A 72,089-nucleotide genomic window follows, 5' to 3' on the forward strand; every position below is an offset into this window, starting at 1 on the left:
CCACATCCACTTCCACGTGCAGAAAAATAAATTCACGTCCACTTCCACAGTGCAAAAATATAAATCCACGTCCGCATCCATAATGTAAAAAAAAATAAATGTAAATCCACGTCCACTTTAAAAAATAGTATTGTAGCAAGGTATCCACGTTTATATCCACATCCTAGTCCACGTCCCGTTGTGACGGAAGTTAAATCTATAATTATCCCCACAATTTAATATACGACGCAAAATTTCGATCTTGTTACCTTATTAAAATACCACATTCTAAAAGAACTTTGTTAGCGACTCGAAATAAATAAATATGTATAAAGTGATAGCAAAATTGAGGAATTCAAACCAATAACAGATGACCAATGTCAGTATCCACTTTGGAAAAGGTTAAATCCACGATTATATGTACTTGATCCATCGAGAAATGCCACGAGCTAAAATAACTGTTAGTGATAAGAATATGTAAATAGCTGGGTTTGAAAGAATTATACTCACAGCCCTTGGTTGAGAAGATGAACTTGTGTCCACTGTTGCAATCGAAATTTCGTGACGAGTGGCATGACGGCCACCGTTTAGCGCGAGCTACCTTTGCATCCATGTTGAAGAATATTTGTCTTTTGAAGAAGGCCAATTCTTTGATCGTGTCCATAATTAAAATTCTAAGAGGAGCCAAATACGAACCACATTCATATTGATTAAACCTGTCTCATCAAAGAAAAATTGTGAGTTTAAAAGAAAATTGATTGACTTGCGCATGTCGGGGAACTTGGCCCTTGAATTGATTTTTGCCTCGGTCGCGTCCCTCGTTCTTCGATTTTCATCACATGTTTTGCTTTGCCGGGGAGTTTCAGTTATACAAAGTGTATTTTGAAAAATAAAAGTAATGAGTTTTGGGTGACTTCGAAAGGAAATACTTAGTGTCTCTAATAGATAAAATGATTGTGGAGACTCGATTTTGACTTTATCCACATTTCCAGAAATATATTTGTGGACTTTTTATTTAACATCGTTAAACGTTTAAGACCACTTTTATGCTACTTCTAAAAATTTGTCCCAGTTTCAATCCTGGAGATGCTTGATTCTGGACGGTAAGAACTTATAATGAAAGTTTTTTTTTCTTAAAAGTGATTTGACCGACTTCAAAATTTTGTCCCAGTTTCAAGTCCTGGAGGTACTTGATTTTAAACAATCGAAAAGTGAGAAAGTTGTAACGAAAATTTTTGAAAGCGATTTGACCGATTTCAAAAATTTGTCCCAGTTTCAAGATACTAAGACACATGAATTTAAACGGTGGTAAGAAAAAAAAATCCTTATGTATTTTATAGGAACCCAAATGTTTGGACAAACCGAAGATATTAAAATTTTAAAATAGAAGGCCGAACCCGCCTCGGGTTGCCTACGTATCCCAAAGGAATCAGGCCAGACGTAGTTCGTGATAAAAATAAAGACTTTTGAGTTTGTTTTTTTTTGATAAAAAGGGGGGCCGAGCCTTATGTGGGTTGCCTACGTATCTAAAAGGAAATCAGGCCACACGTAGTTCCACCCATACAACAAAAACACTGAAATATTTTGAAAAAGTGGCCGAACCCGATGTGGGCTGCCTACGTATCCAACAGGAAGTCAGGCCAAACGTAGTTCCAACCATAAACAAAGATACTGAAATGATTTTAAAAGAGTGGCCGAACCCGATGTGGGCTGCCTACGTATCCAACAGGAAGTCAGGCCAAACTTAGTTCGTTACAAAACAAAAATGACAAACTCTGAATTCAAAAAGGCCGTAACAAAACATAGAGGAAACATGACAAAAGGAACTAAATGTTCTAGTTGATGCCTCCGGCCTATTACAAAGGAAATTTAAACTTAAATTACTGAAACTCCCGGCGGGCTGGGGCTAAGATAGAAGTCCAATTCTGCAACTCAGATCCTGGCTCAGCAGCCTATAAAGTCAGTATTTCAGCAAAGTCTTCGATTACCACAGTATGATCTTCATCTTCCACGAACAGGTTCTTGATCCCCTCCACAATATCATCATAGGCAACTTCGACAGTCAGATCTGAAGTTTTGAAGATGGCAGGTTTCGAGAAAGTTCGATCAATGGTAGGAATGGGTTTTGGCAATGGAATCTCCTTCCTTTTATTCTTTCGTGCTTTCTTCACTTCTTCCTCAGTTGGCTCATATCCCAAACCAAATGTAAACTGTTGCGTAGGGAGAACCACAGGCTCAACCCGCCCATTTAATGTCTTCCCTAGCCCCAATCCAGGTTGGTACCCATTTTTCAGCATTTCCTTTGCAACCATAATTGCGGCGCATGACCTTTTAAATTCTTGAGTCTGACACACTTCACCCACTTTGGTGACATTCACAACCTCCCAAGCATGGTAAGTTGCTCCATCGAACCCTCCTTCTGCCTCGATGAATGGGATGGATTGCTCTCGATAGAAAGACGTGTCCCCTTCTCCATGTATACATATTTGTTGCTGATCCCACTCGAATTTGACAGTTTGGTGCAAAGTAGATGGTACAGCTCCAGCCAGATGGATCCACGGTCTTCCTAACAACATGTTGTATGTCGTGGAGATATCAAGTACTTGAAAATCCATAATGAACTCAACAGGGCCAATCAACACTTTCAACTCTATTTCTCCAATAGGGCGCCTTTGAACACCATCAAATGCTCGAATATTCACATCACTTGTCTTGAGCTCACTAACATTATATCCGATCTTCTTCAGACTTGTTAATGGACAGATGTTAAGTCCAGAACCCCCATCAATCAACACTTTAGCCACAAACATGTTACGACACTTGACAGTTATATAGAGCGCTTTGTTATGCATGCATCCTTCTGGCGGCAGTTCTTCATTATCGAAACTGATTCGATGACTGTCAAGCACGCGCTCGATCATCCCAGCTAACGCCTCACTAGTTGTTTCACTTGGAACATATGCTTCATTCAAAATCTTCAAGAGTGCATTTCTGTGCACATCCGAACTCAAAAGCAAAGAGAGAATAGGAATTTGGGCATTGGTCTTTTTCAACTGATCCACAACTGAGTACTCACTGGCCTTAATCTTCCTCAAAAATTCTTCTGCTTCGAATTCTGTCACGACCCTTTTGGGAGGTACATTGGTTTCCTTAGCTTGCCCCAATCTAGCTAGAGCCCATTTAATGTTATTTGCTCCTTATTTTATTTTATACATTTAATATGTATTGTGCAACTAACTCTTTGTTTGTTTTTTGTTTTCTTAGTTTAGAAGAATACTAATAAATTAGTAGGTTAGTTTTAGTAATGGGTAGTTAGTTAAAGGGAGATCAATAATTAATTCCATAAATTTCATTTTTTCTTCTTTTTATATTAAAGTTATTTATAGTATCCATAATATTTATTTCTAGAATAATTGATAGTATAAATTCATATTTTCGAATTAAAGGAGTCACATTCTTATTATCTTAATTTCAAAACATCACTAATATGCAAACATAAATTCAAACATATTTTAAATAACTCTTCAAGTTTTGAGTCAATCACGCATGTTCTTAATTAACAGTTATTAAAGATAATAAAAAATGGATAAAGAAAATCTATTAGCTATTTTGTATTCTATTCACACTTCTAAAACTCAAAGTCAATTACTACCTCATTGCTTAGTTCATTTAAATATTTATTAAAACATTGCATAAATTCGCATCTTCTTCTACTTATATGTAAGTTATCATATTTTGTAAACTTCATTTTTATTATGCTACTTCCTTTAAAACTATTAGCAACTATTATAAATTTTATTTCAAATAGCATTCTAAGATTTCCTTTTATACAAAGTATTAATCTTATTTTTAATAGCCTTCTTATTTAAAGCCTTAGCAATATGTATAAATATTATTTTAAGCAATTCATGTTTTCCTTTTGAAACATTAGCAACATTACAAACCCACTTCTTAAAATTAACATTTACATCTTTAACTTCAATTAATTAACCTAAGTTTGGTCGGATAACCGTAAGTTAACGGATTCTAAATGATGCCTAACCCCTTCCCTTTAGGATAATATAGAGCCCTTACCTAGAATCACACTGGTTAAGCAGACTATTAATAGAGGTTTAGTTTTAACTTTGCCTTAGTTAACATTTAGGTGTCCTAATTCACCGTTAACTTAATTAGGTGGCGACTCCTTAAATAAACAAAAATAGGAATCACCAATACGTCATATTCCTATTTCGACTCGGTTAAAATGGGGTGTGACACTCAAGATATCAACACAAGCTGCACGACGGAGAATCGAGAAAAATCGGGTAAAGTGTATATCACGACAATGCTTAGCCTCAAGCTTAATTTTTAATATATATATATATATATATATATACGTGAGTAGGAATTTAATTTAACTACCTATATAAATGGGGGATTGGTAGAAGCCTAGAATGCATTTTCAAATAGAGAAAGTGCAACAAAAATAAAAGAGGAAGTGATAGTATATGGATGATGAAAAAAAAAGAGTGATAGTATATAGGTAAAAACTTATTCACACCGATGTTTACACCAAATCAATGTATGCATGCCATATTTATGAACATATAATAACATCACTTAACTATGGTTAATTAATGTATACATTTGCTCCATTAAATTTCTTAACTACATTAAGTTACTTGGTGTAAACACCTGGTGCGATTATCACTTCCTCCTTCCAATATTACAGTTACCAAACAGAAACCAATCTATATATAATATAAAGCTAGACATAGACAAGGTGATGTGACACCTCTATATGACCACCATTTCTATTTTTCTTTTTTCTCCTTTTTTTGGCATTTGTTGGATTTTCTCATCATTTTATGTAGTTATTCAATTAATAAATATCTAAACATTTGGTTCTCAAAAAGCATGCACGAAACTGCTCAAAAGTGCAATTAAGTAGCTCAACCACGTTCTCATGCACGAAATAGCAGAAGAGAAATTTTAGGAAAAACACTAAATGATATTAAAGAGGCCCTAATGAGTAGGGTATATTTAATTTTCTGCAGGTTAGGATATGTTTAATTTGCTATGTCTCTTTCACAGATTTTTCATCCATAGTTTTCTCCAGACATCCGAGCTTCAATTTGTGTAATGTTTCTGCTTTTTCTTTTACAAGCACCGATACGAGGTTTTTTTTGTATGTAATAACAGTAAAATACAATCCATCCTCTTCTTCTTTGATGTGGTGTCGTTTTTGAGTCCTTTTATCGCATTTTTTGTTTTTTTCACGGTAAATTATTGATTTGTGTCATTTAGTCAAATTGCAATGTGTATTTATATTACGTGAATGCCATGCATTCTAATTTGTCTTTTATCGGCAATTTAGCAAAGGCAACGTCTGTTGCGTCAAGAAAGTTTTTATTTGTGTACGACAATTTGAGGCATACTAATACAGATGGCAAGACTGGAGAACATAATACATGACTTCTTGCCCACGTCAATCCGAAATTCATGGGTAACATGAAAAAGGAAAATTATCATTTTTGTTGCAGATCTGATATAGAGTTATTTCCCATTTTACCCTTAGTAATAAATATTCTTGAAAATAGTTAATTTTGATTAGAATGTATTTATTGGAGAGAGATAGGGATAAGATAGTAAAATATATACACATATTAGTCCCTGCTTAGAGTACAATTTCAATTGCTTTTTGTACAACTTATTGTTGCTGTGTTCGTCACTTTGGGCGTTTATATAATATATAATATATATATATATATATATATATATATATATATATATATATATAATATTTATAAGAAATTAAAAAAAATTGTCTTATTTTGGTTATGCCTGCCTCTTTTTTATATTTAGTAAGTTGACAATTCAAATATCCTACATGTCAAGTTTAAAATCACAAGATTTTAAAGGATATTTTATTATATTATTCACATTTTTAATTTAGAACCACAAGATTTGAAAGTCTCTCTTTATTTCTTAAACTTCGTGTCTAGTCAAACGTAGGCACTTAAATTGAGACAGAAAGAGTATATGTCAAATGAAGGAAATGAAAGGACAATTTAGACACTGCGGACCCGTGGGGACTTAAAAAAGTAAATACACAAGAGGTAGAATTAATGTTCAACTTCTGAATTCAGTTGCTTTTTGTACAACTTATTGTTGATGTGTTTGTCCACCTTCGGCGTTTATTATACATAAGAAAAACATAGAATACAAAAGTAGATATATATTTTTAGTAATGTGGTCAAGTAATATAGGACGAAAGGAGTACTTCATTTATTAATTTTTAAAGAACGTGAAAAGTCAAGTATAGTAATGTGACCAAGTAATATGAGACGAAGGGAGTACTTTATTTATTAATTCTTAAAGCCAAGTAATATGGGACGGAGGGAGTAGTTCATTTATTAATTCTTAAAGAACGTGAAAGTCAAAAGTGAATAAATAAAAGTGCACGGAGAAAATAAATGTGTCGGAGAATTAAAATTGAATCTTTTTGTACAAACACGTGTCCATTCATCATTAATGAAATTGGCAAAATTTATAGTACAATCTAACGGGTCCTTCACCAGTGAAATAGGGTACAACATGAAATGCTCTATGTACAATTTTTTAATGTTGTGTTGGTCCTCCTTTGGCACTTATATATATAATAGAAATAATATATAAAATATAAAATATAATATAATAGAAATAGATGGGTACAACATGGAATGCTCTATGTACAATTTGTCAATACTATGTTGGTCCTCCTTTGACACTTATATATAAGTCAACATTTTTTTTTTCTTTTCACACACTAAATTATAATATTATAATTAAATTATAACATTGTGAAAAAAAATATAGTACTGATTAGCTACGGTTAAGTAATAATAATATCATGTTTTCATTGTATTAGTATTTAATCATAACATGCATGATTCTTTGATAAAGCACTAGATTTTTCGCTTTTTACTTCTTTTAATCCTTTTAAAAGAATACTGAAGCATACGCGTTTTCTAAAAATATTCTAAAATGGTCATAATTTATTTAGAACTTAAAAAGAAAACACGTTCTCTGGTGGGTTTCAATTATGTGCCGTAGATCAGGGAAGTTCACTTTCATAAGTCAAATGTCAACTCATTATCCATTACTCATTTCATTATTCAAAGATCCACTGAATCCATTGGCTACCATTCTTTGGACATAAGAAGTTGAGACAAACAAATAAGTGACTCTTTGTCGTTTTCCTTCTCTTAAAGGGAGAGGCGTTTGCATAAAAAGTCTGCGGACCACTTAAAGTCAATGGCCATACTTTGACGCAAGAGGTGGTACTATGTTTTTTTTTTTTTTTTCCCCACCCATTTAGGAGGATTTATAGTGTTTCCATACTTCCCCTCCAGTGTGACTCGAACCCAGGACCTATCAGTCGTAGGTGGAGGTGCTTAACCACTGAGCCATCCTCACTTGTCTGGTACTATGTTTGATTGGTATATCTAGAACTTTTTTATTTTTTTTATTTTTTATAATTGCAGTGTCTTCCTACGCTCACCTCAACTAATTTCACGACACATCTGCTACTTTTCACAAGTACTCGTACCGAGTAACTCTATCCACAAATCTCAAACCTTATGACAACTGCAAATTTTGATTTGCCAAGGAAGTGTCCCCCCTTCTCATTTCCTTTTTAAGTTGTACTCATTGATTGTGACAATTATAATTGCTTAACTATATCACTTACAAGATAATTACATTCAAGTATCAATGATAGCTATTCATCGGTAACCTGATAAAAATGATATCTAACCTAATATAATAAATTAAACTACATTGATAATCTAAAGGAATGGCTTAGTAGTCAATGAAGTTGGTTGAAAAATCATGATGTCTCAAGTTAGAATTCTAGCAGGGACAAAAATACTAGATCATTTCTTTTCATCTATCCAACAGAGTGGACAATGCAAGCTACTCCATGGAAGGTAGCAGACACTCGCATAGAATTAATTGAAGTGTGCGCGGACTGGTATCGACATCATGATTATCCAAGAAGGAAAAAAAAACTACATTGATAGTGTTAAAAAGAAATTGTACACTACCAGTAAATAACTTTTAAGTCCTCTTTTTCAATCAATTTTGTACCCCACGGAATGACAAGTGAACTCAATATAAATGGCAGAGTCACATGCCACTCAGTAGTATCCTACCATCATTACCTATCCCCTTCTCCATATCACCTAGCATTCTCAATTCCCAAATGGAACTTCAAACTACTTTTGTTCATTCACGCTCTCTCTTTTTTCTGGCATTCCATGCTATTCTCTTCATGTTCCTTTACTTATCTTTTCCAGAATATGCTTCAGCAGGCATACTTGGGAATCAGACAGACAAACTCGCATTGCTTGAATTTAAGTCCAAAATAACTGAAGATCCTCAAGGACTCATCGATTCTTGGAATGCCACTCTCAATGTCTGCCAATGGCTTGGTGTTACATGTGGCCATAAACATCAAAGGGTCATTTCTTTAGATCTCAAGGGCCATAGATTGGCAGGCAGTATATCACCTAGCATTGGCAATCTTTCGTTTCTTCGAATTCTTGACATCTCGGATAACTCCTTTCATGGTGTAATCCCTCCAGAGCTTGGCCAGTTGATAAGACTTCAAACCATGAATTTAAGCTTCAACATACTGCGAGGAGAAATTCCGTTAACCCTCTCTCGTTGTGTTAACGTTGTTAACCTTGTTCTAGACCATAATATCCTTGAAGGACACATTCCTGCTGAACTTGGTTCACTGACAAAGCTGGAAATGGTGTACCTCAAGAATAACAACCTCACAGGAAATGTTCCATCTTCCATCGGAAATCTTACATCTCTGAGAGAGCTTTACATTTCCTACAATGACTTGGAAGGTGAATTACCTGAAACAATGGCCAATATGAGAAGCTTGATTGAGCTAGGTGCATCGGTGAACTCTCTGTCTGGAGAGTTTCCCCCTGCACTTTACAATCTTTCGTCTCTTAAACTCATTGGCTTGTCATTTAACAAGTTCAGAGGTAATCTTAGACCAGATATCGGCCTTGCCTTCCCAAATCTTCAGAGACTGTATTTGGCTAACAATTACTTCATTGGTTCAATACCAGCTTCATTGTCCAATTGCTCAGATCTTCTGCAGCTTGATATTCCTATAAACAATTTCACGGGAAATATACCATTGAGTTTTGGCAACCTCAAGAACCTGTTCTGGCTTAATGTTCACAATAACCAGCTTGGAAGTGGTGCACCCAATGATCTAAATTTCATAAGTTCTTTAATCAATTGCAGAAAGCTTGAGTTCCTGGACATTGCTGACAACAAATTTGGAGGTATGTTGCCCTACTCTATAACTAATCTCTCGACAACGTTGACGAAGCTACTGATTGGGAACAACAGGATAAGTGGAACTATACCTGGAGAGATCTCCAACCTTGTCAACTTGAATGTACTTAGCACCCATGGAACTCTTATCAATGGTAGCATTCCAGATTCTGTTGGAATGTTATCAAACTTGAAAAATCTCCATATGGAATCGAATCGGCTGACAGGAAATATCCCCTCTTCCTTGGGAAACATCAGAGGATTATTGTACATTTATTTGCAAGACAATAGCTTGGAAGGAACCATACCTTCAAGTTTAGGAAATTGTACATCTCTCATAACCTTAGACATCTCTCAGAATAAACTCAGTGGTAGTATACCCAAACAGGTCAGAGCACTTTCCTCCCTTTCGGTACTCCTTAACATGGCTTACAACTCTCTGAGTGGTCCCTTGCCTGTGGAAATAGGTAACCTGACCAATCTTGCTGCACTTGACATATCTAACAACATTTTGTCAGGTGAAATTCCACACACACTGGAGAGTTGTTCATCCCTTGAAATACTCTACCTGCAAGGAAACTTCTTTCAAGGAACAATTCCTCCTCTGAATAATTTGAAAAACATTCAGTATCTTGATCTTTCGGGTAATAACTTGTCAGGCAGCATTCCTAAGAGTATCGCCAAGCATATTTCTTTACGGAATCTCAATCTGTCATTTAACAACCTTGATGGAGAGGTGCCAGTTCAAGGTGTTTTTGCTGATGCAAGTAGAATTCAAGTGACGGGGAATATGAATCTTTGTGGAGGAATCAAAGAGCTGCATTTGCATCCATGTCTCAAGCATGCAAATAAAAGACCCAAGAAGCACATTACCCTCATTTTAGTGCTGGTACTGGGTACTATTGCTGCATGTCTAACTTTGTTGCTGCTAGTTTCATTTTGCTGCGTGAAAAAGGTGAAGCAGAGGCCTAGCTCAGCATCTTCTTTAAGGGAGGGATACACCAAAGTTTCCTATGAAGATCTCTTAAATGCAACTGGTGGGCTCTCTTCAAATAACTTGATAGGATCAGGAAGTTTTGGCTCAGTTTACAAAGGAAGTCTTTCTCCAGAAGGAACAATTATTGCAGTAAAGGTACTAAAACTTGAAAAAAGGGGTGCTATGAAAAGCTTTTTGGCTGAATGCGAAGCCTTGAGGAACATAAGGCACCGGAACCTGGTGAAGATTGAAACTGTTTGCTCAAGTGTTGATTTTGATAGCAATGAATTCAAAGCTCTGGTTTATCCATTTATGGAAAATGGGAGCCTAGACGAATGGTTGCACCCAAAGGAGGAACAGATGATGCAGAAGAGATTGAGTATCTTACACAGATTGAACATCACAATAGATATGGCTTCAGCATTGCATTATCTTCACAGGCAATGTCACACACCTATAGTTCACTGTGATCTTAAGCCCAGCAATGTTCTTCTGGACAATGATCTAACTGCCTTTGTGAGCGATTTTGGTTTGGCAAAGTTCCTGTCTGACTCGGGTCAAGATGCTGATGTAAATCAGTTCAGCTCAGTTGGGATTAAAGGCACAGTAGGTTATGCTGCTCCAGGTATGTACTATAGTGGAGATCTTAGTCTATATATTGTCTGAACTGCTTTTGTCTCCATAAGACCATAATATACTAACAATTTAGTTCTGCAATTTTATACTTTCTAAAGAGACTCTGGATGTTCCTTGTCCTAAGCCCCAGACATCCAGTTACCTTTGGATATCTCTATCTCCCGAGTTTGGGCCATTGATACTTACAACCAGAGGCAGGTGCAGCCTTAGCTTAATGGGCTCAACCGAATCCAGTATTTCTGATACGGAACATCAATATCACGTGAAAAACTAGTTCAATTTCAGTAGATATTAGAGATAATATCTCATATGGTCACTCGACTAAGGGTACTTCGCTCAGAAAGTCACTCAACTTTATTTTCTAACCCAAAAATCACTCAACTATTGGTACTTCACTCAAAAAGTCACTCAACTATTGATATTTTACTCAGAAAATCACACAACTTATTTAAGTGATTTTTCCATTAAATTTTGCTAACATGAAATTTTTATTTAAAGCCAAATTTTTAAGAAATAAAAAATTACCCCTTTTAATATTTTATTGACCCGATCCGTTAAAATTATATTGACCAAGAGCTAACGGATAAAACTTACTTAAATTGACAAAAAATATATTAGAAAATTAATATCATAATTCACACAATGAGAGAATACATGCACTTCTGCAAATGTATAAGAACGACAAAGTTTAATTAGTCACTGCTCAATTTCTCAAAGTCCAACAACACAGTTTCAATTGTATTGTTAATTTTGTATTCCACCGGCTGTTGAATAATTAAGAATTTGGAGATGAGTGAGAGGAGAAATCCATTGTAACTTTACGCGTGAGAGAGGATGATTTAGGAGAGAAAAAAAAGGGCCTTGGTCAATATATTTTTACCGGGTCGGGTTAATAAAATAGTTAAAATGGGTATCTTTTTTTAATTTTTTTTTTTGCTTTAAATAAAAATTTCATATAAATAAAATTTAATGAAAAAATCACTTAAATAAGTAGGGTGACTTTCTGAGTGAAGTACCAATAGTTGAGTGACTTTTGGGTTAGAAAATAAAGTTGAGTGACTTTTGGGTTAGAAAACAAAGTTGAGTGAAGTAACAATAGTTGAGTGACTTTAAGGTTTGAAATCAAAGTTGAGTGACTTTCTGAGTGAAATACCCTTAAGTGAGTGACCATATGAGATATAGTCTCGTAGATATTAAATTTTGAACAAATTATTTCAAAAGTACAATGAGTACAGTTCTAAGAACCCTACCCTCTATTTGGATGGTCGTTACCCATGGTTTCATAATGTATAGTATGATATTATATTTTATTGTACTGTATTGATGGATACAATGTTTGGACGGATGGTATCGTTTGTTATGGTTTAATAACATTTTATTATTTGGTTTGACTATATGGTACTATATATATATATATATATATATATATATATATTAAAAACTAAGGTAAAAAATAAAATAGAAACTTTAATAAATAAGTAAGTGGTGGTGGGGATAATCACTAGGTGTGTGGTGGAGGGATGGGGTGGGTAGTAGGGTAGGGTGGGGTGGGGTGGGGGTGGGATGGTGAGGGTATTGGGTGGTAAGGTGGGGTTGGGTGACAGAAAGTGGGGGTTGGTTTGGTGGGAATAGGTGGTGGTAGGGTGGGGTGTGTGGTGGGGATGGAGGTTTGGTGGAGGGTGGGGGTGGGTGGGGTGGGTTGGGTGTAGGTGTGATGGAGGAGGGTGGATGGAAGTATAATGGGGAAATGAAATACGTAACCATGCAAAAATCACCAAATTCGTGGTTATAAAAATTGGACTTTTTCATGATTATATAGCCTAGAGATTACAAACGGATTTACAACACCATATAACATAATTTAAAAAACAATGGAAACAAACATGGTTTCACAAAAAACAATACAATAATGAACCACGGGAGACAACCATCCAAACAGGGAGTTAGATGTTGTACCCATTAAGTTTAAATCTTGGATCTACCTCTACTTACGACACCTCTTCTCTCACATAATTCCTGACTACAACAACAACAACAATACCCAGTGAAATCTCACAAAGTGGAGTCTGGAGAGGTAGAGTGTACGCAGACCTTATCTCTACCTTGGAGGCAGAGAGGTTGTTTCCGATAGAGGGCATAAGGACAAATAGTGACATAATTCCTGACTCGTCATAGTTTTTCTAAGGTCCTGAATAAGTGGTTTCAGCTTTTTGGGGTATTTAAATAACTAATAATTCTCTATTGGAAAATTGATAGAAACAAGTGATTTGTGTTGCTTAAATATGTTTTGACAAACGCTTAGGATCTCTGATGTAACTATGAAAACACCTTCTCTCATACATCAAAGTTTGCAGAATATGGCATGGGTGGTCAAGTATCAAGTCAAGGAGATGTCTATAGCTTTGTGATTCTTCTATTGGAGATTTTCACGGGGAGAAGACCTACCAGTGAACTATTTGAGGAGAATGAAAATCTTCACAGCTTTGTTAAGCATGCATTGCCTGATCAAGTGATGGATGTTGTAGATCAATCTGCTTTATACGACAAAGAGCCAGGGGATCTTATGGATATACTCAGCTGCAGAAGTGACTTCACAAGTGAATTTGTTGAATGCTTGGTTTCTGTTCTTACCACTGGAGTTGCTTGTTCAGAGGAAACTCCACTAGCCAGAATGAACATGGGGCGAGTTGTTTTGGATCTCATTTGCATCAGAGACAAATTGAGCGGAATCTTAGTTCATTCAGAGAAAGTGAACATCTCAAGAAAAAAGTGAATGTGATTTACTTAAAGGTTTGCGACTGGGCCTATTTCACTGACTATCCATCTCCAACCTCCTCTTCCACTGGAAAAGAAATCCATCCAATACCATTGTACAATATGACCTATGCTAATAGCTTTAACTTCATTGCTAAGTTTCGTTTCTTATTTTACATTGCGTCAACGTGAATGTTAGATTACTCAAAAAAGTTAATAATCATCTAAACAGTATGTTTATTCTCACTTTGGCGGCTTTACATTACAGTTCCTATCATGGTGTCTCTAGTCTGCATCATGTTTAATCTACATGCTAATTAACAACATATCTGCAATCATCTGCACATCCTACCTGAGCTATTAATTACATATGGAGGCAATACATAGAAAGTAATATCCCCCTTCTCTAGTTCACTATGTATTGAATTCTAAAACACTCACCAGTAGTCCTTACATGAGCAATTACCCTCTTTAAAATGATGGAATCGGTAGCGATCCCTCAATAGTATTTCTCGATCATAAAGCTTGGAGAGAAGCTTGGCCACCTCGTGGCAGTCCCCACAAACACGTAAGTTCTTCACGATACGAATTGGTTGAGATGGAGCCACACTGATAAGTCCAAATGCCATAGCTAGCTTCTCACTGTGAAGATTTAGCGCTTGCTCCTGCATATCTTCTTCTTCAACAAGTTGCAGTATTTGGGACTTGTTGGAAACGTAACCTACAGACTTCAGTCTAGCTGCAATCTCATCCAATTTTGCATAGATTTTCTGCGACCGAGGGTGAGTATTGTCTCCCACTAGAAACTCATGAACAGTACCATTGACCTCAATTGAGCTACAACCTGGTTCTTTCTTCAATCCACATTCTCTCATGCGCTTCCTTAACATAGAAACCTCGTCCCATTTCCCAGATTTCGCATAAATATTGGATAAAAGTACGTATGCACCATGATTTTCAGGTTCCAACTCAACTAAATGGTTACAAGCCTGTTCAGCTATTTCAAGATTTCCGTGTAATCTACATGCCCCAAGCAGAGCACCCCAGACAGATGGACCAGGGGTTACTGCCATATTCCTTATCAGCTTCACAGCTTCTTCCAATTCACCTGCACGACCAAGTATATCAACTAAGCAAGCGTAATGCTTTAACCCAGGCACAACCCCATAAACGGTCACCATTTGGTTAAAAATTGCCTGCCCCTCCTCCACCAACCCTGAGTGGCTGCAAGCACATAATACGTTTGTGAGTGTAACGGAATTAGGCTTGACCTTATGGTCATGCATTTTCAAGAACAAACTTATTGCTTCCTTGCCACGTCCATGCATTGCCAAGCCAGCAATCATAGCACTCCACACAAACACATCTCTCACGTTGACCGAATGGAACACATCAAGTGCTTTCTCCACGTCCCCACACTTGGAATACATGTCGATCAGTGCAGTAGTGAGGTGACAATTTAATTTTATTCCTTGCTTCTTTATATACACATGGATCCACCCACCTAAATCAATTGCACCCAACTGAGCACATGCAGATAGGGTACAGACAAGCGTTACCTCATCAGGTTTTGCCTTCTTGATGACCTGCAACTCATTGAAAACAGTCAAAGCCTCCTTCGGTTTACCACTCTGCTCATAAGCTGAGATAAGAGCATTCCAAGCAGCAATGTCTTGGCTAGGCATGCTATTTAAAACCCTCCTCGCTGCATCAAAATCTCCCGTCCTTGCATAACCAACAAGCATAGTTGTCCAAGAAACAATATCCTTCTCCCCCATCTCGTCAAACAATCTCTCTGCATCCTCGATGCTCCCACATTTCATATACATATCAAGAACCGCGTTATCTAAAATCACGCTCTCCCTTATCCCATTCCTCTGGATAAACGCGTGCGCCCATCTACCAAGCTCCAAATCAAACTTCTTACCACAAGCAGACAAAACCGCCATCATTGTCACATCATTAGGTCTCACATTCTCCTCCTCCATCTTATAAAACAACTTCAACGCCTCATCTTCATAACCCCCTTCAGCAAAACCCAATATCATTGTATTCCAAGAAACAACATCCCTTATCTGCATATTCTCAAAAACCAAATATGCAGCATCCAAACATCCACAATCAGCATAAAAATGAATCAAAGAATTAAGAACAAAGATATCAAGACCAACCCTCCCCTTTTTAACTACCATCCCATGAAGTCCTCTCCCGAATCCAAAAGCTTTCATTTTGGCACATGCTTTAAACACAAATGGGTAAGTAAATTTACTGGGAAACTCACTACCCTCACAAAGCATGTTGACAAATATCAAGAGACTTTGTATTGGGTCCTGGCGAGAAGAATATGCACGAATAAGCGCATTCCAAGAAAAGAGATTTGGTTGAGGAATTTCATCAAACACTTTGTGGGCATAATCAAGACTAGAGAAATGGGATAGAGCAGAAGCTTCAATTAGTTTGCTAGCTGAAAACGGGTCGAAGAAGAGCCCAACACGGAGCATACGGGCATGAACTTGTTTGAGCTGATTAATGCTGTGACATTTATCGATAAGTAAGATTAGTGGGTGATTTTCGAAATACCGGTCAGTAAAGACAGTTTTGGAAATCGGGTTCGGTTTTGGATAGTGTTGGTGACGTGGAAGGGGAAGAACCTGGGTGTATGGAGTCGCCATAATCTCCTCGTCGTCACTTTGGATTTTAAAATGAAAAAGGCATTCTACGTAACTTATTGTTCCTTGTTAATTTTTTTTTTTTTTTTTAAAAAGAGCATATATTATAAATATAAAGATACTAGTAGTCTAGCACAAGCGGGCCACTTTGTTTTCTTCAGTTGTAGATACTACTCTAAAATAGTAAACGGAATAATTTTCTCACAACTGATCGCGTATTATTCGAAAATATTGTTACCAAATCAATTAGATTGAACTGCAACAACTCAAAACAAAATCAGTTAAAAGCTAGTTGATTTATATATGTAGTATACTAGAAGAACCAAATCACATAACTAGCACCCCAAGGAGTTTCATCCTTATTCCTTACAGTAGCCATATGATAGTGCTAGTATATAGTAGTACTAGTAACGACAAAATTCAATAGGATACGTATTTTGAACTAGGATTAATTTTAAATTATCGGAATTCTTGAGTACGTTAGATTTTTTGTCCACGTAACGTTTTTGTCTTGACTGAAACGAAATTAAAGCCTTGATAAAATCAGCTTCTTTCATGTCAGGGAACAACTTATTCGCAAAATAGAATTCGATATAAGCTAATTGTCATAATATGAAGTTGCTAACTCTTCGTTCTCCAATTGTTCGAATTAATAAATCAGGTTCAGGAAATCCGGCGCAATGAATTTCCAATTCTTGTTCAAAGAAGTTTTGGTCAATGCCTTCCACTTCCACAAGTCCATTGTTTACTTTACTTAGCAATCCTTTTAGTTGCTTGTATTATATCATGGCGTCCACTAAGTGCTATCCAGAGGCGGATCTAGGATTTGAAAGTATCGGGTGTCATAATTTTCTTCAATGTACATTTTGTGAGGAACGTATTGGTTCGGATCCATCTCTTTTTAGTTTATTCGGGTCAACTTAATAGACCTTTTTTTATTTGTAAATATGAAAATTACATCTCAAAAATCAAGAAACGAACATCTTAAACAAGGAATCACACCCATTGACAACAAGATAAAATCAACATTTCCATCAAGGGGCTTGCATCTTTTATGTATATTAAAAAATAAACTTGCACAAGTAAAATAACAACTTCAATAAGGGAATTACACCAATCAAAATAAGAAAAAAAATAATAAAAAAACTCGTAATTACACCTCATAAGTAAATATAGAATTAGATAAACTATAAGTTATCAAAAATAAATCATAAATGTCATGTTTTTTATAAGCAATGCTTACGAAATTTCCATCACAATTTAAGTAGTAAGGTGATTTAAATTGAATTTAACAATTATAGAATAACACAATTTTTTATAATACACTTCCTCTGTCCATTTTTATTTATCCACTATACTAAAAGTATATGTCCACTTTTACTTGTAAGTTGTATAGTTTGAAAAATCAAGACATAATTTACCATTTTATACCTATTTTACCCTTATTATTAAGTACTCCAATTCATTTCTCATTTTATTTATTGCTTATTAATAGTGTCCCAAGTCAAATATAGACAAGTAAACATGAACGGAGGGAGTAATAAACAAAAGAAATTATAAAAAATAACAATAAATTGAATTTTGATTTCAATCCAAAATTCCCATTGAAACCCAAGTTTTTTGATTTAAATATTCACAGATTTGAGATTAAGAAAAACACTTAATTTAAGGGATTTTGAAGTATCTATTTGTGTGTTCTCGCTAGAGATCATAGATAAAATAATAGAATAGAGGAAAGACAATATAAATAATAAAAAGATAAATAAAAAATTGGGAGAGCCGAAAAGGGAATTGCTGGTACAAAGGAACTAAAAAGCACAAAGAAAAATGGGAGTCTTTGTCTAATTTGCAGCTGAGAATGACAGGATCAAATATTTAATCTAGTTTAAACAAATTACAACATAGGCATATTAAAAAATTATCAATCTAAGGGGTGTCATGCCACCCCACCCTAAAGGGTGTATCCGCCCCTGGTGCTGTCATGACTTGCAATTCCGAATTAGACTTCGTCTTCTTTTTTAGTTGAGTAAGAGTTTCACGTAGTGACTTGGATAAGATTGATTTGTCCCCAATATAGGATATTCTCCTATTATCCCTATCATATACAGATTTAGGATTTTAATTTTATGAATACAACACTTAATATTTTTAATACTGGACTGACCAGGAGCGGATTTAGGGCCGGCTGAGGGTGTTCACCCGAACACCCTCGATAAAAAATTACACCGTCTATATAGGGTATTTCTTTTTAATTTTATATTACTACTATGTATAAGTGTTAATAGGGGTCTTTATAGTCCTCACATCCTCACAACAGATATATGAATTTTACATGTAGTTGTTGTGAATTGTCCGTTCGTATTTTCATAATCAAAATTGGATAAATTTTAACAACAATTGAGAAATTAAGGGAAAAGATAAGAGGAAAAGAAATAAAATATGGAGACTCACTAAAGAGAATCGCGGTATCCTTTGCAAAATATACAAACTATGCAGACTAACTAAAAAGAGTAATGCCTTTCTTCTTCACTATTGCGGTGGTCTCTCAGCCTTTCTTCTACTTCTCCGGTCTTCACTTGCTCGATCTGATTTTTCTCTGGGCTGCTTAGTGGTTCATATAGTTGGTACCCTGAATTTGAGATTTTTTTTTAATTTTTCCTGTTTAAATTAGAGTTTTGCTATTAATTTTGGTGAGTTTATTCTACAAATTTCTTTGCTAATTAGATCTAACGCAGTGTCTCAATTGTCCTTTCATTTGACACATACTCCCTCTATCTCAATTTAAGTGTCTAAGTTTGACTAGACACTGAGTTTAAGAAATAAAGATAGACTTTTGAATCTTGTGGTTCTAAATTAAAAATGTGTATAATATAATAAAATATCCTTTGAATCTTGGATTATAGACTTGGCATGTAGGATATTTAAATTGTCAACTTACTAAATATAAAAAGAGGCGGACATAACCAAAATAAGATAAATTTTAACAACAATTGAGAAAATAAAAGAAAAATAAGAGGAAAAGAAATAAAATATGGAGATTCACTAAGGAGAATCGCGGTATCCTTTGCAAAATATACAAACCATGAAGACTAACTAAAGTGAGTAATGCCTTTCTTCTTCATTATTCCGGTGGTTTCTCAGCCTTTCTTCTATTTCTCCGGTCTTCACTTGCACGATCTGATTTTTCTCTGGGTTGCTTAGTGGTTCATATAATTGGTACTTTGAATTTGAGATTTTCTTATAATTTTTCCTGTTTAAATTAGAGTTTTGCTATTAATTTTGGTGAGTTTATTCTAAAAATTTCTTTTTTAATTAGATCTAACGCAGTGTCTCAATTGTCCTTTCATTTGACATTTACTCCCTCTATCTCAATTTAAGTATCTAAGTTTGACTAGACACGGAGTTTAAGAAATAAAGATAGACTTTTTAATCTTGTGGTTCTAAATAAAAAATGTGTATAATATAATAAAATTTTCTTTCAATCCTGTGATTATAAACTTGACATGTAGGATATTTGAATTATCAATTTACTTAATATAAAAAGAGGTAGACATAACCGAAATAAAATAAATTTTAACAACAATTGAGAAATTAAAAAAAAAATAAGAGAAAATAAAATAAAATATGGAGAGTACTAAGAAGACTCACTGTAGGTTATGTTTCCAACAAGTCCCAAATACTGCAACTTGTAGAAGATATGCAGGAGCAAGCGCTAAATCTTCACACTGACGAGCTAGCTATGGCATTTGGACTTATCAGTGTGGCTCCATCTCAACCAATTCGTATCGTGAAGAATTTACGTGTTTGTGGGGGACTGCCACGCGGTTGCCAACCTTCTCTCGAAGCTTTATGATCGAGAAATACTATTGAGGGATCGCTACCGATTCCATCATTTTAAAGAGGGTAATTGCTCGTGTAAGGACTACTGGTGATTGTTTTAGAATTCATTACATACTGAACTATAGAAAGGGGATATTACTTATTATATACGGAAAAGGGCCAAATATATCCTTGTACTATAAAAAAAGGCTAAATATATCCTTCGTTATACTTTAGGTTCAAATATATCCCTATCGTTATATTTTGAGTTTAAATATACCCCTTCACTGTTAAATTGACCCAAATCCTAAATGACATTAATATTTTAATAAAATAAATATTATGTCGCAGCCACCTCACTTACAAACCCAATTTTACCCCTCCCCTCCCTATCTTCTTCCACCACACCCTCCTCTCTACTACTACCGTCCTTCCACCACACGTTAGAATTCAGTACCTGACAAATTCTAGATTCGTCTCAACACTTAATGTTAGGTACATGGATGACTAACAACAATAACTCCAAAATGTAAAAGGAAGTTGGGTAGTCATTTTCTTTTATTTTTGCTAGGAATAATGGCATCAAAAGAGAATTATCAATTGGAGTATTCACAATCTTTATTACTTTCACATTTCGTTTATCGGATGAAATCTCCGCTTAAAAGTACATTAGGGGACAACACAATAGCCAAAAGGCCACATGAATTACAGTGTTCGAATCTCAGCGGCCTCGTGATCACTGCTGCCCGGTTGGGCCTTCCCTATTCCTAGTAAACTATATGAGAGAGAGAGAGAGAGACCGTTAGAAGGTAAGGGCAAGGAAAAGAGACACAACAGCAGGCACATTTTTCACAATTTAAACTATCATTACTCTTATGTGCAAGATCAGTTGACATTGTACAGAAAATTGTCTAATAGAGTCTTCTAAGGACGGTAGTAGTAGAGGGGAAGGTGTGGTGGAAGAAGATAGGGATGGGAGGGGTAAAATTAGGTTTGTAAGTGAGGTGGCATAACACATAATATTTATTTTATTAAATTATTAATGTCATGTAGGATTTGGGTCAACTTTAACTGTGAAGGGGTATATTTGAGCCCAAAGTATAACGGCAGGGGTAATATTTGAATCCAATGTATAACGAAGGGTATATTTGACCCTTTTTCGTTTTATATATTGCCTCCATATGTAATTAATAGCTCAGTTAGGACGCGCAGATGATTGCAGATATGTTGTTAATTAGCATGTAGAAGAAACATGATGCAGGCTAGAGACACCGTGATAGGAATTGTAATGTACAGCTACCAAAGTGAGAATGAACATGCTGTTTAGATGAGCATTAACTTTTCTGAGTAACATAACATTCACGTCGACGCAATGTAAAATAAGAAAGGAAAATTACCAATGAAGGTAAAGCTATTAGCATAGGTCAAATTGTAAAATGATATTGGATGGATGATGGATCTCTTTTCCAGTGGAAGAGGATGTTGAAGATGAGTAGTCAAGTGAAGCAAGAACCTGTAAATCACATTTCACTTTTTTCTTGAGATGTTCACTTTCTCTGAATGAACTAAGATTTCGCTCAATTTGTCTCTGATGCAAATGAGATCCAAAACAACTCGCCCCATGTTCATTCTGGCTAGTGGAGTTTCCTCTGAACAAGCAACTCCAGTGGTAAGAACAGAAACCAAGCATTCAACAAATTCATTTGTGAAGTCACTTCTGCAGCTGAGTATATGCATAAGATCCCCTGGCTCTTTGTTGTATAAAGCAGCTTGATCCACAACATCCATCACTTGATCAGGCAAGGCATGCTTAACAAAGCTATGAATATTTTCATTCTCCTCAAACAGTTCACTGGTAGGTCTTCTCCCCGTGAAAATCTCCAATAGAAGAATCCCAAAGCTATAGACATCTCCATGACTTGATACTTGACCACCCATGCCATATTCTGCAAAATTTGATGTATCAGAGAAGGTCTTTTCATAGTTACATTAGAGATGCTAAGCGTTTGTCAAAAAATATTTAAGCAACACAGATCACTTGTTTCTATCAATTTTCCAATAGAGAATTATTAGTTATTTAAATACACCAAAAAGCTGAAACCACTTATTCAGGACCTTAGAAAAACTATGACTAGTCAAGAATTTTGTCACTATTTGTCCTTATGTCCTCTATCGGAAACGGCCTCTCTGCCTCCAAGGTAGAGGTACTCTCTCCAGACTCCACTTTGTGAAATTTCACTGGATATGTTGTTGTAGTAGCCAGGAATTATGTGAGAGAAGAGGTGTCGTAAGCAGAGGCAGATCCACGATTTAAGCTTGATAGGTTCAACATTTAAGGTTCTTAGAACTGAACTCATTGTACTTTTGAAATTATTTGTTCAAAATTTAATATCTATGAGATAATATCTCAAATGGCCACTCACCTCTTCACTCAGAAAATCACTCAATTTTATTTTCTAACCCAAAAGTCACTCAAATATTGCTACTTCACTCAACTTTGTTTTTAACCCAAAAATCACTCAACTATTGATGCTTCACTCAGAAAGTCACCCTACCTATTTAAGTGACTTTTTCATTAAATTTTTATTTACATGAAATTTTTATTTAAAGCACATAGTCCTTTTATGTGGATCGTTATTATCAGTAGCACTTTTAGTGATTACATTTCGAAAAAACAGAAAGCTTTTTTTATAAGAGTAATGGTTTTTTAAACGAGTCATTTTTCTTGGGTGAAAATATTTTAGAAAATACTTTTTTTTTTTCTGCTTAAAATTATTACAGGTCCCAATTGATTCAACAATTGGATTATTGGAGTTATGGGTTATTAGTTTAGGATTTACTTTTTTAATCATAGGAATCAAAAAAAAAAAGTACCCATTTTAACTATTTTATTAAACCGACCCGCTAAAAATATATTGAGCAAGACCTTTTTTTTTTTTTTTTTACCTTCATTCTCTCCTAAATCATGCTTTCTCACACAGAAAGTTACAATGGATTTCGCCTCTCACTCATCTCCAAATACTTCATTATTCAACATCCAGTAGAATACAAAATTAACAATACCATTGAAACTGTGTTGTTGGAATTTGAGAATTTGAGCAGTGAACCCAAGTAAATTTTAATTAAACTTTGGTGCATGTATTCTCTCTTTGTGTGAATTATGATATTAATTTTTCTAATATATTTTCTGCCAATTTAGGTAAGCTGTATCCGTTAGCTCTTGGTCAATATAATTTTAACGGATCGGGTCAATAAAATGATTAAAATGGGTATCTTTTTACTCTCCCGGATAAAAAAAGAGTCCACTTAGTCATTTGCACACCCTTTAAGAAACTACTCACTTCAAGAAAAAAAAATGTAAATTGACTAAACTATCCATAATTAAAGAAACATTGAGATTTGATCACATAACACTTAATAGGGGTAAATCTGAAAAGATAAGATTAATTGTTTCTTGATTTAATAAGTGGACACGTTTTTTACTCAAGAAAAAAAGGCTAAGCAGACAATTTTTTTGATCCGGAGGGAGTATTTCTTAAAAATTTGGCTTTAAATAAAAATTCCATGTTAGCAAAATTTAATGGAAAAATCACTTAGAGCCTGTTTGGATGTGCTTAAGCCTATAAGTTGTTTGCAGCTTATAAGCTAAAAAAAATAAGTTGGGGTAGTCTAACTTATTTTTTTTGACTTATAAGCTGTTTTCAGCTTATAAGCTGCTTTAGATAAGCTAAGTCAAATGGGCCCAATTATTTTTTTGAGCTTATTTTAAGCACAAAATGACTTTAAGCTGACCAGCCAAACACTCAAAAAAGCTGAAAACAACTTATAAGAACCTTATAAGTAACTTATAAGCCAATCCAAACGGGCTCTTAAATACGTTGTGTGACTTTCTAAGTGAAATAACAATAGTTGAGTAACTTTCTAGGTAAGTACCTATAGTTGAGTGACTTTTGGTTAGAAAACAAAGTTGAGTCACTTTCTGACCGAAATACCCTTAGTTGAGTGACCATATGAGATGTTATCTCTAATATGTAATGAAATTTAACTAGTTTTTCACGTATATATTGATGTTCCGTATCAGAAAACTGGATTCGGTTGAGCCCATTAAGCTAAGGTTGCACCTGCCTCTGGTTATAAGTATCAATAGCGCAAACTCAGGAGGTAGAGATCTGCAAAGGTAATTGGATGCCTAGGGCTTAGGACAAGAAGCATTCAGAGTCTCTTTAGAAAGTATAAAATTACAGAACTAAATTGTTAGTATATTATGGCCTTATGAAGTCAAAAGCAGTTCAGACAATATATAGACTAAGATCTCCACTATAGTACATACCTGGAGCAGCATAACCTACTGTGCCTTTAATCCCAACTGAGCTGAACTGATCTACATCAGCATCTTGACCCGAGTCAGACAGGAACTTTGCCAAACCAAAATCGTTCACAAGAGCAGTTAGATCATTGTCCAGAAGGACATTGCTTGGCTTAAGATCACAGTGAACTATAGGTGCGTGACATTGCCTGTGAAGATAATGCAATGCTGAAGCCACATCTATTGTGATGTTCAATCTGTGTAAGATACCCAACCTCTTCTGCATCATCTGTCCCTCCTTTGGGTGCAACCACTCGTCTAGGCTCCCATTTTCCATAAATGGATAAACCAGAGCTTTGAATTCATTGCCATCAAAATCAACACTTGAGCAAACAGTTACAATCTTCACCAGGTTCCGGTGCCTTATGTTCCTCAAGGCTTCGCATTCAGCCAAAAAGCTTTTCATAGCACCCCTTTTTTCAAGTTTTAGTACCTTTACTGCAATAATTGTTCCTTCTGGAGAAAGACTTCCTTTGTAAACTGAGCCAAAACTTCCTGATCCTATCAAGTTATTTGAAGAGAACCCACCAGTTGCATTTAAGAGATCTTCATAGGAAACTTTGGTGTATCCCTCCCTTAAAGAAGATGCTGAGCTAGGCCTCTGCTTCACCTTTTTCACGCAGCAAAATGAAACTAACAGCAACAAAGTTAGACATGCAGCAATAGTACCCAGTACCAGCACTAAAATGAGGGTAATGTGCTTCTTGGGTCTTTTATTTGCATGCGTGAGACAATGATGCAAATGCAGCTCTTTGATTCCTCCACAAAGATTCATATTCCCCGTCACGTGAATTCTACTTGCATCAGCAAAAACACCTTGAACTGGCACCTCCCCATCAAGGTTGTTAAATGACAAATTGAGATTCTGTAAAAAAGCATGCTTGGCGATACTCTTAGGAATGTTGCCTGACAAGTTATTACCCGAAAGATCAAGATACTGAATGTTTTTCAAATTATTTAGAGGAGGAATTGTTCCTTGTAAGAAGTTTCCTTGCAGGTAGAGTATTTCAAGGGATGAACAACTCTCCAGTGTGTGTGGAATTTCACCTGACAAATTGTTGTTCGATATGTCAAGTGCAGCAAGATTGGTCAGGTTACCTATTTCAACAGGAAAGGGACCACTCAGAGAGTTGTAAGACATGTTAAGGGATACTGAAAGGGAGGAAAGTGCAACGACTTGTTTGGGTATACTACCACTAAGTTTATTCTGAGAGATGTCTAAGGCTAGGAGAGATGTACAATTTCCTAAACTTGAAGGTATGGTTCCTTCCAATTTATTGTCTTGCAAATAGATGTACACCAATCCCGTGATGTTTCCCAAGGAAGAGGGGATATTTCCTGTCAACTGATTCGATTCCATGCCCAGATATTTCAAGTTTGATAACATTCCCATAGAATCAGGAATGCTACCATTGATAAGAGTTCCTCTGAAGCTAAGCATATCCAAGTTGATAAGGTTGGAAATCTCTCGAGGTATGGTTCCACTTATCCTATTGTTCTCAATCAGTAGCTTCGTCAACGTTGTCGAGAGATTAGTTATAAAGTAAGGCAACATACCTCCAAATTTGTTGTCAGAAATGTCCAGGAACTCAAGCTTTCTGCAATTGATTAAAGAACTTATGAAATTTAGATCATTAGGTGCACCGTTTCCAAGCTGGTTATTGTGAACATTAAGCCAGAGCAGATTCTTGAGGTTTCCAAAACTCAACGGTACATTTCCCGTGAAATTGTTATTAGGAATATCAAGCCGCAGAAGATCTGAACAGTTGGACAATGAAGCTGGTATTGAACCTGTGAAGTAATTGGTAGCCAAATACAGTCTCTGAAGATTCGGGAAGGCAAGGCCGATATCTGGTCTAAGATTACCTCTGAACTTGTTAAATGACAAGCCAATGAGTTTAAGAGACGAAAGATTGTAAAGTGCAGGGGGAAACTCTCCAGACAGAGAGTTCACCGATGCACCTAGCTCAATTAAGCTTCTCATATTGGCCATTGTTTCAGGTAATTCACCTTCCAAGTCATTGTAGGAAATGTAAAGCTCTCTTACAGATGTAAGATTTCCGATGGAAGACGGAACAATTCCTGTGAGATTGTTATTCTTGAGGTACAACATTTCCAACTTTGTCAATGAACCAAGTTCAGAAGGAATGTGTCCTTCAAGGATATTATGGTCTAGAACAAGGTTAACAACGTTAACACAACGAGACAGGGTAAACGGGATTTCACCTTCCAAGAAGTTGAAGCTTAAGTTCATGGTTTGAAGTCTGATCAATTGGCCAAGATCTGGAGGGATTACACCATGAAAGGAGTTATCCGATATGTCAAGAATTCGAAGAAACGAAAGATTGCCAATGCTAGGTGATATAGTGCCAGCCATTCTATGGCCTTTGAGATCTAAAGAAACGACTCTTTGATGTTTATGGCCACATGTAACACCAAGCCATTGGCAGATATTGAGAGTGGCATTCCAAGAATCCATGAGTCCTTGAGTATCTTCAGTTATTTTGGACTTAAGATCAAGTAATGCAAGTTTGTCAGTCTGAATCCCAAGCATACCTGCTGAAGCACAATCTGGAAAAGATAAGTATAGGGACATGAAGAGAATAGCATGGAATGACAGAAAAAAGAGAGAGTTTGAATGAACAAAAGTAGTTTGAAGCTCCATTTGAGAATTGAGAAGGTTAGGTGATATGTGAGAAGGGATGTAATGATCTTAGGATACTACTGAGTTACCTATGATTCTGCCATTTATATAGCGTTCACTTTTCCTTCAGTGGGTTACCACATTGATTGAAAATATTCTATGCATACTTGCTACTTCCAACGGACCAGCTTGCGCGCAGCTTAATTAATTCACCCACCACGAAACAGTTTGCACGCACCTTGATTAATTATATGAGATACTTATTGCCTTCAATTAGCACAGACAGCGGGTGACTTTGTCCACCAAGGCTTGAATGGATGTCAAGAAATCACGAAGTATTTTTGCCTTTGTTGTTATTTGCATCTAAAACCTCATAATTTTCAACCTACTTCGTTAACCATTAGGCCACTCCTTTAATTTGGATTATCAATGTAGTTTAGTTTATTAGATTAGGTTAAATATCATTTTCATCGAGTTATCAATAAATATGTATCATAAATTCTTACATGTAATTATCTTATAAATGACATAGTTGTGCAATTATTTTTGTCATAGGCAATGCGTACAACTACAACTTACACTAAAAAAAAAAAAAAAAAGACAATGAGAGGGGAAGGATACTTTCTTAGCAAATCAAAATCTGCAGTTTCTAGCTTGTTTTGGCCAAGTTTATTTTTCTCCAAAAGTACTTATTTCTTTTCTATAAGTGCTTATTTTAAAAATAGTGAAGTGTTTGACCAAGTTTTTGGGAGAAAATAAGTATTTCTGGAGAGCAGCAGAAGCAGTTTTTCAGAAGCTAAAAAAAATAGTTTTTGCCCAAAGGCACTTTTGAGAAAAATACACTTAATAGTACTTTTTAAAAGCTTGATCAAACACTAATTGCTAGTCCCTCCATCCCATAATAAGTGTCACCTTAGCCAAAAGATTTTGTCCCATAATAAGTGTCACACCTTAGGAAACTAAAACATAAATTGGCTAGTTTTTCCAAATCTACCCTTGGACAAAAATAGAATAGTTAAAATAATATCTAAATGATGATTGGACAAGCCACATAATAACTTGGTATTTTTAGATTCCCAATGTGAAAAAAATTACTACTCATGCATGCTCTAATCAAGAGGAAAAAATAATTTATTTTTATTATGTAGGGGTAATTTAGTAAACTTCACATTACATTATTGATTTCTTAATATGCGTGTTTTTCACTAAGGTGACACTTATTATGGGACGGAGAGAGTATTTAAAAGTGCATTTTAAATTAATTGGCCAAACACAAATTGTTTTTCACTAAAAATACTTTTTTGAAAAGCACTTTTAGAAAAAAACACTTTTTAAAATAAGTTAATTTTAGAAATTCGGCCAAACAAGCTAGGCTCTAGCCTTGAGTCAAAGTATGGCCATTGACTTAAAGTGGTCGACAATTGTAGACTTGTATAGGTAAACACCATGGCCATTGACTTAAAGTGGTGGACAATTGTAGACTTGTAGGTAACGCCTCTCCCATGAAAGGAAAACAACAAAAAGTCACTTATTTGTTTGTATCAACTTCTTATGTCCAAGGAGTGGTTAGCCAATGGATTCAGTGGATCTTTGAATAATGAGATGAGCGATGACTAATGAGTTGGCTGACGTTTGACTCAGAAAGTGAACTTGGCTCGTAATTGAATCCCACCAGAGAACCCGTTTGATTTCTTCTTGTTTTTTAAAAGAAGTTATGAGTATTATGTCTGATTTTTTTTTTATAGGAAACGTGTTTGGTTCACCATTCTTTTAAAAGGGTTATTATGTAACGAGTAAATACTAAGTAATTCAATGAATACATAATATTGTTATTATGTTAATATAGTTAATTAATATTATATTTTACATGAATATTATAATTTAACCATAGTACACTATAGTTCAGTGTAAATGTGGAGTATGAAGTAAATTGATGTCGACGAACACAGAACCAACTAAATGATGAACGATGGTGACGTGTTGGAAGCATATGATTTTCTCATTTTTCGGCGTCGCTTGATTGGTTGATTGTGACATTAATTGTCTTCCTAAGTCCTAACTACTAGCAGTAGCATATTGGCAGTCCACTAGAATTCGTTTCCAAATTGGCATCCCTCTAGTCTAGTTAGAAAATAGCTCTAGAAAGATTGCTTGGTTTTATTAGAAGTCTCTTATGGTTCATACCAATCTCTTTTTAAGAAAAGGAATCATATTATAGCACTTGTAGTTGTCCACAAATTCTTTAAGGGAAAAGGATAAAAAAATGTCCCTCTACTTTATTTTAATGGCTAAAAATATCTTCGGTTATAAATTTGGCAATTCGTAGATTTTGCTCCTCATATTTGCGGTCTTTAAATTTTGCCCCTCATATTTGTGGTCTTTAAGTTTTGCCCTTAGCTTGGATACCTAAGGTTCTGGGTTCGAACTCCCGCTCAGGCATAAAATAAAAAAATAATTTCGCAAGGCAGGGCTGGAGGGAGTATATGCCGGATCCGGCATAAAGTCCTTAAGGAAAAACTAAAGTTATGCCGGAGGGGGCATAACTTTTCCTCAAGGCATAGTTTAGTTATGCCTTATGGGGCAAAACTTTTCCTTAAGGAACTATGCCTTATGGGGCAGACTTTTAATTAAGGCATAACCAAAAGTATGCCTCATGAGGCAGAACTTTTAGTTATGCCTTAAGGAAAAGTTCGCTTTATAGGTCATACTTTTAGTTATATTTTATGGGGCACATTTTTAGTTAAGACATAACTAAAAGTATGCCCCATAAGGCGAAACTTTTCCTTAAGGCATAATTAAAAGTTTGCCTTGAAAAGTAAAAAATAAATATATATATATATATATATATATATATATATATATATATATATATATATATATATGTCTCAAGGCAAAGTCTGTCCCCTCCGGCATAACTTTAGTTTTTCCTTAAGGATTGTATGCCGGATCCGGCATACACTCCCCCCAGCCCTGCCTTGCGAAATTATTTTTTTATTTTATGCCTGAGCGGGGGTTCGAACCCAGAACCTCAGGTATCTAAGCGAAGGGCAAAACTTAAAGAACACAAATATGAGGGGCAAAATTTAAAGACCACCCCAAAAGAAGGGCAATCCGTGCAAAAAAATGTTACAAATTTGGGTCGAAAATATGCCTTCCGTCATAAAAGTTTTCAAATATATCCCTGTCTTAACAAAAATTCTCAAATTCCCCAAAATAACCCCATTTCATTTTTCAAACCCAGTCCACCACTTAAACCCGACCTAACTTAACTAAAAACATACGACCTCCTTATTTCCTCCAATTCCCTCAAATGTATTCTACTTGTCTTCAGCAACATTAGAGAGAAAAGTGAGGGTTCCACATTTCTATGGAAGCTTAAGCCGATTTGCGCCTCATTTCTATCGACTTAAGCTTCCATAGAAATGTGGGAACCCTCACTTTTATCTCTCTAATGTTGCTGAAGACAAGTAGAATATGTTTGAGGGAATTGGGGGAAATAAGGGGCTCGTATGTTTTTAATTAAGTTGGGTCGGGTTTAAATGATAGGGTGTGTTTAAAAAATGAAATCAGATTATTTTGGAGAATTAGAGAATTTCCGTCAAGACAGGGTATATTTGAAAATTTCAATGCCGGACGGGATATTTTTGACCCAAATTTATAACACAGGATATTTTTTTGTCATTAAAACAAAGTAGAGAGACATTTTCTAAACTTTTTCCCATTCTTTAAAGTGTCTCCCCAGCCTCCCTCCCTGCAAATCTCCAATAAGTGACCCTCTTTTGAAAATGGTAAAATTTATAAGTGGTGTTTACATCAAATTAACGAATGCAAGATATATGTCTTTTGTCCCTGCATAACTTTCTAATTTTTTTTCCATACAATTGATTATTTTCTCTCGATATTTACTCTAAGCATCTTCTATGTTTAGCAAGGTGTGTCTAATTAGACTACGCTTGGAGAGGACGTTTGCAAGAATAAAACTCAACGGAATTAAGCGGTTAAGTGATATGTATTTTTCACGTTAATTTTTACTGTCAAAGTTAACTCTCCGGTGTATGCAAGTATTTAGCCGTTGAATTTGAGGGGTGGGGACATGAGAGAGAAAGAGAAAGAGAAAGAGAAAGAGAAACAAGTACTGATCCTTAGGTGATTATTGAAAATAAAAAAATTAGCCAAAAATCTCTATCTTTTTCTAATTTATTAACTAGTGAAATACTCATACCCAAGTTCTTTTTTCTTTTCTTCCACTAGGTTCACTCAATTGAGGATGGCCAGAAAGATAACACAAAATTCCCAAATATACTCTTTTATCCGACACCCATCTAGTAGCGGATCCAGAATTTTGAATAAGGGGGTTCAACATTTTAAAGAAGTGAACGGTAAAAAATTTCATCGACAGTGTTTATGGAAAAAAAAAATCTAAATGTAAATAAAACAGTCGTTAAAACTCACATTAACACAATATGTTAGATCAAAACTAATATGGTGTTAGGTTGTTTTGAAGGATCTTTTTTTTCGAAAGAAAAAATGCCAGCGCAAAAGGTATTTATAGGAAGAAAAGACAAAAAAAGTCATATTGTACAAATAAACAAAAAATAAACGGTGATTGCAAAAATAATCACCATTTAGTAATGACTATCGTAGGAATAAAGAAAAATAATTACACTGCGTGGACTCGAAACCTGGGATTCGCAGACGAAATTGACCCCCTCAACCATTGAGCTACACAATCAGATTGTGTCCATGGAGTTCATTCTATGATCTTTATAATTTATAAACGAAGATTTGACCCCATATATATAGTGTAATTTTTTAGCGAAGGGGTTCGAATGAACCCTCTTCCACCACCCTAGCTCCGCCCCTGCACCCATTTTTGTTAAAATACAGTTAAACATGTTATAGTTGTATAAATTCCTTCTTTCCAACACACAAATTGATGAAAACTTTTAAACCGAATTACATTTCTCACAACTGATCGTGTATTATTCGAAAACATTGTTAAATCAATTAGATTGAAATACAATAACTCGATACAAAATCAGTTAAAAGTTCATTTATGTAGTATAATACTAGATGAACCAAATCACATAACTAGTACTAGCTAACACCCCAAGGAGTTTCATGCTTATTTCTTACAGTAGCCATATGCTAGTGCTAGTATATATTTATATATAATGTACTAGTAAAAAGAGAAAATGCAATAGGATACATATTTGGAACTAGGATTAATTCTAAATTATCGAAGTTCTTGAGTACATTACATATTTTGTCCACCATAACGTCTTTGTCTTGGCTGAAACGAAATTAAAGCCTCGATGAAATCAGCTTCTTCCATGTCAGGGAACAACTTATTCACAAAATAGAATTCTGTATAAGCTAATTGCCATACCATGAAGTTGCTAACTCTTTGCTCACCACTTGTTCGAATTAATAAATCAGGTTCAGGAAATTAGGCGCAATGAGTTTCCAATTCTCGTTCAAAGAGGTTTTGGTCAATGTCTTCCACTTCCATAAGTCCATTGTTTACTTTACTAGCAATCCTTTTAGTTGCTTGTAGTATATCATGGCGTCCACTATAGTTGAGTGCTATCATGACATGCAGTCCCGAATTAGACTTCGTCTTCTCCTCTAGCTGAGTGAGAGTTTCGCGTAGAGACTTGGATAGGATTGATTTGTCCCCAATATAGGACATTCGCCTATTATCCGTATCATATACAGATTCAGGATGTTAATTTTATGAATCCAACTTTATATATTTAACACTGAACTAACTATATACTTTTAGAATTATAGGCAAAGTGTCAACTATACATATATAGAAATACCTTATTGCCTCATCCAAGCTTTCTTGCGAGCTTGAATCTTCTAAAAACAACTTCATGAGTAAGTCAACCTCCTCCTGCGTGCATAACTCAAGTTTTAAGTTTTCGTTGGCATGTAAAAGAAAAAGAAAAGCCATTTTTCTCCTCCTTTTTTACGCCGCAGCAATTATTAAGTAGGGAAAAAGGTCATATTTCCCCTTCTTATTTTAGAAAACAATATATTGTTCAATGAAAGACCATGCATTGGTTTTACTAAAATAATTTCTTAAATTGTTATCCAATTTAATGAAATTATATAATAAAGTTATTTATTTCTATTTTTTGGTTCAATAAAATCACTCACTTTGTATTTTATTTGGTACCAAAACTCTAAACAGCTAACTCACTTTCTCCATCCACGTAGAAAAATAACTTTATCACACGGAGTCAAATAAAAAATTCTGACTCAATACCAAGAGTGTACAACGAGTTGACAGAATTTCTTGGCTTATTTGCCATAAGAAGAAACGACCGTCGTCTTGCCAATTGTAGGTTGACTGGGTCCTAATGGGCGGGTCCTGGTATTGGGTCAAAATTACTTTTTATACGTTAAAACCCGTCCAAGTCAGATTTCGAGCTAGGAAAAAAGTGACTGATCAGGATAAAATTATTTATAGGAAATAAAGTATAAGTTGAATAACTTTATTTAATATAAAACTGAAAATAAATAACTTTAGCACACAATTTCGCTCACTAACCATTTGAGAAATTTACAATTATTTCACTTAATGTAGATATGAATATACATGAATCATTTACATATTGGTCCGGTTCTTTTTCTTTTACAATCACATATTGATTCTTCATAAGTCTGAATCATTCTGATTATGTACAAAGTCTAAAATAACTTTAAGATGTTAAAAAGTTCCTTTGAAAATTTTTTACTATCATTTTATCCCGTATAATCACACAACCACTATTATTCACAAGCGCACGACCATAATTATTACCAACTTTGCTCTACTTTCTTTCTTGTTTTATTTTATCATTTTATTAGTATCCTCATTTGTAATATCATCATAGAGTGTGTTAAACACTGTGATGATCATAGAGTATCACGTTCTTTCAAGTTCTTATTTTCTTCGTGCTTAGTACCAGTAGAGATGCAAGAGTCAGAGTTGTTGTGTAACCAAGTTTACCTGCCCAATACCAATGATACGAAGAGCTAGCTTTGACCTCGTTAAAATTTGTAAGGTAAGACTTAGCTCCCTTTACTTATACTTATTCTTTTTTGAGGTTCCTTTAGTATTAAAAAAAAAATACCACGTTTACCACCACCGATTACCAACGAAACTACCACCATAGCCATCACCAATAACAAATACCGCGATCAATCATGTACCTTCACACCATCAGTGTCGAATATTTGGAGAATTATTTATGATCTACGATTTAAATAACTATCATTTTGAGCAAAGTCCAAATTATTGAACTTCTTTTTTCTCTTGAAAAGAATAACTAACCTTGGGACGAGTCCAATTTTCAGTTGAAAATGCGAACAAAGTGAGAACTTTGATTCCCCACTTGCCACAAAGGCGAATGAGATCTTTCATTTTATTCCCACCAGCACAGTGACCTAGCTCTCCCGTCAAGCCTCTTTGTCTTGCCCACCTTCTATGACCATCCATAATGACTGCCACGTGTCTTGGCATTAATACTTGCTTAAGTCCCTCTGGCAACTCCACTTCTCCTGATCTTTTCGTAGCTTTAATAGAACTAATATTTGTCTTGGAAAATTTGCTACTAAGATTGTATTCGCTTTTAAATGTAGAACTAAAAGAAGGAAATGAGAATCTCAGAAATGACATATTGTAGTACTGCTTTGTTCCCTGTCAAAAAAAAAAAAATTGTCTCTTCTCTATTTCAATGAATGCTAGGGTTTATGAGAAGTGACAAAGACTATCCAATTTCTCTCATTGTACTATCAATGATTAATTACTTTAGGTGGAAATTTTAATGTGCAAGGACTGAAGTAGAGTAACACTTTTGGAGGGAAGTAACGCTTTTGAGAGAATAATAAACTTGTGAGATAATGAAGTACATGTGACTTTTGAGTGTTTCTTTAGCCTAAGGCGTACAAATGTTGAACAGTCATTCGTGACATTTGGGGACAAATTTCGTAACAAAGAGTATAGATAATGGTCAAAAACACACCGCAAGTATAACTTTTTTAGTTTTCTACCTGAAGTATCAGATGTGAGTGTATCCTACCCAAACTATCACCAAATAGTTAACAAAACATACCTCAACTATCAGTTGTTAATTTTTCCTACCTAATATAACTGAGGTGTATTTTGTTAATTAGTTGGTGATAGTTAAGTAGGAAACTCTTGATAGTTCAGGTAAAATATAAAAAGTGATACTTGAAGAGTATTTTTAACTCTTAACAATTGATCACTACAAGAAAATATAGAAATGATAATAAAAATAATATTATTGGTAAAATTTAATATTTGATAATAACTTAGTTTTGTTAGTAGTATATATGATAAATTTTTTAAAAATGAACTTTTTTTTATTGTCAAACAATTTAATTTTATTGCTATAGTATTAACTATTGTTGTAAAAAGTACTTTTGGTAACAGAAAAAAAGTTGTTGCACATTTTTGCAATAACAACCAATGGAAAAAATTTATGTAACAAAAAAAAAAATTATTTCCAAAAGTATTTTATGCAACAATAGTCAATATTATGACAACAAAATAAAAAATTGTTGGCAAATATCTTTTTTCTCACAGTGGATAGTAATTTGTTATATGTGATATGCCAATTACATCCACGATTTCTATGTCACTATTTAACTGGTAGGGTTGCATACCCATTTGATCAATTGATAGTAATTGGCATATGTGATATGCCAAATTAGTTGGCTGACAAAGGTTAATTTGGGCACCAACTTTGGAGGCCACTGCTTTTGGCATATAAAAGGAGGGTCATTCTTTCAGTTCCACTGCATGAAAATTTGTCTCTGAAAAATAAATTGAAGAATAGCGAAGGGTGTATTATTGGAGGAATCTATAACCCATTAGAAAACGGCTCCATGAAGATCGATCCTTTATTTTTACGTATCTTTTATGTTATTTTTTGTTGATTTTTTTTTAAAGAATCATTTAATTAATTAAAACAGCAATTATTATTGACTATAAATTCTTGAAAGTGAACACACTCATATCTGTGGGGAAAAAAAAAACTCTCAAGTTTCATCTCTGCCCCACTCTCCCCGCCGCAATTCTCCAACAAATGACCCTTGTTGACTAATAAAAAGGGAAAGGAAAAGAGAGATAGAAACAAGTGATCCTTGTTGTATTTATATGATGATTAAATTATAGGTTTTTCATGTTGAATGTAACTTCTAATTTTAAAATATAATTTTTCAACTTAATTTCAAATAGTACCATTTTTCTAAATATCGGCCCAATCATGTCCAAATTAGATTGAGATATAATAACTCAACATAAATCAATTTAAAGCTAGTCCATTTATGTTGTATACTAGATGAACCAAATAACCTAATATAACTTGCCCAAAGGATGGCGCTTATTTCTTACAATAGCCATATGCTCGCAATTCGATGATATTTTTAACTAGGAATTTTAATTTCATGAATATTACTTCCACCGTAACGTCTGTTTCTTGGCTGAAACGACATAAAAGCCTCGATGAAATCAGCTTCTTCCATGTCTGGAAACTTCTTTTTTGCAAAATAGAGTTCAGTATAAGCTAATTGCCATAACAAGAAGTTGCTAACTCGTTGCTCTCCACTTGTTCGAATTAATAAATCTGGTTCAAAAAATTCGGCAAAATGAGTTTCCAATTCTTGTTCAAATAGGCTCTTATGATCTTATCTATATCTTCCACTTTAATAAGTCCATTATTTACTTTACTGGCAATTCTTTTGGTTGCTTGTAGTATATCATGTCGTCCACTATAATTGAGCGCTATCATGACATGCAGTCCCGAATTAGACTTTGTCTTCTCCTCCAGCAAGGTGATAGCTTCCTGTAGATACTTGGAAAGGTTTGACTTATCCCCAATACATGATACTCGTGTATCATCCCTATCATGTAAAATAATGCATTCAGTTTTCTTAAACTGATAATGTATCACTTCTTAAATAAGTTACAGTTCAGTTAATGAACATCAATTGGCCAAAAAGGGATTGAAAGCCTAATAATGTAAACAAAAGAAGATACAAAAACATCGTTACATGATACTATAATTACAGAGTCCGTGGCATTTTGCACCCTTAATGTGTGCTCTTTTTTTCAACTTGCACCCTATCCTATTTTTTTTTATGTTTTAAACCCCAATCTCTTTATTTCCTTGCAAAACAATAAATTCACCCTTTTTATAAATTTATCATGAGGGCAAAATAGGAATACAAATAATATATCTTTTTTTCCTTCAATTTATTTATTTTATTAGAACTGCAACAACAATAAATTTTATTTTCAAAGCTCTTTTTTTATTTTTTTTATTTTAAGTGATATTTCTCTATCAATAGTTGCTAAACATTTGAAGTTCTTATTGTTACAAGTTTGTCGTTTTTCCTTTAGTTTGATGGTAGTGTTTGAATTAGTCGCGTGTGCTATATATATTAATTAATTAGATAGACTATATCCCGTAAGTACAATGTTAGTGATCTCAACATGAACTAGAATTAGTTAAGACTCCAAAATGAATCAAATATCAAGTGGGAAACTAAAAATATTAGTATTGTACTGAGCAGACTTGTTCACCAATAAATTAGAGCAGATGAGTACTTTTATTGAGAACTGAATGTAGAATGTCCATATTTTTATTACCACATATTTTATTATTACCACCATGCATCAACTGCTCATTCTTCCTTTATTTAAATTCAAAGGTTAAAACAAACTTAAACATCGTAGAGGGAAAACAAATTTAAACCTTTCCTAAGAGTAAGTGTAGAATTAAAAAACTAAAAAATAAATTAAACAAAAAGTGTAAGATGATCAATAGACAAACATTTAAAAAAAGCCAACAACATAGAATACCTCGTCCATTCATCCAAGTTTCCTTGTGAGCATGAACAGCTCCAAAAACAACTTCATGAGAAAGTCAACCTCCTCCTGCATGTATCACTCAAGTTTAGATTCATTAACAGATTAAATAGAACCTTGATGATTTTATCATGAGGTTATTGGGTAGATATCGTGATGTATTAGAAATAAATAAATTTTGTGTAATTATAAATGTGTATATATATATATATATATAGTTATCGATCGTCCCTAAATCAATTCATTTCTTGTATAAATTTCATTGTTCGAAAAGAGAGAGTCGCCTTCTTTAAAATTCATACGTCTTTGATGATTTAATTTGCTTGATAGACCAACCATATAAGATAGTAGTACTAACTATTTTCATTTTAAAAATTTTCTCCGGAAGGAAATTAAAAGAATGAGACTTACTTTGGGGCGAATCCAATTTTCAGTAGAAAATGCAAAGACAGTGAGAACTTTGACTCCCCACTGGTTACAAAGGCGAATGAGGAATTTCATTTTCTCCTCCCCAGCACGGTGACCTTGCATTACAGTCAAGCCATTCAGTTTTGCCCACCTTCTATGACCATCCATGATCACTGCAACATGTTTGAGGCCCTCTGGCAGTGTCACTTCCTAGCTAGTTGCATTAATAATATTGGAACTAGTACTAGTTGCAAGAACCTTGGGATATTTTGTATGAAAATTATATGGTTTTCTGTTGGTAAGTGTAATATTGGAAGGAGGAAGTGAGAATCGAAGTGATAGCATGTTGTAGTGTAGTGACTTCCTTCACCTTCTCTATTTCACAGGATTTTAGGCTTCTAGCTCACCCGTTTAAATAAGTAGTCAAATTCCTACTCATAGATTAAATATAAGTAGCTCACCCATTTAATTCCTTCTATAAATTTCCGGTAAGTTTCCTCAAATCTCGTGAATTATCAATCATGCATATACTCCCTTCGTTCACTTTTACTTGTCCACTATGAACTTTGCACACCCCTTAAAAAATATTAAATGAAGTGCTTAATTTACCATGATACTCATATTAATTGATGCATATTTTTAATGAGTTTGAAAAATGATTTGAAATTAATAATTAATATTATGAGTAAAACAGAAAAAATAAATTATTTTTTCTCGATATACTAAAAATAACAAGTAAAAATGAAAATTTATTTTTTAAACGGAAAAGGGCCAAATATACCCCTGTACTATCGAAAAAGGGCCAAATATACCCCTCGTTATACTAAAAATAACAAGTAAAAATGAAAATTTATTTTTTAAACGGAAAAGGGCCAAATATACCCCTGTACTATCGAAAAAGGGCCAAATATACCCCTCGTTATACTTTGGGATCAAATATACCCCTACTGTTCTACTTTGGGCACAAATATACCCCTCCGTCGTTAAAGTTGACCAAGGTAGAGTCCAATCACACGTGGCATTAATATTTTAGTGAATTAAAAACCATGTGGCATGCCACCTCACTAAAGAAACCCATTTTACCCCTCTTGCTCTCTCAATTTCGTCCACCGCTCTCTCATCTCTCCCAGATAAGAAGTTCAGAACCCCTCCTACCAATGGTTTTGTTATTGCTCAAAGAACTCTGGTCACATAAACTGATTTTTGAAAACCCGACCAGACCCATGAGGAAAATCGGGATCGAAACCCAAACGGTTTCTTAGGGAAATTAATACCCCTTTTGGTAACTCTTAGTCCAGAAAAAGTTGTTCTTGAAATTGAAAGTTCTTGCCAAGATAGCAGCAATGGTGACAAAAACCCTAAAAAGAAAAGTAGATTTTTAGCTAAAACCCCAATAAGTCAACAACAAAAACCATTGATGAAAGAACTGCGGTCGCTTCTAATGTATTTCAATTAACTTCAATTGACGTTTACATTTAATGCATTTGGTTCTTTTATTCAGTTTTAGCTGCGTTTGAAATAATCTCTGTTTAGATAAGTTACCAGTTTAAAAAAATAAAAATAAAGGTCAGAATACAATTTTCTCATTTAAGAATGGATGGAGTCAAGGAAGTGACATTTTGCAGGCTTAAGAAATCATCCAGCGATGAAGGTAAACTTTTTAATATGCCTTCTGGGAGTTTTTTTCGCAAATACCATGTGGCATGCCCAATCCCATATGGTGCTGAATTGCAACCGGAGAAGGCACAAATGACGATATTATATGGAGGTCAAGAAGATACAGAAGGAGGTGTAAAATTGAATTTGGTTAGTGAGGTGGCATGCCATATGATTTTTAATTCACTAAAATATTAATGCCACGTGGGATTGGACTCCACCTTAGTTAACTTTAACGGTAAAGGGGTATATTTGTGCCCAAAGTATAACGGTAAGAGTATATTTGGTCCCAAAGTATAACAAGGGGTATATTTGGCCCTTTTTCGATAGTACAAGGGTATATTTGGCCCTTTTCTATTTTTTAAATACTGAACAAGTAAAAGTGAATGGAGGGAATAATACACTTTCTCTGTCTCTTGTTTCTTCCTTAATGAGGCTAAGCGTTGTCGTGAATCACTTTGCACACTAAGTGGGGTCTACCCTATTTACTACGGTCTACGTAGATGGTATTATGGTATTGGACATTGTACCTATAACCCATGTACAATTGGATGAGAATCTTTTGCCAGGAGTTAAATGCCCAGTTGTATATAATTTCTGGGTGATGATACAGAGGGCCACGCCACCATACAGCGTAACTGCATTTTGAAAAGCAAAAGAAAAAGAACTTGTGGAGGAGAATAAGAACTTCTCCTATATCTTCTTGGAAGCTGCAGTTTGATTTTTTAACAAATAGAGGAGCTTTAATCTCATTAGATGTATCAGAAACAAGAGTGAGATATCACAAAGAGTTTAATAGAAAAATAGTCCGTAAAAAAATATAAAGAGAGTGAGCGATATTGTAATAAGATGAAAAATCAATTAAAAGTTAGTCCATATATGTGGTATGCTACACGAACCAATCCACATAACACCCTAAGGATGAGTCATGCATGCTTATTTCTTACGACTAACCCATATGATGCTAAGCATATTTTCATGGATTGTGCCATAGCTCCAAAGTTTTGAATCACTTGCAATCCAATTCCCAATACTGACGCTAACAACATGCATTGGCTTCTCATAATTAAAAACCATATCAACCACTCTTACTAAATACTAACCCGCTGCTTTAATGGAATAGCTTCTATCCATTTGCTCTTTGGCATATATAGAATAAAAAATAGAAACAATAATTTTTTTAGAACTACCAACCAATTTTTCATTAACCAAGTGACTGCCCCACATGACAATCCATATAAAATGGTCTCCACCTGCCAGAGGATTTTTCAAACTGAAAATTGATGGGGCTTTCAATGAGAGGAATCACTCTTGTTGAGCTCAGCTGAACTCAAGTTCCGATTAACAAACAATATTCAAGAATGATGAACAAAAATCACAAAAAACAGGTTCTTATATTTTGGTTTTAATAAATATGCTATTGACTTTAGTATTTTTCTTAATTACTTTTTATGGTAGTTTAGTTTTTTTTTTTTAATTAGTCTAAACATAGTTAGCTAATATTTTTATCTTTAAAACGACAAAAAAAAAAGGAGGGGAGGGGGGGGGGGGGGGGGGGAAGAAGACAAAAAGAGAAAAGGACAATTTTTTTATACATTTGCAAAACAACGTGTAAAGTAACTAGTCTAATATCATCAAACATATAAATGAAAGGGACCAAAAAAAGAGAGAGAGAGACTAACCAAAAAAGGAAAAGGCAACTAAGAGAAAAAAAGGACAAAAAGATAGTACATCATACCGCAAAATTTTGGTCCCAAAATGATGGGAACTCATTAGTGAGCGGTGCTTCTGAAGAAGATGGCAAGAAGATCTGATCTCTAAGCGCTGGCAGACATTAATGGCATCACATATAATTTTTGTAGGTCGCCCAAGTAGTTTGTGAAATTAAAGCCCATCTGGGCAAAAACTGGTAATTAAATAGGCTTAAATGGGTACCTTATGTAGTGTTCCCTAATTAGAGTAGGGAAAAACCGGAGGGAATTAAAATGTTTTGGTGCTTGTTTATGAAAGAGGCACCTGATGTTTTTGAAAAGTATATTTTTTTTTTTGTTACTTCTTTTAGACTCACACATACCATGTAAATTGAAACATATATGGAGTAATAAGAGACGTAATTTAATTCATAAGAAAAGAGCTAAATTTGGTCTACAGTCTACACTGCAATCCTATATATTCCTACTCAATCATACGAATAATTTGCAAAAAAAAAAAAAAAAGGAAACTGGAAAGGGATTTTCAATCTTCTTCGTTCTAAGGGGTAAACACAAGAATTATTCCTCAACATAATGCCATGCTCAGTTGTTTGAGCAGGAATATACAGTTGGGGAAATAGGAGCCAAATTCATCCTCTTCTTCAACAGAGGTGGAACTATCATGCTACATACCGATCACATGAACCTAATCATTTTTCCAAACTATGTATTTATGTACTAATAAATTCACTAAATATCTATAAATACTTTACTTTAATTCAGTTATTATATATAAAGAAAGGAGGCCTTGAGTTGATATTTAAAAGAAAGGAGGCCTTGAGTTGATATTTAAAAGGAGGAGTTCGTCCTGGTGTGCTGCTTCCTTTTCTGCCACCATTTTTTGAGTAAAAACCCTCTTTAGTTTAATTCATATTCAACTATCTCTAGCAGAATTAGACTTTCATATCTATTTCTTCAAATTCAACATGACATGTATCAAGAAGCTTAAGAAAAGAAATCGGAGAGGGTGACTGAATTTCTCTCTTTATCATTCTTTACTACTCCTCAATTCCCATCAAGTGTTGTCTTATTTCCCAAGCCACTCCTCAATCTTCCTTTTCGTTGAGTGAAAGTGGCAAGGAAAGACAAGCAAAAACTTTGTTGGCTCAAGAAGCAACTAAGGAGAGAGAAAGAGTAATAACGGAAATACAAGTAGCAGTCTCAGGTCAAAGGAATCAAGGAAGAATTTCTTCTGATATTGCGCTTACTCTTTCGTAATCTCATCCTGAGACCTAAGTATGCCCATTCTCTTTGTCAAGAAAGATCGAGCAATATATATATACATATATATATATAGATGTATAGTTTAACTTGAGATTGCTGTAAGAGCCTATAAATTTCTGCCCTATGAATCCCAACTTATGCTTTGCGATTTTTTTTTTCTTTGACTGAGCTTGAGTTCGAACTCAGGACCTCTGGCTGTTAAGCGAAGGGTAAATATTAAAGACCACCAATTTGAGGGGCAAAAATTAAAGACCACCCCCAAAAGGACAATCCGCGCAAAAAATGATATCAGATGGTTACCCATCACGATATTTTAGGGAAAATATAATCCAAGTTAATAATTTTTTGTAAATTAGGACCCGTTTGGCCAGGTAAATTTTTCACTATTTTCCGGAAAATTATTTCATTTTATTTGAAAATCAACGTTTGGCCATGAATATTCCAAATACAATTTGAAGTTGTATTTGGAATTTGAAAAACACCAAAAACCTTGTTTTCACTTTTTCCCACTTTTTTCACTTTCAATACATTCAAACAACCAATTTTTTTTCCAAAGACTATAACCAAATTTTTTTCCAAAGACTATAACCAAACACAACTCCATCTTTAACTCCAACTGCAAAATAAAGTGAAAAATATTTGACTTTCATGGCCAAACGCCTACTTAGCTACTTCAAAATTAACTTCAAATCCATGAAACTGAAGTTAAAAATTGAGTCTAAGTTACAAACTTCAAAATTGGTCTGAACCTTAATTTTTCAAACATTTTTGCTTCAAATTTGGTTTGATAATTTATCATTTCACTCGTGATACTTAGTGTATTTTATTCATGATACCCAACTTAATTTATTCCATTTGTTCCTTTTCAGCCGATAATAATCCTAAACTAAATATAGGAATTTACATGACTGAAACACTTAGAGTAAAAGAGCATTGCATATAATGCTACCCGGCCCGACCCACATAGCAATTAGTGACATGCAATCCATATTAACCAAACCGACCAAAACTTTTAAAGAAGATGGAGGAGGAGAAGATGCGCATGAGGAGCGGGTAGACTTTTGTCTGAAATTCACTAAACCGATTAGATATTAAATAATTATAAAAAAATATAACTTAATTAAATTGTAGGGTAAAAACTAGCTACTGGGAATTCCTACTATTTGGGTGATGCGCAAGAGGATCATCTACTATTTTCAATTTTGAAATACTTACTTAGGTCTTTTATGGCTTTATAATGCCTTCAATAATAGCATCTATAATTGTACTAATTAACGACTTTGAAGAAAATGAAGAATGGAAATTGATGCAACGAAGACGTAACCAGCCAATTAATGGTTTATTTTTTCCCGTTTGTTTATGCATTCTAACTTTTTTATTTTTTATTTTTGACGTCTCAAATGTTATCGCGACGATGTTGAGAGGAATAAGCTTTGTAAAAACATAAATTTTCTTTAAAAGAGGAGACAAGTAATGAAACTTCATTTTCCAAATAAGAAAGAGTTCATTATATTTTCTAACTAGTTTATTCTTTGTTTGGTAAAGATGGAGTAAAAAGAAAATATATATAAAGGTAAGACTAGTCTATATCCTTGGTCAGTATAATGGAGCAATAGAAGAAAATTTCCTCTTCCTTGCCATTTTTTTTCAGTCTTTAAGCAATTTGATGAGATTGCTTAATTTTTAGGGCTCGTTTGGTACCAAGGATAAGAATAAATAATCGCAGGATTATATTTGAGATGGGTTTATCCCACGTTTGGTTGGGATAAAATCTCGGAATTAGTTATCCCAGGATTATAGTGTTATTTTATCCTTGTGGGAGGGTGAAATAACTAATCCCGAAATAACTAATCCGAGGATAAGTTATCTTGGGATAACTTGTTACCAACCAAACGACCCGGCCCTTAGTTCTGTTTATATATTGACCGATTGACCACAAATTTCCCAATTCCAGAATGGAGAATTAACATGCACAATGTAGGAAGCATCAAACTCAAATGTTGATAGATCAAAATGTCTACATATAGTTCATGAACCTTTTTACCCTTTCAAAAATTAAATAACTATCATGCATAAAAGTACAAAAAAAAATTCAAATACTTGATGTTGAATTCTAAGGTCTATCTTGGAATGGCCCGAAGAATTATGATGGTTCCTTCAACATCTATATATTATATAAAGCTAGACATAGACAAGGTGATGTGGCACCTCTCTATTGCCTACAAAATTATTTATCTTTTTCCTCTTTTTTTTGGTCTTTTCTCTAATTATAAAATGTAAAACTCTATTTATCTCTTAATTATTGTGCTCAATAATAGACAATTGAATTTACTATGACAGGAAGGAAGCTTGCCACTCTTATAGTTTAATGTACTTTACTGCATAAAAAGAGAGTAATGGCCAAAAAGCCGAAAGTATTCAAATGTATTACACGATTACTCGATTAATGACGAACTTTAATACATCCGTTAAAAGCCTTTCAATTTCTAAACGGCTAACTTTTAGCATATAAAACAAAAAGGTTCCAGTATTCTCCGTATTCTCTTCTTGTCATTTGATTAATATTGCCCCAGTCCTAATGTTAATAGAGATTAAATTAATATTTTTTAAATGCTTTGTCGTTATTGTGAGAATCAAGCTCTACGATGAATCTATTTGTTGCACCAGTAAAAGAATGCAATTGCAGCCACTTGTATCAAATGTGCTTTCTTACTGATGGTATAATGATTTATACTTTTGTTGGGTAAGCTTATGGTCGAATTATAATAAGCTGGTGAGTACTACTATAAATGATCTATACTTTAAGATGTATATTTGGACTAACTTTGTGCACTTTTAATTGGCATTTTCAATTTGACTGGCATTTAAGTTGAATTCGATTTATTAAGCTAATTAAAATATGCTTGAAACTCAATTTTTAAAAACTATATATTTTGTGCTTTGTTAGATTTTGCTTACACTTTATAATTCTTCTTGGCATCTCTTATGTGATATCGTTTATTTTGCAAATATGATGAACAGGTGCAACTAGCTTACTACTATTTAAATTAATGTTTGAAGTCGGCAATAAAACGTATAATTTATATTTGTAGGTGAATTATAATTATGTCCTACTAATAGATAATATGAGATTACAATCTATTTTTTCTTTAAGATCTATCATTTTCTTTTTGGCCCTTTTCTCTCATTTTGCACAGCAAGTCTCGACAATTTTGATAAAGAAAAAAGAATAGGATCAAAAGGACATAACGGAAATATAATTTAATCATCCAATTGATGGAATCCACAACTTGTGTTGCAAAAAAAAAACTCTTTTTACTCTTTTTCCCTGCCTTTACTTTCTTTACTTCATTTTACTTTTTCTTGTATTTGAGTAGAAGATAATTCTAGAAAATAAAAGTTTTATCATCTAATGAAAGAAAAATATCTAACATTTATATATTTATATATTAACATATAGCATACTAAGACAATCATGGATTAAAACCCCCAACACAAACTTCTATAAATATATAAGTGAAATGATTTTCTTATAATTTTTTTCTTTCTTGGATGAAATATGATAATGAAAAATTCATCTCATTTGAGCTCTAATTTTAAAATAAAGTATTGACTAAATTTATATTATAAAAAATATATATTATGATCTTTTACGATCGCGCGTAGCGCAGACCAATACACTAGTTAAAAATAATTCAATGTATGTGGCTTCCTGGTATCTATAATTTTTTAGGAATTCACAACTAAAAACTTATGATAATTAATATGTCAATTAATAGTTCAATCTTCTAACACAAGAAAATATATAGAGGGGGGAGGGGGGAACAGGAAGTTACATACTCCCTCTGTGTGTTTTTAATTATCCACTTTTGACTCTGCATGCCCTCAAGAATTACTAAATGGAATATGTATATTACCTTAATACTTGTATTAATTGGTATATAGTCTCAATAGATTTGAGAGATGATTCGTAAATGAATAATTAATGTTAAGGGGAAAAACAAGAAAAACAAATTGTCTACTAAAGTGGACAAGTAAAAGTAAATGGAGAGAGTACTTACGTTGGCGAAGAAAGGAAGAGCAAAAGCCAAGAATTAATTATTTGGATCAACTTTTGTCGATTTAATAGTGTCCTTTCATAAGAACTGGGAGTTCATTCTTTGTTACTACTCCTTAGATATGCAATCACAATTTCAAATTTCTTCCTTTTGTTGGTCTAAATTTTTTTTACTCTCAAGCAAAACGATTCAAATTTTCTTGTGCATAGAAGTTCCAAAGTTACCTTATAGAACTCATTGTCTTCTTCATCACCAAATTTAAAAATTTAAAAAGCTTCCATTTTCTCTGAATCATAAGCGTCACAAAAAACTTTGTACAATTTCTCATCTTCCAAAGTCAAATAAGAATTTTGAAATCCGAAACGCAACTGGCTGATAGGTTTTATCTTCATGTAATTTAGGAGTTTAATCCTGATAAGTTAAGGCCAGTTTAATCCGGATAAGTTAAGGCCAATGTCGATGTTTAATTTCATTTTTTGCTTCACTTTAATGTTATTTGTGTATTTGGAGTTATCAAATATCTTGTCGTCATTTTCGTCAATATTTTCAACTAATCTAAATCTTTGAGGGATGGAAACTGGAAAGTGATCTTAAATTTAGGACCTTAAGTATATAAAAGTAATCAATCTATCTATATATAATATAAAGCTAGGCATAGACAATCCTATGTGGCACCTCTCTATGGCCTCCATTGACATTTATCTTTTTTTTTTTTTGATATTTTGTTGAGTTTTCTCCTCATTTTATTCAATTATTCAATTTATAAAACCTATCAACTTTCGGTTCACAAAGAGTCACTGCTAATTACATTTAGCCTTCCCAGAAGTAAATGTTATATGTGTTGATTATTTGAACTGCTCAATTTTCATATTACCTCCATGAAGTATGGGAATATTTAATTCCTTATGATCACAATAAAAAAAATAATACAAAAATACAACGGGTGCAATTATTATAAAATAATGGTAGCAATTAAAGTTGCACCAAATGAGCCATAACTGATGAAGCGGTTGCAAGATCCTCCTCTTAACTCCATTTTTTTCGCCCACGTTCATCTTTATGCAATGCAGTATAAAGAACATAGTTAACCGAGAATTATTTTTTTTGGCTTGGAATTGGATACGCAAAAGCTATTGTCAAAGCGTCATACATAGCTAATTATTTTCGGTTTATGAATTTTTGTTTCCTTTTGTCTTTTTGTAGATATTTGTTTATGGAATTTAGCTAACAGGTAATTGTGCATTGCAATTGTTTTAGTGTGATCTTATGTAACTTTTTTTTATTTTACATAATATACAAAATCAAGTGTTTATCCCGTTTCTCTTCTATTGGTCTCTTCTCTACAAATTGAAAATTGCTATTTATATGATTATAATGAGTTCAAAATTGATATCATCAAATCAAAAAACTTGCTTGTGATTAGACCTACCGTGATACATACAATGGAACAAAGGATAATAAGGAATCCTTGAGGGCTAAATTTCTATTGCTTACAACGGTTGAACAAATTTTATGTGGAATTTTATAGACCGGAGTAACCTACACTAAGGTATGGTTAAATTTCTATTGCTTACAACGGTTGAACAAATTTTATGTGGAATTTTATAGACCGGAGTAACCTACACTAAGGTATGGTTAACATCCTATTCTTTGCCTCTTTCTCTTTTTCAACGTAAATGCAAATTCTTATTTTACTTTTGATTTTAAATTCCGATATATATAATAAATTTTATTTTTTATATTCCATACAGGTGTGCATCTTTAAAAAAAATGCTGAAGATGAGATGCCAAGTAATGAGACAACGATCGAAGTAATCGTAAGAAGAATGTTGAAGATGAAGTGCCAAATAATGAGACAACGATGGAAGTAAACCTTTTTTCTTTTTCCAAAATTAAAGCCTATTTTTCCTCCATGGGTAAAGCATATTTCAGCACTTTCATTGTCTTTGATCTTATCATCTCTAGGTTTATTTGTTGTATAAGTTGAAGTAGCTGTGATTTTGTTCAAAAAATACTCAGATAAGATTTTAATATCAATATTTTGATATGTATCTATTTAGGAATGATTGGTCATAGATTATTTTTTTGGTGGGCGATTGATCGTAGATTTATCATTCTTATAAAAAAAATATTTTTCTGTATGTTCTTCCCTTTGCCTCTATTTATTCTCTTTAATGAATTTTGTTGTTATTTTGAAAGGAGATATGGAATATCAACAAGCAACAAATGAACTAGGTAAGTCTGCAAGCACTTTCATCTTAAAAGATGCCATGCAAACATTTTTATGTGCATGATAAAAAGATTAATATACTTATTTCAGTTGTTTATAAAAAAAAAAAAATTAAAAAAAACGCTTCTCACAATTCATAGAAGTAACAAAATTGATCGGTCTTTTCATTTCCACAACTTATTAACATCAACAACATTAGTTTGTGTACTGTGAGATCACAATATTTTTATCTTTGGTGATAAGATGATTTACTTATCATAGTTGGTATCATGCGGCTTCAAGCGAAATAAAAAATATTGGTGTTTGAATTTGGTTACAAAAAAAAATACTTCATATTACATGTTTTATATGTAATTGTCCTTTTTTTCGAAACAAGACCAAAAACACATTTATTGTATATATTAAACAAAAAAACAATATTTCCCGAAACAAATGGTTTATTTTTTGGGACCTAATTTCCTTTTCTTTAGCATTATCATCAAGCTATTTATCTTTCTGTTTTCCTCTCTCCCTTCTGTTATAAAAGAGTAATTTATTTTGCTAAAAATATCCAAAAGTAGATTTAGTAGCAAAAAACTTATTTTGACATTTTTTGTATGAAATAACAAATAATCATATGAAAGCTGCATTTAGATTTTTCTCTTAAGAATTTTGTAATGTTTTTAAAAGTTATAACCCTCAAAAAAGAACCCAACGAATTTTTAAAACAATTATAAAGGCACAAGTACTTTCAAGAAATCAAATGTGGGATCGTCAATTTTGAACTAAAACTTTATAAAGGCTGTCTTCTAAAATAAATTACAAACAAGCAAGAGCTTTCAAGAAATCAAACTTCGGATAACTTATTCTAATTGTTATTGTTATGTGAATTAGCGATATGGCAAGGCTTTGAGTTAATCTGATAAATTTTTATATATATGATTTATCAATTTATAAATTAGTTTTATTTGCATATACAAGGAAAATTTATCTCACATTAAATAAATCTATAGAAAGATTGATTAAAAGATTTACTGAATTCTTTATAGTTGCGCAAACAATACCACTAGTATATATAGTAAAGTTGGGAAATAAAAAAGTGATGTGGCACCTCTTAGAGATCAGGAAAGACATTTATCTATTTTTTCAATTTTTTGAGTTTTTTTAATACAATAATCTGTTACCATTAAATTAAAAAAGTAGAATTTAATTTAATGTTAAATATGAAAGAGAAACACACTGTTTACAATATTAATGCTGTAATTGCAGCACCATAACGAAAATTAAGGACCCATATAAATTGTAGCACCATAATAGTATGTCCATTAATCTCTTTCCTCATTAATACTCATTTAAATTTAAAACCCACGTACCTTCTTATTACATTTCATTAATTATATATCAAGAGTTACAAAAAAAACCTTCATCTAATTACTTTCTCCTTAATTAACACGTCCCCTCAGCTTCTTTGTGCCTAACATGGACCATAAAATGCTGAACAAAGTGAAATAAAGATTCTCATTCTGAAAGTACTAGGTTAGTTTTGCTTTTTCTCTTTTGTGTCTCTGTCTTTTCCCTTAGTATATTTTTTGCATGTCTTTTTTTTTATCTCTCTGGGGAAATCACATGTTATTTGTGTCTTTTGCTCGGGCTGCTTCAATATTTGCAAGTGAAATCGTCAGTGTTTCCTAGAAATGGCTTTTCTTGGGACTTATAAGTATGTTGTGTCTATATTAGATTATTCTAAAGCCAACAGAAAAGTATTATGTGTCTTGAGAATTAAAAAGCCCCTGTAAATTTATGTATAGGCAAGTTATTTTCCAGAAAGTTACTCACACTTTTATGTGAGACAAGAAAATTATTTTCCCTGTTGATTTACCTTTATTCTTGCATTTATTTTAACAAATTCTAACATTTGTATAGTATAATTAATAATTATTGTTGAACAGATTTCGTAAATATATGCTGACATATACTTAATTTCTTTTCTGATTTAAAGGCAGATATTTACAGCCTGAAATTGACGAGATTATAGAAGAAGGCGAGATGGAGATGTTCCGGATGTAAACTGCATAAATGTGTGTATATTTATGAGATAGTGTATCGCACAAATTTATCCAAAATTAGGAGAAGAAAAAGGAGATTTGTGTTAGTGATGGATTCATATAAAATAGATAATTTGAGTTATTTACTATTTAACCTGGAATGTTTTTCACAATTTTTTTCTATTAAAATAATTATATAGATTGTTAAAAGAATTATGAAAAGATGGTAGAATTATGAAAGATGTTTGATTATTAAATATTGATTCTCTTTTTATAAAGAATAATTAGTCAATATTAATTTTCTTTTCAAAAATTTTTGACATCAATGCTTGAACATATTTTACTTGTTTATAACCGAGCGAAGTGCGGATAAGTACACTAGTTCCATTACAATTTGGGGGTTTCCTCTTTCTTATTTTGGCACTATACTAATTCCTTGCCTAGAATTAGAGTTCTAAATAAACAGTGTCTTTTTTTATGATATCATGCCACACACGCGTATGTATTTTTTTTTATATAATCTTGAGTTATTTGTTAATCTACTAATTATACAAAGATTGACCTTAAATGTAACTATGATTCCATGAATCAAGGTTCTGCTTGAGGTTATTGTATTTGATGTAGCTTTAGATTGAAATCAGTAAAGTTGAAACACTATGATGCATAAATAATTTTAAGGACCCAAACTTTTTGGAGCCCGGAATTTTTTTAACCCAAAAAATAACTTTTGGAACCAAACAAACCCTTTAAAAAAAAAAACCAAACTAAGCTTCACGCATAGAATCTCTGCGTGACAGGACCAAACTGTAACTTTTTCAGTTTGGTCCTTCACACTGAAAGAGGGTACCTTTCTTTTCTTTTTTTAAGCTATCAAAATCACGTTTTTTCCATACTTTGGACAAAGATTAGTCATGTTTCAAAACCCCGAAATATCAATATTTTATATAGAACTTAATATTTTTTCTTTGCATACAATAACGTCGGCTCATTACATCAAGTATACCTAAACGTTTGGATCGTCGTTTTAGGGGTCGTAAAGTGCCCGAAGTAAGTTTTGTTTGCTTGGAAACTTGTCATTTTGTGTCATATTTTATATGGTGTTAATTTAAGTGTTTTGAAATAAAAATATTATATTAAAAAATATTCCATCCAAGACGAGAGGTTCAATCAAGGTATAATATATCTCATTCATTGCTCCCACCAAGGTTTGATCCCATGTTGTTGACATAAAAAAGAAGTAAGTAAAAAAGAGAGGCTAAACCACCAAGCCAAATTAGTGAAAGCAACAACATAGACACTTTTTATTTTTTATAATGTTCACTAATGCTATCTAACTCATTTTCATAAATTGAATTTCGAATCTCGAAATTGACATTCAAAACATCATTATCACGGGATTAGCATCTCGAAATAAATTTTTTATCATTAGATTTTTACTAAAGAAGAATGAAAATTTTGCACAAATTTGGGGAAAAATTCAAATTGAATGGGATAACGGGCGTTTTTTGGAAAATCTGCGTGGCCAAACTGCCTTGCGCAGTTTGTCCGCATAGATCTCGTAAAAATACTCTAGGCAAAAAAAAAAAGCGTAAATCGGACATCCGAGCGCAAAGTTATGACCATTTAAAGTTTCAACAATTTACAACTAGTTTTCTACATATGCTCCTGTCCTTATTTTTTTGTTTACGTGAGTGAAGAGGCATATGTATACTTGATGTAATGAGCCGATATTATTGTACGCTAAAAAAAAATATTAAGTTCTATATAAAATATTTATATTCCGACGTTTTGAAACGTGACTAATCTTCGGTCAAAGTACGAAAAAAAACTTAAAGATAACAAGTTTCCAAACTTACTTCGAGGCACTTTACCACCCCAAAAACGACGATCCAAACATATATGTATACTTGATGTAATGAGCCGACATTATTTTACGCTAAAAAATATGAAGTTCTATGTAAAATATTTATATTCCGGTATTTTGAAATGTGACTAATCTTCGGTCAAAGTACGGAAAAAAGCTTAATTTTGAGTTTGATTTCCAAAGAACAAAGATAACAAGTTTCCAAGCAAACAAAACTTACTTCGGGGCACTTTACAACCCCTAAAACGACGATCCAAACGTTAAGGTATACTTGATGTAATGAGCCGACGTTATTGTACCCAAAAAAGTGTATTAAGCTCTATATAAAATATTGATATTTGGGGGTTTTGAAACATGACTAATCTTTGCCCAAAGTATGGAAAAAACGTGATTTTGATAGCTTAAGAAAAAAAAAAGGTATCCTCTTTCACGCACAGAATCTGTTTTAGTTTGGTTTTTTTTTTTTTTTAAGGATTAGTTTGGTTCCAAAAGTTATTTTTTGGGTTAAAAAAGTTTCGGGTCCAAACTTTTTGTAATTAAGTTGGTTAATTTGCAATTTCTTTTAGATATTAAAGACCTCACTATAACACCATCCGCATATAATAACACCTCTCTATAAGAGCTAAGCGTTTTCATAATCGATTTTTATGTTATGTTTTACTTCTCTATAACAACAGTTTACCCATAACATCAATAACCAACTTCTAACAACACTCTCTTTTTAAAATTACCCCTTATAACATTTTTTTTGTATTATAATAATTAATCATCTTTATAAAAATAGAATATGTATGATTACCAATAGTAAATGTAGACATTTTGACCAAATATTTAACTTGATACTTTAATATACTATATTTATGATAAAATATTACATATGAATACATATTTGTAATCTAAAAATATCATTGTCTTTATTTTATTTATAAATAATTTTCCAAAAAGAAAATAAGCGTTTGTACGAAACAAGTTACAATTATAACATTTTCCATTAATAGTGAAAGAATTCTAATTTTCAAGTAGATTTAAAATGTGTGCCTTAAAGCTTAAAACTTTATATATGCGGTTATGAATTTATTGAAATTGTATTAACTTTCTTCAAATTTAGTTAGTGAAGTATGCATATCTTTGAGATTTAAAATTTAATAATTCTGTTATTTTTGTAATATTAAAAAATAAAAAATTAGATTTTATGTATCTTTTTTGTCTATAACAACCCACTATTATTTAAATGTCAAATGTTGTTATAGGTGTATAACAATCATTCTCTATAACAGCAAAAAATATTTGGACCCAACGATGCTGTTATAGAGAGATTTGACTGTACTTACCTTTCATATTTTACAAAACGTCATTTGATTCAATACACTTGCCTATCATTAATGTTAAAGTACTAGTCTCTATAAACGTGCAGTTGCACGTTATCCCCAATCAATCTCAATCATTGTAAAGAATATTAGACAATATATTTGTAATTTTATATATATTTAGTTTATGAGTTACAAAAATATTACTATAATATAGAATTCTATCTACTTAATATATATTTGAAATTGATGTTTTCGATTTTTTTTTTTCTTTTTCCCATATAGAAAACATGTTACGACTAAGATAATCCAATATTATAGATTAAGTGATCATATGTTTATTTATTGTCACTTACAGATACAAAAGTATTAAAAATCATCACTAAACAAAATTAATATCAATCAGTTTTAAGAATATTAGTTATTAATTTTTTTAAAAAATTAAGTTGATCACAAAAATAAAATATAATACTCTCTCTGTTTCAATTTATGTGAACCTATTTTCTTTTTAGTCCGTGCCAAAATGAATGACTACTTTCCTAATTTGGAAACAAATTCACTTTATGAAATGATTTGCAGTCACACAAATATTCAAGACTTATTTTGAACCACAAGTTTCAAAAGTCTTCACTCTTTCTTAAATATCGTGCCCAGTCAAATGGGTTCACATAAATTGAAACGGAGGGAGTAATATTTTCTACTAAGAAAAATCAAGTACATACATTAAAAAAAATTGCATCCAAACAATCTATAAATAAGTATATATCAATTCACCAATTTGCACCCATTCTTCTGACTTGCAAATGATAATCAATTGATTTTAGGATAGCTATTCCTGTTTTTCTCATCCTCCTATTTTATTTAAGCACATCCGTATTGGTTTTCCCAAAACTGTCCTAACTGATGGTCATTCAACGATGAGTTTATCACAAAAAAGTCACTTTTTTTTTAATTATTTTTTACATAAAAGTCATCCAACTTAAAATTTATCACACAATGTTGACACCCAATTTTGTCCTTCTCCTATTTAATTTACCCGGGTTTCTAAATTTACTGACGAGCTAAATACTTTATTTTCACAACTATTATTTTCGCTACTTTTATTTTTAACATTATAAGTATTACTCTATCACAAATTTTAAACGGTTAGTCATCGTTTCGTTTTTTTTTCGGGTTTGGACTCGTTAAATTTATTACAAGACCACATTTTGCAAAATCTTTATTCTTCTACATATTAATTATTTATTGTCTTTACATAATATATATTATACCAGTTATTAAATTAGAATCCCAAAATATTTAAATAGCGGAGGAACGGACCAATAATTTTCAGCCAAATTAATGGTTTAAAATACAAATACAATGTTATTCCCCTACCCAAATAATCATCCCACATTTTAATACCCAACCCACATTTATATCAGCCCATATTTAAATTAATAGGCCAGCCCAAACGGACCAGCCCAATTCTATTTTTTCACCCGACCCGGGTCCGGCCCAATTCCCTTATTCTTTACCCTAACCCTACCCCTTTCCTTTTCTTTTCTTTCCGCCTCACCTTCTTTCTCTTTCCCTTCACTCCCTCTTTTCCCTTTACCCTAATCTCTCTTTCCCCTTCGTAGCCGCCTCCTTCTTTCCCGCTTCTCGCTCCCATTTCCCACCATTTCCGCTCTCTCCACTCACCTCTGTCCCCCACTTCGTCTCTCTCCCACGCTCCTCTCTTTACCAAAGAAGCCCTATAAATATAAATGCAAGTTGAATCGGAAGAGGGGGGGGGGGGGGGGGGGGGAAGACCGAGTCGACTTTAAACAAAAAAAAACAAGACCGGAAAATCCCATAATAAGATCTGGACAGATCAGAAAACGCCGAAAAAATTCCCCTACAAAAACACTAGTTTCGGTGGCCTCAAATTTCCCTAAGAAATTCTTAGATTTCACGACTTTCATTTGCTTGATCATCATTCTAATTTTAAGACTGTTAAACATTCATTTCCGTCTTGGTGGACTTTGGCCACGACAGAGATCTTCGGATTCATTTGCGTGAGTCTCGAATCTATCAATACGAGAGAGGATTCGCGACCATCGACACCCCGTTCACTGCACCCGACAAAGGTGATTTTCCTCCCTTAGTTGTTTTTGATCAGTTTCTGTCGATTTCTTGTTGTTTGGTTCACATTTTAGTTAAAATGTTAAAATGTGGTGTTACGATGTTTTGGTGTCGTAGTCAATAGATCAGCGTATCTATTCGTGGTTTATTTGTTAATTAGCAAAGTATGCGATAAGATGTTAGTTTATATGATGCGTTGGTTAAATGATCATGTTTAGCTTAAATGTTGTTGTTAAAAGTCAAGTAGGCTAGTTAAGAATCTGTGTCGATAGCATTGTAATAAGGAAATCACATCATCGATAATGCGTAATATAAATATTTCGCTGAATCTGTTTGAATATATATGGCAACTTGTGCTTAACATGCCAGTTTTCTAGGCTAAACTGTTGGAGCTTAGAGTGAAGAACAATAGCTTTTGCTGATGTCTAAGTATCTTCTGATTTGCCTAAGTTTCCCTTGTCTAAGAGTTTGCGTTTTGAAATTTAGAACGGATTCCAATACACTGGATGTTTTTGTTTGTTAGGTGTCTAAACAAATTATTTCCTAATCTAAGCTTGAATGATATGTCAGTGTACTGTTCAATGCTCAGCGCCTAATTGCAATGAGCTATTTTTCTACATATGGTTTGAATTCATGTAAAACTTTAAATCCAAAAATGGTAAGGATGGCATGCATTGTTTCTAGTTCCTCCCCTGTCATGTACCGATCAACAAGAAAATAATCTGGTTTAGATGGTTAGTTTAAACCTCAATCCACCAGAGGTTTCAAAGTCAATGCCAAGAGGAGTGATATGATTCTTTTGTTTCTATTACTAATATTTTGTGTTGCCTTTGTTGTCTTATATTTCAAGTAAGATGCCTGTTCATATGGTTTTTTTTTTATTAGAATAATCTACTCATGTCTTTACACTAGTCTAAGGATTCGACAAAAAAATATATTTTTGTTTGTACTTTGGGAAGACTCAGACCCTCAGAAGTAGGCGTTAACATTAAGTATCTTGTCCTCAACCAAGTGTGCCTTGTTAATATTGTTGTTTTGTGCGTTAGGGATTTCCCTTTGGAATCTAAATTCTATGTGGTTCTTGACGTATGAATTAGTGTTAACTTGGTTTTCTTTGCTGTCAGTGTAACCATTTGAATGTTTCCATAGTGTTTTGAGGATTCCCTTTCTGATATGTCTCCTACCGAAGTATGTTGAGTTTATCACATGATAATTCTATGCTAATCTTTTTTTTTTTTTTTTTTACATGCACATTTTGGAGCGAAATTGAGTCTTCATAAAGACTCATTACCCGAACAGTCTCATTTTGAGATTATGCGGCATTCGGACCTTGCATGCGCATTCCTATTCAACTCTCGTCCTCTCGACATTCATCCGAACAGAAAACAAAGAGAGTCGTTAGCCAAACGGCGGACCACTGAAAACTTTACTCTGCTATGGTAGCCAAATGTGGCTTTAATTCGTCTCATTTTATTCCGTAATATTGCTTGTTTGCTGGTGTGACTGCAATTTTATTTGTACTGTGATAATCTAATGATTTTACTTTGCTTGATCGAGTAGAGTCTTTTCTTTTAATTAACATTTATTATACCAGTTATAAGTTGCCCTTTAGTCAAGAACACGATTTTACTCTAATTCTTAATTGCTTTCTCTTCTCAAAACTTTATCTGTTCCGAATGAATAGAGACAAATGTTTTTTCGGGTTTTCGTTCACTCATTTAATTTAAGGAAGGTTAGTGGGTTTATTCTATTAACTTTAGTCCTACATTTGAAAATGACATTTGTTTCAAATAATATAGATAATAGTGGCCTCACCTTCAATCTGAACCACGTTTTGGCTTTGGTCCCTTTTTAAAGGTTTAACTACTTTTCTTATGCAAAAAAACGTATTTGGACAGCTGAGGCCTTTCTATTTTATTTTTTAGCTCTTGATCAGGAATCATTTTGTCGAAATATGGTTACAAATTATTTCTTTTCTCCGAAGTACACTTAGCCTAATTAATTATAAGTTCGGTCGGTTAACCATTGTTAATGGGTCTTAAAGGATGCCTAATACTTTCTTTTTAGACTAATTGAACCCTTACCTAGAATCTTAAGTTTCACAGACTTTAAACAGAGTTAACTTTAAACATAACTTTAAAAAACTTTAGGTGTCCTAATTCACCATAAATAATTAGGTGGCGACTCCTTAAAAACAACAAAAATAGGAATCTCCAATATGTCGTACTTCTAAATTGACCTCCCGGGTTAAAATGGGGTGTGACACACAAAAAGTACTTTTTCATTTTTTGTTACGTAAAAGTCATGTGACTTAAAGTTTATCACAAAATAACGTTTTTTCTTTTTTATTACGTAAAAATCATCCAACCTAAAATTTATCATATATAATTACTTTTCTATCTTTTATTACGTAAATGTCATCCAACTTTGGCAAGTTAACTACATAGTAAATCTCACTGAATTCTTATATTTTGTATAAAAAATATGACATACTGTCTGAAATAAAGGAGTTTGAACCCAACTCAAATAAAGAATAGAATGCCGATACAATTATTATCTCTAAAATATCGGAGTACCACTATAAACAACAACTATACGGCTAGTACCTTATGTTAATTGGTTTTAGTTAGGTGATAACTTTATGTCCACTTTAAATTAAAAATGTTACCACTATATATAAAGGATTATGTGATATATCCATCACATGAATTTTCTCCCGTCATTTCCTCTGGAAAAAAGGTTTAGTTTTGTTAAAAGCTAACATCTCATGCCTTCTTTCATTAATTTGTTCATAGTGATTTTCTAGCTTAAATAGAGTAAGTTTCTAATTAACTTTAATGAAATAGTTAGTTCCTAATAGTAGTAGGACTATGTCCCAAAGGAATATTAGTAACGTGCTTTTAGGTTTTAGATGTCCAAAGAAAGTAAGATTAATATGATTAATGGTTATTAAGGGTATAAAAATTGTTTAATATTTGAAGGATATTTTGGTCAATCAACATTTATATTCATGCTTTTATAATAATATAGATATAGATTAATTACGTTCTTACAACAATTCTTTCTTCTTATACTCATTCCCTTCCATATTATTTGTCTACTTTCCCCTTTAAACGCCCTTTAAGAAATTATTTATAAAAGCGTATTTATATCACATTACTCTGATCTCCTTCTAATAAATTATACTCTAATCAATATTGATTATTTTAAAGAATAATTAATGTGAAGGATAAAATAGAAATTTTCCTTGTTAATTTTATCTTGATTTTATAAATTGATAAGTATTTTTTAGACGGATATTTATAGTAACGTAAACAACTAATATGAAAAAAGGAGGGTGTTACTCAAGTTTTCACTAATTAACGACACGTCAACATGCAATGCGCCTTATAAAACTTGAGTACCATTAAAATGGACGGGATTATATATGTAGGTACCTAATTCGAATAAAACCGTTAAAATTGGAGTAGTATTTTTCTTGTTTCCTACTTGTTTTATTTCCTTTTATTTGTCCAATATATTAAAAATAAAATTTTCCTTTTAACTTGTCCACCCAAGTAGATAAGTGGACACTTAAATGTTGTTAATCGTAAGATATTTGTTAAGGTAATCTTAAGATATTTGTTAATCTATTACTCCCTCCATTTCATAATAAGTGGTGTTTTAAGCTCAAGCACACCCCTTAAGAAATTGCTTGCCTCTGGAAAATTAGAAGTGTTTTTACTAACTTATTCCTAATTAAATTGGGTATTGACATAAAATATTGTGCTTATATAATTAAATGCCTAGAAAAAAAAAATGTAGTTAATGAATCTTGATTACTTAAACAAGAGCAATTTTGAAAGAATCTGTCCAAAATATTTTTGAAATCCTAAAACACCACTTATTTTAAAAAAATTGAAAAGCCTAAAACACCCTTCATTAGTATTTATACAAAGGTTGACACTTGAATGTTGTGGGCTTGTGATTCTATGAATTAAGGTTCTAGATGTATGGGATGGAGGGAGTAACATGCAATGCTCGTTGATAGAAACTACTCCTTGAAAAGTATCCATAAGGAAAATTTGCACGTGTGATTTCTGACTAAAACCCCTTTACATTCCCAAAAATATACTCTCACCTGTAGGTAGGTTTGCGCACACCTCTTAAAGAAATACTCTCTTAATTTCATAATAAGTGATATTTTAAGCTTTTCAATTTTTTTTCAAAATAAATGGTGATTTAGGATTTTAAGAATATTTTAGACAGATTCTTCCAAAATTGCCTTTGTTTAAATAATCAAGATTCATTAACTATATTTTTTTTCTGTAGGCATTTAACTATATAAGCACAATTTTTTTATGTCAATACCCAATTTAATTAGGGATAAGTTAGTAAAAACACTCCTAATTTTCTAGGAGTGAGCAATTTCTTAAGGGGTATGCATGAGCTTAAAACACCACTTATTATGGAATTGAGGGTGTACAAGAGAAAAACAATTTATGTTTCATGTTTTACCCTTAGCATTAATTACTCATATTTCCAAATCATTTTTCAAATCTTAAGACCATACACTAATTAATATGAGTATCATGATAAAATACGCACTTCATTTGTTATTTCTTAAGGGTGTGCAAAATCCATAGTGGACAAGTAAGAGTGAACGGAGAGAGTATGTAGGTACCTAATTCGAGAAAAATCATTAAAACCAGAACTTTTTTTGTTTCCTACTTGTTTTATTTTCTTTTACTTGTCCAATATATTAAAATTAAAATTTTCTATTTACTTGTCCACCTAAGTAGACTAAAGAGGACTAAATTTTGTTTTCAATCTTACTCTTATCACGAAGTAACTAACCATTTCTCCAATTTATTGAAATCTTAGTAATCAAATTCAGATAAATATGTAATTTAACAAAATATATACTTATCCTACAAGTAAATAGGAATGGAGGGAGTATGCTGAAAAACTGAATCCGATTATCATGCCTCCCAACTTCTAGAAAACTTTTAAAAAGAAAAAATGGAGAAAACGTGAAGGCAAATAGCCACGTGTCCTGATAATTTGACCGGAAGAAGAGGGCAAAATTAAAAACAATCGGTAACTACCCAAAACAGACGTCACTAAGAACGTCACGCTTAGGACTTTTTTTTCTTAATTTGAACTCCTTAAAAAATCCCATAAATGTGACTAAATAGTGACAAAGTCCCGCTTTAACAGAAAGACTCCTACTCAACCAAGCATACACAGAAACAAATGCTTGAGAAAAGGATCGGGCTTCAAATCGTCTAAAACTCTTCCTTCTACCTTGTTCATCCACACGTAGAGAACATGCACAGCTGCGTAAGAACAATAGCGTTACGTATTAGATAATAATTATGTGTCTAACATTTTTTATTTTTTTTAATAATCGTTAATTAAAAGGAGACATTTTTCTCAATTTTTTGTTATAGCTATTGCAGCCGCTGAATCAGTCATTGGACTAAGAGAAATAAGGTTAGATCGCTCGTATTCCTCATAATACTACATTAGTTTTGTAAGTTGATCGGAGGACGGTTCGAGACGTGAATTAATTTGCATCGACGATCGAGACTGTAATTGGACGAAAAAAAATAAAAGTAGAAATCGTTATTAAGTGATAGTGAATTGATTTTTGTTTGAAATGGCGGCGTCAAATGGAAGTGAGTACTTTGAACTTATATTGATTGCTGTTAATATAAATTTTGTAGTGACATTTTCTGATTCTTTTGATAATCTTGAATTAAAAGGAGACATTTTCTCAATTTTTTTGTTTTGTTGTAGCTATTGCAGCCATTGGACTAAGAGAAACAGGCTAAGATTGCTCGTATAAGAGAAACAGGCTAAGATTGCTCGTATTCCTCATAATACTACGTTCGTTTTGTAAGTTGATCGACAGGACTATCGAGATTGTTATCAAGTGATAGTGAATTGATTTTTATTTGAAATGGCGGCGTCGAACGGGAGTGAGTATTTTGAACTAGATGTGGAGGCACAGAATGAGAGTTTCGGTAGGCGTTCGAATGCGGAATCGGTAGCGGAAGATGAACAGGAGTTGATGTGGGCGGCATTAGAGAAATTGCCTACACGGAAGCGAACGAATATGGCTTTGGTGAAGCGAACAACGGATGAATCTGATGATAGTGTAGGAGGAAAGACTGATACTGTTGATGTGAGAAAACTTGATCGGGATACACGTCAACTTGTTGTTGATAGAGCAATGGCTACTTCTGAACAGGATAACTATAAGTTGCTTGCTGGTGTGAAAGAGCGTCTCGATAGGTATGATACATTCTATCTGTATTAATTGATGTTGCGAATGTGTATTTAATTTTGTCTCTACATGAATCTTATGTAATTCATATTTCTTTGGTTTTTGAGTTATTTTGACTAGTTTAATTAATGCAACAGGATTTTACTGCTGAAATGTGTTTCATTTAATTATCTTCTTTGATTCATTTTAGTTGAAGTTACCAGCTTTATGAAACTTTTATGAAATGGCACCATGTTAGGTGCAAGTTCACTGTAGGACTGAGCCAACCTGCGTTTGAGTTGGGCTAATTAACTAAACTCTTGCTGAGCCAAGTTCAATTGAGTTTTACTACAATTCAGTCGAGACTTTTCTCTAATATAGATTAATTGATTTATTAAAAATAATACAAGATTTATGTTAATTTTACTTCGGAAATTAAAGTCGGTTAAACCATAAATTCTGCCGAGGGTCTACTGGAAAAAATATCTCTACTCCCAAGTAGGGATAAAATCTGCGTACACTATACCGTTCTCAGACCCACTTTATGGGACTTCACTGGGTATGTTTTTGTGATTAAACCAAAAATAAATGAACAATCAAGCAATTTACACTAGACAATTTGAATTACGAGAACTTTTTTTTTTTTCAAGACTCGTCATCTTTGTTTGTTCATCAATTACGAGTAAGTTTGCTAAACATAGTTAACATAACTATAAAGTAATCTTGAAGTTGTAATGCTATAAATATTATTAGATTACATAAATAAGAAGCAGGAAAATTACTAGGACAATTTTATAGTCTATGCATCTACGTAGAGGAAGATTTATCATCACACGAAACAAAATATATGTTGAATTCCAATTTTGTTCGAATGCGCCTGAATTTAATATATAGAACATTAAATCGAACTTGCAAAGCAAATAAAATAATTTCTTTTACAAGATTGACCTTCATTAATAATTCTAATTCTTGACTTAAAATCTTGAATTACAATGCAGGTCACCAATAGAGTACATCAATTTATGCCACTGTTGCTAAAGTTCTATTTGCAAGAAAAGTCATTGCGTTTATTATTCACTTTTATTTTTATTTGATATGATGAGACATGAGTTAAGATTTATATGGAGAAATGAGTTTCATATAGCCCCGTGCCAACTCCAACTAGTTGGGATTGAGACTAGTTATTATCATAAATTCGTAGATGGCATAATCTTGAGGAATTAATCATCGAAGCGGTAACAGTTTGTGCAAAACTTTTTTTTTTTTTTTCAAATGTAAAATAGCGATTCCTATTATTCTTTTTGCTAATTTTCATAACTAGCAATACTATAATTCATAGCGAATTAATAACGGCTTAAAATTTGCATTCCGGAAAAAGAGTGGGATTGGAGATTCCTAAACTTGAAGTTCGATATGAGGATATAACAATTACAGCAAATGTGAATGTTGGCTCCAGAGCTTTGCCTACTTTGCTGAATTCATTCCGTGATGTCTGCGAGGTAAACCATTTAATCCTGCAACTAATTCTCTATGTTATTCTTTTACCTTAGTCTTTAGTTTATGATAGTTTCTCTAAATGCATTTCATGAATTCCAGAATATATTGACTGGACTGAGGATATTCCGTCCTAAGAAACACTCTCTTACCATTTTGAATAACGTCAGTGGTGCTGTAAAACCTGGGAGGTAAGTTTTTTTTTTTTTTTTTTTTTTTTTTTTTTGGATTTCTTACTTCTGATAACTGCCTTGTGTATGAAAGAAGCATTGTTGTTATGTTGGTAGCTTTTAGTTGGATCCGTTTTAGTTACTACTCCCTAAAGTGGCGGAGTCAGGATTTTCACTAAGGGGTTCAAAATATAAAAAAGTAAACATACGAAGAAGCCAAAAGGGGTTCAATATCTACTATATATACATAAAAAATAATTTTAACCATGTATAAACAGTTTTTTTTCCTCCGGAAGGGGTTCGGATAACCCCCGAGCCCTATGTGGCTCCGCCCCTGCTTATCTATTACTCCTCTCAGTTTAATACTAATATTTGTTTCCACCACATTAATATCTCTCCATATTTATAAGTAAGGATAAAAGTGGAAACACACAACTAATTATATCTTGATTCTTTAAAATGACAACTATTTTGGACCAAATCTATTTTTAGTAAGAATGACATATAAAATGGACCAGAGGAAATATGTATTAACAACATACTTAAAATTTGTAATTACTAACACGTGCACTGGAAGTCTGGAAGGTTATTTAGCCTGGATATGATGTGGCTGGTTGATAGAATCGATAGTTTGAGATGCTAGAACAGAATAATCCGCCGTTGGTGAGGGGATCACTGTATGACTAGCTAGGAGCAGTAACACGTAGTAAGCTGGAGACTAATTCATCCAATAATGTAGGAACAGTCGAACTAGCCAAAATCTGGTCCCCACACTCCGTCAAGTTCACTGGGATAGGATTCATAGTGGTGATGTTTTCTTTGAAAGCAGTTACTGGCTTGATCAATGTTGGACACTAATATGTACAATGCTGCACCTTCTGACTATTTACACTACCTATCTAACAGAAAGAAAAGAAATATCTACTGAAAGTGAAAACAGCTTAGTACTAAACATATTCAAATATAACAACTTATAATTAGTAATTTGACTGCAAGAAAAGTCGCATATTATGAATCTTTGTTTTTATTGCTCTTGCTAGGATGACACTGCTCCTGGGACCTCCTGGTTCTGGAAAAACTTCATTGCTTTTAGCGCTTTCGGGGAAGCTTGATAAGGCCTTAAAGGTCAGTACTAGCCCATCTCTTGTATGCCCTTCGGATTGACTCTGAGTTCTTCTGAAAAGATTCCTTGATGCTATAAGCTCTTATATTAATATATACATCTTAGATCAAGATAATTACTCTCAGTGAAATGTTTAAATCATATTTATCTCAAATATCATTTGGTGGAACATTAGTGGCTCCAACTTCGAAAATTCTTAATTGGCCTTATAACATACGTCACCGAAATTCTGTGTAACCAAGGCCTAAAGGTAAGAGTTCTGGGGATATAGCAAAAAGAGTAAATAAGAATAACTGAGGCTTTTATTTTTCCATGCTTTGCTGAAAACTAATATATGAACTGTTACTTATTGGAATGGAAATTTTACATCATGATGATCAGCACGAAGTTTTGATGTTAGTTAAAGTTGAAGCATTTCTTCTCCATGCTTATTGCTTCTTAAATGCTGGACTTCTACTTTAAGTTCTAGAAGTTACTAGAGATTTTATATAAGTGCAGAACTACGTGTTTCTATTCAAATTAATGTACAAGTGGTGATGCTTTCTTTGAAAGCAATCACTGGCTAATCCACTTCATGTTTGCTCTTTGCTTTATTGATGTTTTATTGATAAATTAAGTCAGAATGGTGAAAAGTTTAAGCTTCTGATTGTTACCATGGCAATATTTTCTAGTCCCTTAGTTTTTCTGGGGGAAAACAAATAAATCCTGATCAGATACTAAGTGTTTTGTTCACTTAATTTGAGGGTTATATCTTCTCTATGATTATTTGCTGCATTGTGCCTACCTTTCTTACTGGCACCATTTATTTAATATATCTCCACTTCACTTTACTTCTTTCAAGAGCACCTGGAGACATTGTGTTACATTGAATTAAAATAAAATAAAAAGAATACCAAATATAATTGCATAACTCTTTGTTTCAGAAAAGAGGGATTATCACATATAACGGACATAAGCTAGATGAATTTTGTGTGCAAAGAACTTCAGCTTACATAAGTCAGACAGATAATCATATCGCTGAGTTAACTGTAAGAGAAACTGTAGATTTTGCGGCTAGATGCCAAGGTGCAAGTCAAGGTTTTGCAGGTTTGTCTAAACATTTCCACTATATGTGCTTGATGAATTCTCCTTTTATATGGCATGGGTTTCCTTTAAAAATTTTGGTTACTTGTGCAGATGTCTGTCACAGCTTTCCCGAAATCTTTCATATTATCATTGTGATAAGAGTATCACTTAGAAAACAGATGTATTATGCTGCACAATTAAGCTTGCTGAACCATGTCATATCATTTTGCTATATATTTTTCTTAATCTGGTTTTGTTCTCTCTGCATTTGCATGTACTATTATTAGCTGGCTTTGAAGAAGAAAAATGAACTAGGCAGGGCACATTCTATTACTTGTGGTGAAATACGTTAGGAGTCTTAGCTAATTCCCTGCCACATGCAGGGCACATTCTATTACTTAGTAGTGTTAAGACTTAAAAGCATTAAGTTTCCAGATAATATCTTTCCTAATCTATTTTACATCCATAAGAAAACTTCTTCACTTGATTACAAAAATTATGCCTGATTTTCTCTTGAAGTTGCAAAAATATTTAGAGCAAAGGCAAGTATGTTTCTCGTCATGTATTTAGTGATTGATATATCTCCAACTTTGCCTGCTTATCAGAGCCAATTAAGGTTTATCTAATATGACATAGCATGTTTTATTCCCAAACCTGCCCTGTAAATTTCTTTTGCAGATTATATGAAAGATCTTGATCGTCTAGAGAAGGAAAGAAATATACGTCCAAACTCTGAAATAGACGCATATATGAAGGTTTGATTTGAGTTTCTCTATCTTCCAGGCTAGTTCGCTCATGCTATATGGTTTCTTATGGAGTTTTATGTCATTTTCATGTTGGTACTTGTTGCAATCAATAACTGGTCAGGCATCTTCTGTTGGTGGTAAGAAGCACAGCGTGTCTACAGACTACGTCTTGAAAGTTCTTGGTCTAGATATATGCTCAGATACAATAGTTGGCAATGACATGATGAGAGGAGTTTCAGGTGGACAAAGGAAGAGAGTTACGACGGGTATCTCTCTCTCTCTCTCTCTTAAATAATTCTGGTTGTAACGGAGCAAATATCGACTCCGTAGACCCTTCATAATGGTGTTAATTGTTAGGCAGTACAAAGATAACCTATGCATAAATTTTGTTTGTCTGTGGGGTGACACGTTTCCTTATAATAGTTCGGGTGCTTGAACTAGGTGAGATAGCCTGAACACAATATATAGTTTCGAGATTTTCCCTTCAGACTCTATTTTCTGGATGTATGAAGTGAAAGAAACGTGGGTACGTGGAATTTCAGCTCCAGATGATAGAGCAGTTGCTAATAATGGTTTCCATACACAGGAGAAATGATTGTCGGGCCCAGGAAAACACTTTTCATGGATGAAATATCGACTGGACTTGATAGCTCTACAACATACCAAATTGTCAAGTGCTTAAGAAATTTTGTTCATTTAATGGACGGAACTTTGATGATGGCTCTTCTTCAACCTGCACCTGAGACTTTTGAATTGTTTGATGATCTGGTATTACTCTCTGAAGGATATGTCGTGTACCATGGTCCCCGAGCAGATGTTATTGAATTCTTTGAATCATTAGGATTTCAATTGCCACCCCGTAAGGGCGTTGCAGATTTTCTTCAAGAGGTACTCTTCATTTGGTGCTTTATAGACCCAAGGTGCATTTGGTACTTAAATTGGTCTCTTCGCAGGTTACCTCAAGAAAGGATCAGGCACAATACTGGGCTGATAATTCCAGACCATATGAATTCATTCCTGTTCATGCAATTGCTGAAGCGTTTAGAAACTCCAGACATGGTCAGGAGTTAAAATCCTTCCTTTCTATTCCATATGATAGATCAAAAGGCCATCCTTCAGCTCTAGCTACAACGAAGTTTGCTGTTCCCAGGTGGGAGCTCTTTAAAGCTTGCTTCTCGAGAGAATGGCTTCTAATGACTAGGCATAGTTTTCTTTATATCTTCAGAACATTTCAGGTATGCTTCTAAGTTTACATTCTTTATACCAGTCTGATTCACCTTCTTTCGTTTTCTGCCTTCAATTTCAAAATTCAAACTTAACGTAAAATGAGACATATCGTTCCTTTTTTTTTTTTTTTTTTGGTCTTAGTATTGGTCTTTTCATAAACGACTCATCATTTACACATATTAGCTTCTATTTTCAACTCTCCAAGCTGGTCAAACAAGACCATCTAAATTAGATAGAAGGATTTCTCAAGCAAATTCATAATGCATTAGAGGAAGAGCCAAGGATTTGAAGTTTATGGGTTCTACATTTGCATAGAATACAATAGTTCGTTTTAATTGTTGGGTTGGAGTTTATACCTATTTAATAGATTTTCTAATACAAATATAGGTTCTAAGCAAAAGCTATTGGGTTCGTCCAACACCCCTCTGCCCCTGAATGCATGCCCATCGTGAAGTTCTAAGATTGAGAACGTTAGAGAAGAAACTATCAGTGTATTTGAGCTGGTAGGGAGTTCAAGTCTCAACTGTACCTCGTATTCAAGTATTCATTTGATCCTTCAGGCCTGTATGACTTCTATAGGATGGTGTGTTAGGATTTGAATCCCAAATCCGACCTTTGTAAGCAGGTTCCCAGGAAAGATTGGAGGGTCACAGCTGGACCACTTAAATACCAACCTCCTTAGACAGAACCTACTTACGCCGTGATGTAAGCGAAGAATAAATAGCACACACAGATTTATAGTGGTTCACCCTCAATGTGAGAGCTACGTCCACGTTGCTGCTGCAGATCTTATTAAAGAAGAAATATTACAAGTGTTTACAACACTCAACCTCACAACCCCAATCCCAATTACACTCAAGAATTTTACCACAGAAAATTCTCTCAAAGACCTTCTCTTACTTAGGCCTTTCACTAAGAGTATTTCTCTTAGATTTTTTTTCTCTCTTGGGATGTGTATAGCAAATGATCTTAATGATATCTTACAAATGAACCATAAGCTACCTATTTATAGGAATGAATTTCCTATGATGAGGTAAGCGCTTACATCACGACTATCATGAGGTAAGCGCTTACATCACGACTATGTGAACAAAAGAATTGACTTGTTTGGCCAATTCCACACCCAACAAATCTCCCACTTGAAGACTAATTTTAATTTGTCTTCACACTTTGATCGATGCAGCAGTTCTTTCCTAGTTTCATACTTCGTGCAGGCCAACTGAAGCTGAGCATAGCTTCAGTTTGTCTATCGTCACTGCCTTTGTCAGCATGTCTGCTGGATTCTGACTCCCTGCGATCTTCTCAAGCACTAGCGCTCCATCTTCCAAAGCTGATCTAATGAAATGGTACCGGAGTTGTATGTGCTTCGTTCGAGCATGGTAGACTGGGTTCTTTGCCAAATGAATGGCACTTTGGCTATCACAATATAGCACACTTCCCTCGTGGTCCTGATCCAATTCCCGCAAAAAAGATTGTAGCCACATCATTTCCTTTGTGGCCTCCGTCACAACAACGTACTCAGCCTTACAACTAGAGAGAGCTACTATCTTTTGCAACTTGGAAACCCAAGAGATTGCAGTACCTCCGAAGGTGTAAACATACCCGGATGTGCTCTTTCTGCTATCAATATCACCACCGTTGTCAGCATCAACATACCCTTGCAATCCTGTTTTTGATTTTCGGAAATACAGAGCTGAACTCGAGCTGCCTTTCAGATATCTGAATATCCACTTCACAGCCTCCCAGTGTTGCTTTCCCGGATTGCTCATAAATCGGCTGACAACTCCCACTGCATGTGCAATGTCTGGCCTTGTACATATCATTGCATACATAAGACTACCGATTGCAGATGCATAAGGTATCTTGTCCATCTGCTTTTTCTCATCCTCGGTTGTCGGCGACTGATCCTTTGACAACCGAAAGTGTCCAGCCAAGGGAGTGCTGACTGGCTTGGCATCATGCATGTTAAACCTTTTGATAACTTTCCTCACATATTCTTCTTGTGAGAGTTTGATGCCCTCCTTGCTTCGGTCGATTCTCATCCCAAGGATTTGCTTTGCAGCTCCCAAATCCTTCATTGCAAACTCTTTCGATAACCCTTTTTTCAACCGATCAATCTCCTGTAGGTTTGCTCCTACGATTAGCATGTCGTCGACATAGAGTAGCAGTATCATGTACGAGTCTTCAAATTTTTTGAAGTAACAGCAGTGATCTGCCTCGCACCTTGAAAAATCAGCTTTCTTCATAAAGCTGTCAAACTTTAAATACCACTGTCTTGGAGCCTGTTTTAGTCCGTACAGACTCTTTTGAAGTTTGCACACCAGATTCTCCTTTCCTTTGATTTTGAATCCCTCCGGTTGTCGCATGTAGATTTCCTCGTCTAGATCACCGTGAAGAAATGCAGTTTTCACGTCCATCTGTTGCAGATGTAGATTTTCCTTTGCTACCAGCCCAAGAACAGTTCTGATAGTCACCATCTTGACTACGGGAGAGAAGATCTCCGTATAGTCAATGCCTTCTTTCTGTTGAAATCCCTTTGCAACCAGCCTTGCTTTATAACGCTTGCTTCCATTGGGTTCTTCCTTTATCCGATAAACCCATTTGTTTTGCAATGCCTTTTTATCCTTTGGCAACTCGGATAATTCCCATGTATGATTTGCCGATAGTGAATCCATTTCATCCTTCATTGCCAGCTCCCACTTAGTCGATTCATCGACTTGCATTGCTTCTTCATAACATTCCGGCTCCCCTCTATCAGTGAGTAGAATGTAGTTGAGGGATGGAGAGTACCTGTGAAGCGGCTTCCTGATCCTGGATGATCTACGCAGCTCTGTGATTGGCGTCTGTTCATTTGTTTCAGAATCAACACTTTCAGCAGCACCTTCTCGGATTGTTTGTTCCTCTGCCTCGGTTGTACCTGGCTGCGGCTCAGGTGCCGGAAAGTCCCTCAAATCGACTATTTCCGATTCCTTGTCCTGACATTCTGAATTCTTTTGCAGCTTGTCTTTGTACAGTACCTCTTCGTTAAAGACAACATTCCTACTTCGGATGATCTTCCGATTTTGTTCATCCCAAAATCGGTACCCAAGCTCGTGTCACCATAGCCAATAAAGTAACACTTCTTTGATTTTGGATCAAGCTTGCTTCTAGCCGTATCATCATTATGAACATATGATAAGCAACCGAACACTTTCAGAAATGAAAGATTTACCTTCTTGCCACTCCAGACTTCTTCTGGAATTCTGAAATCCAAGGGAACTGACGGTCCTCGGTTAATTAAGAAGGCCGCGGTATTGACTGCATCTGCCCAGAATGTCTTGGGCAGTCCAGAGTG

At 33.9% G+C, this 72,089-nt stretch overlaps 4 protein-coding genes and 2 pseudogenes across 4 annotated transcripts in view; 2 read left to right on the plus strand and 4 right to left on the minus strand.

Annotated features, from left to right (window-relative positions):
- The first annotated feature begins 8,189 nt into the window (after window positions 1-8,189).
- LOC132606162 (putative receptor-like protein kinase At3g47110) lies at window positions 8,190-13,772 on the plus strand. The gene is made up of 2 exons (XM_060319534.1): window positions 8,190-10,904; window positions 13,270-13,772. Exons 1-2 carry the CDS (start codon window positions 8,204-8,206, stop codon window positions 13,686-13,688), a joined length of 3,120 nt encoding a protein of 1,039 aa, XP_060175517.1. The 5' UTR covers window positions 8,190-8,203; the 3' UTR covers window positions 13,689-13,772.
- A 223-nt stretch (window positions 13,773-13,995) lies between these two features.
- On the minus strand, window positions 13,996-16,633 carry LOC132606169 (pentatricopeptide repeat-containing protein At2g29760, chloroplastic). Its single transcript, XM_060319545.1, has one exon. The coding sequence runs from the start codon at window positions 16,339-16,341 to the stop codon at window positions 14,107-14,109; it is 2,235 nt and encodes a 744-aa protein (XP_060175528.1). The 5' UTR covers window positions 16,342-16,633; the 3' UTR covers window positions 13,996-14,106.
- A 4,829-nt stretch (window positions 16,634-21,462) lies between these two features.
- Window positions 21,463-27,218, minus strand: LOC132606179 (putative receptor-like protein kinase At3g47110). The gene is made up of 2 exons (XM_060319558.1): window positions 24,488-27,218; window positions 21,463-22,103 (listed from the first exon to the last, which is right to left on the minus strand). The coding sequence occupies exons 1-2, from the start codon at window positions 27,186-27,188 to the stop codon at window positions 21,685-21,687; spliced, it is 3,120 nt and encodes a 1,039-aa protein (XP_060175541.1). The 5' UTR covers window positions 27,189-27,218; the 3' UTR covers window positions 21,463-21,684.
- Window positions 27,219-32,415: 5,197 nt separating this feature from the next.
- On the minus strand, window positions 32,416-34,836 carry LOC132617801 (cis-prenyltransferase 7, chloroplastic-like; annotated as a pseudogene).
- Window positions 34,837-36,608: 1,772 nt separating this feature from the next.
- LOC132617813 (cis-prenyltransferase 7, chloroplastic-like) lies at window positions 36,609-38,805 on the minus strand (annotated as a pseudogene).
- A 23,076-nt stretch (window positions 38,806-61,881) lies between these two features.
- The window catches only part of LOC132606183 (ABC transporter G family member 31), a 20,503-nt gene continuing 10,295 nt past the window's right edge, over window positions 61,882-72,089 (plus strand). The window contains exons 1-11 of the mRNA XM_060319572.1: window positions 61,882-62,002; window positions 62,113-62,155; window positions 62,462-62,959; window positions 64,309-64,429; window positions 64,527-64,615; window positions 65,635-65,719; window positions 66,641-66,803; window positions 67,461-67,537; window positions 67,650-67,794; window positions 68,115-68,416; window positions 68,482-68,763. Of these exons, the coding sequence (XP_060175555.1) occupies window positions 62,625-62,959; window positions 64,309-64,429; window positions 64,527-64,615; window positions 65,635-65,719; window positions 66,641-66,803; window positions 67,461-67,537; window positions 67,650-67,794; window positions 68,115-68,416; window positions 68,482-68,763 (1,599 nt within the window). The 5' untranslated portion in view covers window positions 61,882-62,002; window positions 62,113-62,155; window positions 62,462-62,624. The remainder of the gene's footprint in view (window positions 62,003-62,112; window positions 62,156-62,461; window positions 62,960-64,308; window positions 64,430-64,526; window positions 64,616-65,634; window positions 65,720-66,640; window positions 66,804-67,460; window positions 67,538-67,649; window positions 67,795-68,114; window positions 68,417-68,481; window positions 68,764-72,089) is intronic.

The sequence above is a fragment of the Lycium barbarum genome, chromosome 1 (genome assembly GCF_019175385.1).
Source record: "Lycium barbarum isolate Lr01 chromosome 1, ASM1917538v2, whole genome shotgun sequence".
Taxonomy (NCBI): Eukaryota; Viridiplantae; Streptophyta; class Magnoliopsida; order Solanales; family Solanaceae; genus Lycium; species Lycium barbarum.

Coding starts and splice junctions, on each gene's coding strand:
- LOC132606162 (XM_060319534.1), top strand. CDS start 8,204: ATGGAACTTCAAACTACTTTTGTTCATTCACGCTCTCTCTTTTTTCTG. Junction 10,905..13,269: donor AGTAGGTTATGCTGCTCCAG/GTATGTACTATA, acceptor CAAAGTTTGCAG/AATATGGCATGGGTGGTCAA.
- LOC132606169 (XM_060319545.1), bottom strand. CDS start 16,341: ATGGCGACTCCATACACCCAGGTTCTTCCCCTTCCACGTCACCAACAC.
- LOC132606179 (XM_060319558.1), bottom strand. CDS start 27,188: ATGGAGCTTCAAACTACTTTTGTTCATTCAAACTCTCTCTTTTTTCTG. Junction 22,104..24,487: donor AGTAGGTTATGCTGCTCCAG/GTATGTACTATA, acceptor CAAATTTTGCAG/AATATGGCATGGGTGGTCAA.